Source organism: Schistocerca piceifrons, chromosome 3 (assembly GCF_021461385.2).
Source record: "Schistocerca piceifrons isolate TAMUIC-IGC-003096 chromosome 3, iqSchPice1.1, whole genome shotgun sequence".
NCBI classification, from domain to species: Eukaryota; Metazoa; Arthropoda; class Insecta; order Orthoptera; family Acrididae; genus Schistocerca; species Schistocerca piceifrons.
This window is the reverse complement of record NC_060140.1, coordinates 202474455-202534105: the sequence shown is the minus strand read 5'-3', so window position 1 is coordinate 202534105 and position 59651 is coordinate 202474455. Positions and strand designations below refer to the sequence as shown.

Sequence of the window (59651 nt, the reverse complement as noted above, 5' to 3'; positions counted from 1 at the left end):
CACCCCCCTGCGGGTTCGGGGGTAAGAATAGGCCTGCAGTATTCCTGCCTGTCGTAAGAGGTGACTAAAAGGAGTCTCAAACGTTTCGGCCTTATGTGATGGTCCCCTCTCGGGTTTGACCTCCATCTTTCTAAATTCTTCCGAAGAGCGAGCCAATTGGGGAAGGGCACCTTACTTGGTGCATTGTGTCCATTTTGCGTTGAGAACTTTCGCCAGCTTATTCGTCGTTGCATTGCAGTCATGCCCTCTCTCCATCTCTTGGGCATGGATACGTTCCTGCGTGCAGTTTCTACCTTGTGCTGTGCAGTGCCACTTTCTGCACTGACGATGACCATGGACCACATGTCACCTAACATCCAGCACGGTAGCCAGTCCGTTGTGGTGGGGCTGCCATGTACCCTGTTGGTTGTAGCCCCTTGACAACACAGGGATTGCTCTACTGATGCCTGTGCCATCAACTCCCCACGTATGCCAAGGAATAGATGCCCGTCTCCCTGGGGCATCAGGACTCCCGGCAATGGCCATACTGCCAGGTGGCTATTGCTGCGGCTGGGTGGCGCCCGTGGGGAGGGCCCTTGGTCGGAGTAGGTGGCATCAGGGCGGATGACCCACAATGAAGCGTGGTACATCATCTCTCGCTGGCGGCCAGCCGTCAGCAGTCTCTAAGCGTTCCAAAGCTCACTTTAAGGCTAATGTGTATGACCCCAAATCGTTCCCCTCTCTGGCCACACCATGGGAGGAACGAAAGGCTATGAATGACAGTGAAAGGTATTCGCCCCAGTATCTCGTCTGTACCAGACCTGACGGGGAATCGTTTGTGTCTGTGAAGCCTCAGTCCTTTGTAGAACATTTAGAGGACAAGTTCGGGAAGGTGGAGGGCTTGTCCAAAATGCGGTCAGGGTCAGTCTTAATAAAAACAGTATCCTCTGCCCAGTCACGAGCCTTGCTCGCTTGTACGAAGCTGGGGGATGTTCCTGTTACTATCACCCCGCATAAAAGCTTAAATATGGTCCAGGGCATTATTTTTCACAGAGATCTTCTTTTACAGTCCGATGACGAGCTGCGCGCCAACTTAGAGCAACGAGGTGTCCATTTCATCAGGCACGTCCACCGGGGTCCGAGGGATCATCGAGTTGCCACCGGTGCCTTCACCTTGGCCTTCGAGGGTGACACATTACCTGAGAAGGTCAAGGTAATGGTCTACCGTTGTGATGTCAAACCCTATATCCCTCCCCCGATGTGGTGCTTCAAGTGTCGGAAGTTCGACCATATGTCTTCTCGCTGTACTTCCACTCTCATGTCACGATTGTGGTCGACCATCCCATCCTGATACTCCATGTACCCTGCCTCCCATCTGTGTCAACTGTGGGGAGCACCATCCTCCTTGCTCGCCGGACTGTAAGATTCTCCAGAAGGAGCGGAAAATAATGGAATACAAGACCCTGGATAGGCTGACCTACACTGAGGCTAAGCGTAAGTTTGAACAACTGCATCCAGTACGCATGACGACCACTTAGGCCGCCACTGTCGCTCCTGTTACAGTTCCCATAACTGTGCCACACATCATTAGCTCTCAGAGCCAGAGACAAACACCTGCCCCCTCGATGGTGGGGGAGGGGGGGGTGGGCACTTTACTCCCTGTTGCTCCTGCTCCATCTACTTCAGGAACAATGCCCCCCAACCATCGGGGACATCAGTTCCCCCTTCCCAGCCGGAGAAGCGTAAGACTTCTTCGGCTTCTCTCACCAGGAAGGGGTCCCTTGGGGACCTCCCTTCGCAAGTTCCGACGGGTTTAAAAGCGGACACCCGCAAATGGCTCAAACACCTACCGGTCGCTGGTCGTAGGGCCTCACGGTTGTCGTCCGTCCCTGAGACTGAACCAGGGAAGCCCTCCCAGCCAGAACCACCAAAGGCACAGAGAGAGACACAGAAAAAGAAAAAGGTTTGTAAAAATCACGACAGTGCGGTGGCACCCGTCCCACCACTTCCTACAAGCTCTGCGTCTGAGGATGAGGTCGAGATTCTGGCGTCTGCTGAAGACCTGAAGACCTCGATCTCGCCGGTCCCTCAGACACCATTGATAGTACTAGCACAGGCACTCAATTGGAGGCAGCAGGTGACCCAGCTGTGTAATCTGCCTTCCCAGTCCCTTCACGCCTTTCTCAGCCATGGACAATATCATCCTCCAGTGGAACTGTAGCTGTTTTTTCCACCATCTAGCTGAGCTCCAACAACTTATCAGCCTTCACCCTTTCTTCTGCATTGCTCTTCAGGAAACTTGGTTTCCCGCAATGCGAACCCCCGCTCTCCGTGGCTATCGGGGTTGTTATAAGAACCGGGCAGCTTATGAAAGGGTGTCTGGTGGCGTCTGCATCTATGTCCTTAACTCTCTTCACAGCGAGTCTGTCCCTCTACAAAGAGCTTTAGAGGCTGTCGCTGTTCGGGTGTGGACGCAACAGGCTGTTACCATCTGCAGTCTTTACCTTCCACCAGATGGTAATGTCGCACAGCATGTCCTGGCTGCGCTGATAGCCCAATTGCCGCCACCTTTCTTGTTACTGGGTGACTTCAACGCCCATAACCCTCTGTGGGGTGGGTCAGTGGCAACAGGTCGAGGCGCCACCGTTGAGCACTTATTGGCGCAGCTCGATCTTTCGATTTTAAATGGTGGTGCCTTCACACACTTCAGTGTGGCGCATGGCACATACTCCGCCATGGACCTTTCGATCTGCAGCCCTAGCCTCTTACTGTCTGTCCAGTGGAGTGTGCATGACGATCTGTGCGGTAGTGACCACTTTCCGATCTTTCTGTCACTGCCACGATGTCACTCTTCTGGGCGCCCCAGCAGATGGGCTATGAATAAGGCTGACTTGGGCTTGTTCTCCTCCATTGCTGCTAATGAGCCTCTCGCTGATGACGACATTGATGCGGTGGTTCACTCAGTCACCACCAGCATCGTTACCGCCGCAGAATCTGCCATTCCCCGTTCTTCTGGGTCCCCTCGGCAGAGGACTGTGCCGTGGTGGTCGCCTGAGATCGCTGAAGCGATTAAAGATCGCCGGTGGGTGCTCCAGCGTCACAAGCAACATCCATCCATAGAAAACCTCATCGCCTTCAAACGGCTATGTGCGCGGGCCCACCGCCTTATCCGCCAACGCAAGCAGGAGTGTTGGGAGCGGTATGTTTCCACCATTGGCCTCCATGTCTCTCCATCGCAGGTCTGGGCCAAGATTCGACGCCTCTATGGCTATCGAACCCCTGTCAGTGTCTCAGCGCTCTCACTGAATGGAGCAGTTTCTACTGACTCCGACGGCATTGCAAACCGCTTGTCGGAGAATTTTGCTCTGAGTTCCACTTCTGCTAATTACTCCCTGGCCTTCTGCTCCATTAAAGAGCGGATGGAACGTCGGAGCCTTTCGTTTCACACCCACCATCCAGAATTGTACAATGTTCTATTCAGTGAGTGGGAATTTCACAGTGCCCTAGCAGCTTGCCCTGATACTGCTCCTGGGCCAGATCGCATCCACTGTCAGATGCTGAAACACCTTTCAGTGGACTGCAAGCGATGCATCCTCGACCTTTACAACCGTCTCTGGGTCGAGGGTGAGTTTCCGTCGCAATGGCGGGAAAGCATTGTCATCCTCGTTTTGAAGCCGGGCAAGAACCCTTTGGAGGTGGACAGTTACCACCTCATTAGCCTCACCGTTCTTTGCAAGGTGCTTGAGCGGATGGTGAGCCGGCGGTTGAGTTGGGTACTCGAGTCGCGGGGCCTACTGGCTCCATCTCAGGGTGGGTTCCGTAAAGGCCGCTTCGCCGCCAACAATCTGGTGAGCCTTGAGTCCGCCATCCGTACTGGTTTTGCCCGCCGTCAGCACCTGGTCGCTGTCTTTTTCGACATGCGGAAGGCGTACGACACGACATGGCGTCATCACATCCTTTCCATGCTTCATGGATGGGGTCTTCAGGGTCCACTGCCGATTTTCATCCGAAATTTTCTGTCGCATCGTACCCTCCACGTGCAAGTCGCAGCCTCACATAGTTCCTCCCGTGCACAGGAGAACGGGGTGCCACAGGGATATGTTTTAAGTGTCTGCCTGTTTTTAATAGCAATTAACGGCCTCGCTGCGGCGGTGGGAACGTCTGTCTTAGCATCCTTGTATGCTGACGACTTCTGCCTTTACTACAGCTCAAATGGCATTGCAGCTGCTGAACGTCAGCTGCAGGGCACTATTCGCAAGGCACAGTCTTGGGCTGTAGCGCATGGCTTTCAGTTTTCGGCAGCGAAGACCTGCATTATGCATTTCTGCCGGTGACACACTGTTCATCCGGAGCCGCGGCTTTACCTTGATGGCGAACTTCTTGCTGTGGTGGAGTCACATAGGTTTTTGGGGGTGGTTTTTGATGCCCGGTTGACTTGGCTGCCTCATATTCGGCAGCTTAAACAGATGTGTTGGCGGCATCTAAATGCTCTGCGATGCTTGAGCCACACCCGCTGGGGCGCCGACCAATCTACCCTGTTACGGCTCTACCAGGCGTTAATCCAGTCCCATCTGGATTATGGGAGCCTGGTTTATGGCTCAGCATCCCCATCTGCGTTGCGGGTGCTGGACCCAATCCTCCACAGCGGGATACGCCTTGCCACTGGTGCTTTCCGTACCAGCCCTGTGGACAGCATACTAGTGGAGGCAGGTGTCCCTTCACTGCGGTTACGGCGCCAATGTTTGCTGGCTGCTTATGCTGCCCATGTTTTCAGCTTGCCCGGGCGTCCTAACTACCGGCTACTATTCCCACAGTCGCACGTCAATCTTCCAGGACGTCGGCCCAGGGCTGGATGTACGATAGCGGTCCGCATCCGAGAGCTTCTCTCCGGACTTGGGGCTTTACCTCTTCCGCCTCCTTTCTGGGCACCTCTGCGTACACCCCGTGGTGTGTGCCTTACCCTCGCCTTCAGCTGGAATTGGCACAGGGCCCGAAGGACTCAGTCCCTCCGGAGGCCTTCTGCCGCCACTTTCTTTCCATCCTCGCAACGTATCAAGGCTCTGGCATTGTTTGCACTGACGGCTCGATGGTTGCTGGTCATGTCGGTTATGCGCTAACTCTAGGGGACCATTCCAAACAACGTTCCTTGCCGGCTGGCTGCAGCGTTTACACTGCTGAGCTGGTCGCCATCTTTCGAGCCCTAGAGTATATCCGCTCCTGCTCAGGTGAGTCCTTCGTTATCTGTAGCGATTTCCTGAGCGGTTTACGAGCTCTCGACCAGTGTTTCCCTCGTTCTCGTCTGGTGATGGCTATCCAGGAGTCCCTGCATACTCATGCCCGTTGCGGCCGCTCTGTGGTCTTTGTGTGGACCCCAGGCCATGTTGGGATACCCGGCAATGAAAATGTTGACGCCTGGCGAAAGAGGCCACCAGTACACCATCTCTGGACATTGGCCTCCCGGAGACTGATTTGCGATTGTTCTTACACGGCAAAATTCTGGAACTTTGGGACACTGCCTTCATGAAACAAACTTCGGGCCATCAAGGAGGCTACAGGTGTGTGGCGTTCCTCCTTGCGGGTCTCTCGCAAGGAGTCTGTTGTACTCTGCCAGCTGCGCATTGGGCACACATGGATGACGCACAGCCACCTATTGCGATGTGAGGACCCACCTTTATGTCACTGTGGCTCCGTTTTGACGGTGGTCCACATTTTATTGGACTGTCCACTTTTAGCTGTGCTCAGGCAGACGTTCGCACTGCCTGGCATGCTCCCTGCCCTTTTAACAGATGACTCTGCCTTGGTGGACTTAGTTTTGCGTTTTATTCGGGCAGGGTTTTTTATCATTTAATCATTATCATTTTTATCATTTAATCTGAGTGTTTATGTTTTATTGTGTTGATTCTGGCCTTTGGCCTCCGATTTTAAACTGTGTTTTTTAATGTGTTCTCGGTGGTTGGATTTTCCTTTTTTATCTCTATGGTCGGCCAACCACCGTCACACTCTGTGTGATTTGAATTTGTTTTGTCTGATCTCTAAGTATTTCTTGTCCTGTGTCGTCTGCCATCTTTTCTGTTGTTCATTTTTTATTCTCTGTGGGTGGTTTTAGTTTTTTGGAAAAAGGGACCGATGACCGTAGCTGTCTGGTCCCTTTAATCCCAGAAACCAACCAACCAACTCAAGCCAATCGCAGATTTTGTTTGATGCCCCACATAATCATACTTATGTTAGTATACATTGGTGTGAAATTGAGTCAAATATTTTTCAGAACTTAAAAAATAATACATCCAGCTTGATTCAAGGCTTTCAGGATATCGTGAGCAAAGCACAATTTGCATTTTCACATGCTCAATGTTTATGGAATCCAACAGATGTAAGTCAGTGAGACTGGACAGTAGTTTTTTGTATCATTTCTTCCTCTAGACCACTGCGAACTAAGTTTCTTTCCAGTCACTGGGTCCAGTTTTTTATTTAATGGATCTACAGTAATTGTGGTTAAAATGTGAGCTAACTCTGCTGCAAATTCTGTATAGAATCTGATAGGGATCCCGTCACCCAGGAACCTTGTTTCATTTTGGCTGCTTCTCAGTGTCACTGATATCTGTAGCACTCAACTTTGCAGTAGTGTGAAATGTAAACTGTGGTAGTTTTTCTGTATCTTCCTTAGTAAAGGATTGAAAATAAGAGTTTAACACTTTTTCTTTTGCTTTGCTACACTTAATTTCAATTCTTGTCTTTTTCGTGAGTATCTGGGCACTAACTTTGGTGCCACTGACAGGCTTTACTTATAACTAGAATTACTTTAGATTTCGTGAGAGGTCTTTTGATAAGATTCTTCTATGTAAGTCATTAAAGGATTTGCATATTGCCCTCATTTACTAATTATTGTTGTCACAACTACCCCATGATCCCTGATAACATTTTCGGTATGGACATTTTCAAAGAGGTCAGGTCTGCTTATTGTTATTAGGTTCAATATATTACCATCATTAGAGTCCCGGAATATCTGTTCTAGATAATTTTCAGAAAATTTTAGTAATGTTTTACAGAATGTCTTGTCATGTCCACCACTTAGGAATCTGTGAGTATACCAGTTGGTTGTTGGATTTTTAAGGTCTCATCCAATAATGTCAGTATGATTGGGGAACATGTGGAATAGTGGATTGAGATTTTCTCCAAATTTTTTGATTACAAGTAGGAGTGACCCTAGTGGACAATAGAAAGGTGCAATTACAAGTTTATGCCCACCCTTGTGGATAGTGAGTGTTGGCTAAACTCTTTCACACGCAGGTTTCCATTCTGCCCTCATGGATTTGAGTAACTTGTCTGCTGTGACAAATGCACCACTTCCCGTTAGCCTATCCCTTAAATATATGCTTATATATTGCCCAAAACTCTCACTGCTGTCAGTTTAGGTTTTAGCAATTTTTCTGTACCAAGTGTTGTATGAACTACACTACTGTTTATGACTGCTTCAAACTCTGGTTCTCTGTTGTGAATGTTTCATCAGTTGATCACTACGATTTTAACTGTTTTTCATTGAATCCTGTGTTAATACTTTGCAGTCTCTTAAAGCTATCATGATCTGTAATGCATGGAGAGTCACCTAAAATAAACGCCCTTGTATATGCTGTACACATAGTCAGCCACCTGGGTAGCAACTTCTGTTGTGTAGTGCACCCCTGATCCATTTAGGGTGACCCTACAATGCCTACAATTCTCAGCCCTATGACATCAGTCCAGGAAGTCACAACCTGCTTGTCACATAACCTTTGAAGTCTCTGATTCAAGCTTTCTGCTCAGGTCTGAAACAGGGGTACCCAGTCAGTTTTGAGAGCTATGCTACATACTGTGAGCTTTGTTGTAAATTTATGAAGAAGGCTGGTCTCATCAATCCTCCCTTCCAGTCATTGGAATGATCCTCAGATCCCAGATGTCAGGTATCTGTGGTTCCACTTATCAATCTGCAGTCAGTTGCACCCGGCTCTCTCAATGGCTGCCAGAACAATCTTCAACATGTTGAATGAGCCTCCATCCATACACAGGACACAATTGCCTAAGGGGAGCCATTACTCACCATACATTTGAAATGCCAGTAGTACGAAGGAGGCTGGTCTCCTCAACCCTCCCTTCCAGTCATTGGAATGATCCTAAGATCCCAGATGTCAGGTATCTGTGGTTCCACTTATCAATCTGCAGTCAGTTGCACCCTGCTCCCTCAGTGGCTGCCAGAACAATCTTCAACATGTTGAATGAGACCCCAGCCATACACAGGACACAATTGGCTAAGGGGAGCCATTACTCACCATAGTAAACATATCCCTATGCTTCTGCACTTGCTTCCTCATGACAGAGGTCACAACAGGCTTTCCAAGTAGTGAAGTGTGTCTGGCTCAGTTTCAGTGCAAAACAGTACCTTAGATACCATTGTTAGGAGGATAGGAGTAATGTATCATGTTCTCATTGGGTCCTGCCTTCACTGTAAAGGGTCCCTAGACCTACCACTAACACACTAGTCATGGTCAAATGGATGATCAGTTATAGACCCTGTACTTGCTACAGAGGAAATACACTGAAGAGCCAAAGAAACTGGTACACCTGCCTAATATTATGTAGGGCCTAAGAACACGCAGAAGCGCCACAACATGACGTGGCGTGGACTCGACTAATGTCTGAAGTAGTGCTGGAGAGAACTGACACCATGAATCCTTACGGGATTGTCCATAAATATGTAGAGTTTGAGGGGGTGCAGATCTATTCTGAACAGCACGGTGCAAGGCATCCCAAATATGCTCAATAATGTTCGTGTTTGGTGGACAGCAGAAGTGTTTAAACTCAAAACAGTGTTCCTGGAGACACTCTGTAGCAATTCGGGACTTGTGTGGTTCTGCTGGAAGAGCCCAAGTCCGCTGGAGTGCACAATGGACATGAATGGATGCAGATGATCAGACAGGATGCTTACGTATGTGTCGCCAGTCAGAGTATCTAGATATATCAGGGGTCCCATATCACTCCAACAGCACATGCCCACCATTACAGAGCTTCCACCAGCTTGAACAGTCCCCTGCTGATATGCGGGGTCCATGGATTCATGAGCTTGTCTCCACACTCGTACACGTCCATCTGCTCGATACAATTTGAAACGAGATTCGTCCAACCAGGCAACATATTTCTAGTCAACTGTCCAATGCCGGTGCTAATGGGTCCAGGCGAAGCATTAAGCTTTGTGTCGCGCAGTCATTGAGAGTACACAAGTGGGCCTTCAGCGCCGAAACCCCTTATTGATGATGTTTCATTGAATGGTTCACACGCTGACACTTGTTGATGGCCCAGCATTGAAATCTGCAGCAATTTGCAGAAGGGTTGCACTCCTGTCATAATGAACGATTCTATTCAGTTGTTGTTGGCCCTGTTCTTGCACAATCTTTTTCCAGCTACGGCGATGTCAGAGATTTAATGTTTTACTGGATTCCTGATCTTTTTGGTACACTCGTCAAATGGTCATATGGAGAAACCCCCACTTCATCGCTACTTCGGAGACACTGTGTCCCATCGCTCCTGCGCTGACTACACCACCACATTCAAACTCACTTAAATCTTGAAAACCTGCCATTGTAACAGCAGTAACAGACTTAACAACTGCAGGAGTAACGCTTGTTGTCTTATATAGGCATTGTCGACTGCAGTGTGGTATTCTGCCTGTTTACATATCTCTGTATATGAATATGCATGCCTATACCAGTTTCTTTGGCGCTTCAGTGTTGTATCCATGTGAGAGCATAGTACTTGAGATACTTATGGTGTCTTCTGTACATAATTCATAGTATTTTGCCCAACAGCCACATTCGAAACAGCTTCCAATCGCTTGTCAGCAGTCAGAGTGACTTCCAGCTGCATATGAACAGCAACTAACCCATCTTATGCCTGAAAACAGCATTCACAGTGGGGCTGCAATCTGACTGGGACAGTGTTTACCAGAACACTAAATGCTGTAACTTCAAAGCAGCCCCACTGTCATTGCTTTATTTTAAGGAACTGTTATACTATGCTGACTGCAAGTTCTCTTTAATACCTGGTACTACAACATTCAAGCAATTGGTTGGTGGAAATAACAAGAGAAAAAAACCTGTGATAAAGTTTACAGATTGCTTAAAGATAACTGTATTTCTTGAAACCTTTGAAGAGGTTATGCTCGCTACCAAGCTCATTTAACTGTGTTGAAAACATTGCTATTACATATTGACAGTATTAACTACTGCTGAAGTGGGAACCTAAATGGGATGCAATATGACAGATATGATATGTGCAAAACACAATATTGCAACACAGTGGTTGAATTTGTAAGAGCCAAAGTTACGGATCGTTAAATTTCAAACAATGACTTAGAAAAAACAGGTCAATGAGCAGAAAAACATGGAAACATTACACTAATGATATAAGTACCTGAGGTGGAAATGATTTTCTAAAATGACGTTGCTGCCACAGTTTACAGAATGCACAACTGTTGCACACAATTTACTGTAGAATACATTACACAAAACATTTGTAAATGTCCAAAGATTCTCAGAAATATAACTTTTTTCACATAAATATACAGTAAAATTATAAAGAGATTGTTTTTGGACAAGGATAATGTTGTGAAAACATTATAAAAAGAAATTTAGTTAACAATACACAGTATAGTTCAAATTTTGCATGGGGCTCACAAATGTTTAAAAATGCACAATAATTATGAAAGACACAAGCCTTGACATAATCAGTGAGAGATTATGAGAAATTTTAGAATTTCAAATCATACTAATCTGGCAAATATGGTCTCTGACATAGGATAATCTGGAAGTCAGCATATATTTGTAAATAAATGTGCGGAATTCACCCATTTTTTACTAGGATGAATTTGTGACACCTTGTACACTAGCATGTCAAAGATGAACAATACAGCATCAGAATAGCGCAAATTGTGGATTATAAACAATTTGTGTCTTCTGTTGAAGATGGCTAACAATGTAAAATAAGGTAATTTTTAAAACGTTCTATTAATCCATCAAAAGAGAGAGAGGGGGGGGGGGGGGGACACTTTACGACTCTGGCTTTATGTATCTTTGGAGTTAATTATAACGAAAATCTAAAGCTGTGAAGAGAGAAAAAATATGTCAAGGAGGAGGACTGGTTTAAGGACCAAGTGACACAAGCCACCTCTGGGGTTGCCAAGCTGTGAGGGTGCCACAATTATAAGATTTCTATAAAGAAAGCATTAAAATTAGTAGTGGCCATTTGTGGCACCAAGCTGAGAGGGTTGCCCCATTGCAAGATTTGTGTACAGTATGTTTTACAATCAATAGCGAAAACTAACACGGGTGAAAATGTACAAAGAAGTAGTGGGGCAAAGGGGGTGTAAAATAATAAGTTGCTTGTGTGGATATACGTTCTCAAACGGGCCCTGGCCAGGATCACCTAACTTCATTATTCAGAATACCATAGTTGACGCTATAACAGTCACTTCTGCCAGTGACATACATTTTTCTAGTTTACACGTAAATAATACTATACGTAAACTTCTGCCATCAGAATTATGCAGCAGTTCAACAAACACATACAGCGCAATAACTAATATAAATGAAAGCTCTGGTCTCCTTGTTCCTCCAGTTGTAGGACTGCTACAGTATTACTGAAAGCAAAAGGCACAGGTAGTATTGAAATTGGCCTGTGCATAGAATCAGGAGTTATTGTCCTTATATTTTGCAGAGGTGGGTAGTATGCCCTTTTATCACGGTTCTAGAAGTGTACATTTTATGCATAATGCAATATTTTGTTCCTTGATTGGGTGACCAAGGTTTCATATGCATGTGTGATGGGGACCTGACATCCCACATGCAAAAAATTACATGAATCAGACACAGTGTATCCAAATAAAAAGGAATGTAGTCTAATTCTGAATACAAAAATTCATGTTTGGATTGGCAATAATATGTAAAACTTCTTAAGAAAGGTTTCTAATTCCTCCACATACCTATGCTTCATGTCATTCTGCAGCAGAGTATCACTAATTAACAACTGGAAAAAAAAGTTGCGTGGTATTACCAGTACAGGTGTGCTTTGAATATGAATTCCACACCTGGGATCTTGTACTGTGTCTTTCAGTGTTTTCCAGTAGCGACCATCACGTCTTTTACCATGTACTTTACTTCTGCTACCATGCACTTGTCAGCCTTGGCCTGAGATAATTTAATGGACAGCTCGATTTCATCATTTGTGTTATGAGGTTCCAATATTTCACTTTCACAAACATAAGAATGCTTCAATTTGAACAATATGTTGTCATACATCTGCTGCTACAGATGTTGCAATAAAATTCATATGTTTACATTACCACTTCAGTACAAAATTGTGGGATTTATTTCAGAAATTGTGGTGTAAGAATGGTTCAAAAGAGGAAAAGTATATTACACCCCATAATATGATAGAAAGAACTACAAAGAGCCAAAGGAATATACTTACCCACTTGGCATCACAACAAATTGTTGTGAATAATTTAATCTTTCTGTTGCGATCTTTCTGTTCTGTAAATACAGAGGCATATGTGACTAAGTCATAAACAGTGTCAAACGTAACTTGATAAGACATACTATCTCAGAGCATAATTCAGGTAGTGCTTTTGCTGCAACAATTTTGAATCCGAGATGCTCTGTTGATAGCACGGACAACAGACACCACATTATTTTGTTCAAAAGACCAGCTTTGGTTTAAAATGTATAATTTATTTGTGGAAGTAGGATGATATGCATTACAGCTCACTGTGAATATATTCTGTTGTTGCTTTGATGTCTTCTTCATGAAATGTTCCACAGTTTGCAGGGTACTGAATCTGTAAGAAAAGGATTTCAGTTATTCTTCAAGAAATGAAAATACGTTAGACTCTCACTAATTGGCCTCAGTAGTATGGCCTCTCGGTATTCTGGCACACATTCAAAAACACATGCACAATTAATTATCATGCATAACAATGCTTACTTAAACAATGCTTTATATACTGTTTTTGAAATTGTAGCTTTCTTTACAGTTCGGAATCATGTCTTCTAAAAGGAAACACGTTATGCTAGACCTAAAGCAGAAATTCAGAATTTTAGATGAGTTAAATCGAGGTTCTTCACAGAAAGCCATTGCTGCTGAGTTGGACGAGCGACTATTTATGACCTCAAAAAGGAAGATGTTATTCGACAGTACTCAACACAAATGGATAGTGAGTTGGGAAAACGAAAGGTTATGCGAAAGAGTGAGAATGAAGAACTGGATGTAGCTATTTATAGTTGCTTCATACAATAACGCAGTAAAGGAATTCCGTTAGTGGCCCGATTATAAAGGATAAAGCAGCTGCATTTAACAAACAACTTGGCAGCAGTAACTTGTTTGCAGCAAGTGAAGGTCGGCTTTCAGACTGGAAAAAACGACATGGCATTCGGCAGCTGACAGTCACTGGGGAAAGTCAGTCAACTAATGATAAGGATGCTGATGAGTTTGTAAGCAAGATATGGAAGATAATAGTGGAAGAGGATTTAACTACTGATGCCTTTTATAATGCTGATGGACCAGGACTCTTTTACAAGATGAACCTTCAAAAACATTAGCTGCCAAGAACGAGAAGGAAACTCAAGGTTACAAACAACAGAAACAGCGTGTAACATTAATGGCGTGTTGTAATGCAAATGGGAGTCACAAACTACCGCTTATGATGATTGGAAAATTGCAACATCCACGTTGTTTTCAACACGCTGGCATAAATACTCTACCAGTGCAGTACAGAAGAAAGCATGGGTGGACAGACAAATATTCTCTTGGTGGTTCCAGCAGTGAGAAAAGAGCTATAGAAGAAAAAGCTTCCACTGAAAGCTATCCTTATAATTGACAATGCTCCAAGTCATCCTTCAAATATTTCTCTAAAGTCCAATGGTATACAAGCACTCTTTTTCCCACCCAGTGTGGCAGCCCTAATCCAGCCCATGGACCAGGAAATTTTGGAATAAATTAAACATCATTATTGACATTCACTTCTCGTCTTGTTGCTGAACGAAAGTGAAAACGACTCTATCGAGACTATGCTGAAGGCGTGGAAAGTAATTAACGTATGCGATGTTATTTTCCAAGCAGCTGAAGCTTGGGATAAAGTGGGGAGCACTACCATAATAATGAAGGGTTGGAGAAAATTGTGACCGTCCATTGACGCCGATTTGGATCCAGTATTGAGTGACAACAATGAGCCAGTCAATTTGGAATTATAAATTACTTTGTACATTGATATGTTCCACAACCTTCCAGAAGGAGAAAAAATTGATGAACATGTTACTAAGTGGCTGAATGAAGAAACCTGTGATACAGACCAAAACTTAAACAGATGAAGAAATAATCAAAAGTGTGCAAGAAAGTAATGATGAAAGTGATGAAGAAGAGGACACAGGAGGGGAGAGCATGAAGATTTCTCAAACTGCTGGTGATGAAGCTGCCAAGGTCTTCCTGGAGTAAATTATGCAACAAGCAGATATATGCAGTACCAATGTAATGCTTGTAAAGCGGATGCGTGATAAAGCGTGCCACCATTGAGTATCATCTTTGTGACAGTTAAAAATTAGGGACATCTTTCATAGCGAGTGATATGACCGTATAATAATGCACAGTATGCACTCAAGCACTAAGTTTTCTTTGAAAATTAATGTATTTTTGGATTTAATAAAGTATATCCTCTATGTTTTAAAATTGTATCCTTCGGTTTAATAAAGTACAGTACACTATATCCCCTATGTTTTCAAAATAAATAAAAAACAAAATAAATGAATAAAATAAATTTCAGACACTCAATAATCCGGCACTTCCGCTAATCCGACACCCATAAGTGCCAGGAATGGCCGGATTAGTGAGAGTCAGGTGTAGTATTTTATAAGAGAATCAATGTCTTTGCTTTATTGTCCAAATTCTCAGAAAAAATCTCATTCCACAAAGTGCGTAACATCCAGTGCACTTTGGTCTATTCACTGTTCATATGATCTTGAGATGCATCCCTGTTTAGTTTTGAACATTTCTGAAAACATTCTAAGTTGATTTCTGAATGCATCATAAGTAGATGTTTGAATGATCACTTTGTGTACGTGATGTCCCTGCCAGGGGAATCCCCATCACGTCTATAAATAGAAAACTTCCCCACAGACAAAAGGGCAAGGGCTATATGAGCTGAGCTGAATACACCCAAACATGTGAATGCCAATTACTGTTTGTTTATGTGGTTGTTATAATTATTAGTGAAATCCATAGATTCAGACTACCACAGTGGAAAGAAACAACTAACAGGAATAACAGGTAAGAAATATTACATATTATCTTCTCAGTGTCTCCAAGAAAATGAAATTTCGACAGAAAATTTTTGCCATAATGTTGTGCTATGAAGGGCCAGTTGTACAGTTCCCGGTTAGCAGCTGCCTAAGTTCTGTCTTCAGAATAGCGCAGAAAACACATTGTACCAACATGTAATAACAAGTAACTGGAGAATAAACATGGGATAACTGAACTGGTGATTCTGTCAGGGTTAGTGAAGGCAATTGGAAAATAAGTTTTGACAGTGGCAGGAATAGTTACAGAATTAGTGATGTCGTTGACAGGCTATTAAATCCTGATTTCCATTAATTTTTTAGTAGCCCCACTGAGCATCAATATAGAAATTCATCTATCTGTGTAGCTGCTACAACATCCAGTGAGGACACTGCAACCCAACTGGGACAAGTTCTATAACAGTTACTGCATGATCTGGCTGCCAGGACTGATAAAAGGCCAGTAGGAGCTTTCTAAAAGCTTCTTCAGTTTTTACCAGTGTCAGCATTATGCAGTGATCTCAATGGATCCTTTAAAAATAAACTGTGAACTTCTTTTGACTATGTTTGTTTCTCTGTTTGGATGTTGCTTGTATCCACTACCACTGGACTTTTTCTTGGGCTTGGATGATGAAAGGTTTTCTTCACAAGACTTTTCAGCATTATCCTCTGATCTACCTGTCAATACTTTTTGAACCATTGTGGAGTGCATGGCAGGGGCACTTTCCTTTCTAACACAAGTTAGGGTATCTTCCTGTTCCATTTGCTTATGGGGGGCAGTAAGAATGACAGTTTCAATGCATCTGTGCTTGCTCTAATTGATGTAATCCTCTCTTCAGAATCCTTATGTGAGGAATACATAGGATGGTGTGTAGTATATTCCTACATTCTTCACTTGATATTGCTTCTTGAAAGTAGATAGGTAGGTTTTTGTGAGATAGTTGGTGTCTGCCTTGAAGTGTCTGCCAGCACGTTTTTCAGTATTTTTGTGGAACTCTCCCAAGGGTCAAACAAACCTGTGGTGCTCTCTTTTTTTGGTATACATTCAGTACCCCCAGTCATTCCTGTTTGGTTTGGGTCCCCACACTCTTGAGAAATATTCTAACACAGGAAGCACCCCAAATTAAACAGATTAAATCTGAATAAAAAAATATTTTATAACACGGAAATGTGCCTGTGCCATCTCTCATCAGTGTCATTCATCAGTAAAACTGTGCATTTGAGTTCAATCAGTATTTGAAAGATAATGAATCTACAGACAACAGAAGCACAACTTGCTGAAGAAATGTGTGCAAGAGTCATCAATGAGGTTGTGTTTAGCAAAAGACAAACTTTTTCTTGAAACAATATATGTTAACACTTGCAGAACTTAGAATCATATTTCCCAAAACAGAAGTAGTTGTCTTGTCAGACTTCCTTCTCCTATTTATCATCAAAGTACATATGTGGATTTTCAATGAAGTAATTAAAATACTTATATTGTTTCGAGCAAATTTTTAGCTTTATGCCTTTTAGTGCCTCTGTTGTGACTCTTGTGAAACTTTTACTTTACTTTACTCTACATGTGGCAAGGGCCTTATTGACCATATGCCTGCTCTATGCCTCTTCCACTTCTGTCTGTGCAATGTGCTGTTTGTCCAGTTGCTGTTGCTGTTCATCCTTGTTGTGTCCTCCCGAATGTTATCCTGCCATCTGATTCTGGGTCTCCCTCTTCCTCTCGTTCCATCTACTGTTTTGCTGAATGCCATTCTAGGTAGTCTATTCTCTGTCTTTTTTGCTATATGGCCTGCCCAATTTAACCTTCTCCTCTTGAGCACTTCGATGACGTTACGGTGTTTGTACAGCCCTCTTAATTCTCCATTTCTTCTTATTCTCCGTTCCATGTTATTTTCGTTGTATACAGGTCCAAAAATTTTCCTTAGTACTTTTCTTTTGAATATTAACAGTTTTCCATCATCTTTCTTTCCAAACATTAATGTTTCACATCCATATAACATCACAGTTATAATGGCCACTTGATATAAGTGGATTTTGAAGTTACTGCTAAGCGATCTTTTTCTTAGAATTTTGATGGAACTAAAAAGTGTCTTGTTTGCTGTTGCTAAATGGGCATCTACTTCTATATCTGTTCTGTTGTTATTACTGAAACGACTTCCTAGGTAGTTGAAGTGGTCAACAGTCTTGAAATTGAATCCATCTACAGTCAAAGGTGCATCTTTTCTGGTTTTCTTATTTATAGGCAGGTATTCTGTCTTTTCTTCGTTAACATGTAATCCTGTTTTCTCAGCAAATTTGTAGTAATTTTGCATCATTCTGATTGATTCTGTTTTGGAACTACTTATTAGTGCTACATCATCTGCATAGGCAAGTCTTGCAATGTTGACATCCAGTAGCTGGATCCCTTGTGGACTGGTTTTAGAAAATTCTCTATTGATCTTCTCTAGGACAAGGTTAAATAAAATAGGTGAAATGGCATCCCCTTGTCTCAGTCCAGTGTACACCTTAAAATATTCAGTTTCTCCTACCGGTGTCTTTATGCAACATAAAGTTTCATCTGTACACATTTTAACTAATCTGATTAATTTTGATGGTATTTTAAATTCCTTCATTATATTTAGGAGTGACTGTCAGTGTATGCTATTATAGGCCTTTTTAAAATCTACGAGTAATATGTGGACATCTACACTGAATTCCAACTTCTCCTCAGTTACTTGTCTTAGGGTGAATAAGTGATCTAGTGTAGACCTGTTTCTGTGGAAACCGCGTTGGTAGTCCCCAATCAGTTCTTCTGTTATTGGTATCAGCCTGTTTAATAGGCAGCTTGATAAGATTTTGTAGGTGACACCCAGTAAGGCAATTCCTCTGTAGTTACCAAAAACAAGTGGATCATTCTTCTTAAATATGGGGAACACAACTGCAGTTTTCCAATCTGCAGGAATGGTTTCTGTCTTCCAAATTGTTTCTATTAAAGCCTGTATTTCTAATTCCAGTTGTGGGCCTTCATTCTTTAGTAACTGAGCATATATCTGGTCTTCACCACAACCCTTTTTATTCTTTAATTTCTTTATTGCTTGCTGTATTTCATTTACTGATGGGATAGTAACTGTATCAGCTGTATCAATTGTACCAGGTTCTTCCAATTTAAAGTAACAGTGTGGGTCATTGCAGTTGAGAAGTTGTGAAAAGTATGTCTTCCATCTTTTTGTATGTCACTTTTGTCGGTCAGTATTTTCCCTTACTAATCCTGTATAAACGGTTCCCTTTTATTGAATTTCCCAAAGGATTTTTTATATTTGGATACATTTGCCTTGTCCTATGATGATAGAAATCATCCTCCACTTCTCTGGTCATATTGTTGTAGTATTCCCTTTTCTCTTGTCTTAGGGTTCTTTGCATTTCTTGGCCGAGTTTATAGTATCTTTCTTTCGATGTTGTATTGTCCCTTTCTTTAATCCATACATTCCTTGTATTTCTTCTTTCCAGTACTTTTTCATTACACTTCATGTTAAACCAAATTTTATTAGGTCATTTTCTTTTACCTAAGATTTTGGAAGCTGCTTCTTGAATACAGCTCTTCAGTTGTCTCCATCTGCTTTCAACATCCTGTTGTTCTGTATTGGTCAGTCTCGGTTTTGTTAGATTGCTCTCAATTTCTTTTGTAAAATTTTCTTTTGTATTTATTTTCATAAGGTTTCCTATGTTATATCTTGTAATTTCTTCTCTATTTCTATTTACTTTCCTTTTGAGTTTCACTTCCATTTTTGATATGATTAACATGTGGTCCGTGTCACAATCTGATCCCCCTAAAGGTTCTGACATCCTTAATACTGTTTTAGAATCATTTCTGGATAGCTACATGATCTATTTGATTGACTACCTTTCCATCTGGTGATATCCATATTCCTAAATGAATGCGTTTATGTTGAAATTTTGTGCTGCTTATTGTGAGAACACATTTAAGTATTTAGGCGTGGACATCACTTTGAGAAATGAGATTGAATCCGAACTGAAGAAGAGATTATGGGCGGGAAATGCGTGCTACTTCTCACTGAATAGATTACTTTCATCACAGATATTGTCTAGGAATTTAAAGATTAGAATATACAAAACTACTATTCTACCAGTTACGCTGTATGGGTGTGAGACCTGGTCTCTCACTGTGCAAAATGAAAAGCCGTTTCGAGTATTTGAAAACAAAATTTTGAGGAAAATTTTCGGAGCAAAAAGGGATGACATTAGCAGAGAGTGGCGAAAACTGCATAACGAAGCGGTTCATGAACTCTATTCAAGCCCTGACATAATCAGTATTATTAAATCATGTAGGCTACGATGGGTGGGTCACGTAGCTCGAATGGATGAGGACAGGGCAGCGTGCAGAGTACTGGTAGGGCACCTAGAAGGAAAATGTCTTGTGGAGAGACTGAGGCATAGATGGGAGGACAATGTGAAGGCTGATTTAAGGAGCCTAGGTATTGAAGGTGAATGGAAGGAAATAGGCCCAAGACAGAGACAGATGGCGAAAATACGTTGCTGCGGTAATGGACTCTCGAGTACGGTATGAACAGTGAGTAAGTAAGTAAGTTATTGTGAGACCATTTGTCACTGCAAAGTTTATAACAGTTCATTAATTAAAACTTCCGTGCTGAATTGCCGTGGTCCAAATATAAAACTGCTTCTCCTTCCTGACGTTTCGTTGCCTATAGCCCGGAAGTTTTAATTAATGAAGACGTCAGCCGTGAAAGCTTACATGTTGTGATTTATAACTGTTGGTCATAATTGTGGGTTAGATGGTATTGTTTCTTCATTGACTTATGGCTTGGTAGTTTACATTTATTTAACTTCAAATATCGATTGTACACAAATACAGAGTTTTACAGACAAACAACATTGCTGGTTGATAGAACACACATCCCCTTGTTTTAAAATAATTTTTATTCAATTTCAGTCATTTGAGATGGAATACTTCCCTTGATGAGATGTATAAGTGTTTTGCAAGCAGCCCTACCAACAAACTGAAATCTGCCACTTGCTTTGCCTATGGCTGAGAATATCTGATGAACTTTTCTCTTTATTGGTTTATGAGGATGCAACATGTATCTCCAGTGTGTATATCAAGTTTTTTGTGCAAATAAATGTTGAATGCTTTCTCTTTTTTGGGTGACTGGTTCTGATTGTAAAGTGAGAGTACAGGTCATAAGTGATGGGCTTTGGCATCATCACTTATCCTACCAGAAACTACATCAGAATCATCTACATGTTGTAAGCAGTGTCCTAGACAAACATCCCATGAGGAGACTGCTTAGTTGGTAAGTATAGAGGTAACAATTCGAAATACGTGTAAAGGGCAGTGAAATGAAAACAACAAAGATGGAAGAAAGTAATTCAACTGTTTATTATTTCAAAAGTTATTACCACAACTGTTAATATCTTTATACCACCGTAAGACAGGGTGGTCAGTGCCTTCAAGGAAACATATTTATGGTTACCTACAGAATCATAATTATACCGTCATGCACCTCTTTGTCCAAAGCAAATTGTCAGCTACTAATGTGTTTCTCCAGGGCTCCAAAAATATGAAAATCACATGGGGAGAGATCGGGACTGCATGGAGGATGTGCAAGGGCTTTCCAGCAAAATGTTTGCAGCATACCCTATTAACCTCAGCAATATGTGAGCAGGCATTATCCTGCAACAGAATGATGTCATCTGTGAAGCCACTGCTCACTGACTTTTGGGTACATGGAGCCACAATTAATTAATGCACAGTGGTATGTGGATACTGTCCAAAGACTCAAGTGTGCTATCTCGTCCAAACACCAGGAGTGTTGACAAATGGCATCATTCTGTTGCAAGATAATGGCTGTCACCTGTCAACACTCCAGGTGTTTGGACTTGATGGTGTGCTTCAGTTTTCGGACAGTGTCCACATACCACTGTGTGTTAATTGTGGCTCTGTGTTCCTAAAAGTCAGTGTGCACTGGGTTGATGGATGGCATCATTCTGTTGCAGGCTACTGCCAACTCACATGTTGCAAAGGTTGTTTCAACTACATTGCAGATGTTTCACTGGGAATCCCTTAGACACCATCCATACAATCCCAATCTCTTCTCGTGTGACATCCACATTTTTGTAACTGTGAGATAGTCATTCATGGCTGTTGATTTGCTGTGGATGTAGAGATGCATGCCTGGGTACAATCATGCTTCTGGAGGCAACTGCAAACATTTTTCCATGAAGGCACTGCCCATCTTACCTCACAGTGCAGCAAATGTATTAACAGTTATGGCAGGCCCAGATCTGGGATGGGGGGTCAATCTGGGGTATCTGCCCCGGGTGGCAATGTCAGATGGTGTCAAATTCACATTCTTGGATAAAAAAAAACTCATTTCACAAAGTGCGTAACACCCAGCGCACTTTGATCTATTGACTGTTCATATGATTTTGAAATGCATCCCTGTTTGGTTTTGAACATTTCTGAAAACATTCTAAGTTGATTTCTGAATCGATCATAAATAGATGTTTGAATGTGCACTTAGCATATGTGATGTCTCTGCAAGTGGAATCCCCATCACATCTAGAAATAGAAAACTTTCCTGCAGACAAAATGGCAAGGGCTATACGCACTGAGCTGAATAAACCAAGACACATGAATGCCAGACATTGTTGGTTTGTGTGGTTGATTGGGTGTGCCAATGATAAGTGTTGTTATAATTATTAGTGAAATCCATAGATTCAGACTACCAGAGTGGAAAGTAACAATTAACAGGAATAACAGGTAAGAAATATTACATATTATCTTCTCAGTGTCTCCAAGAAAATGAAATTTCGACAGAAAATTTTTGCCAGAATGTTGTGCTATGAAGGGCCAGTTGTACAGTTCCCGGTTAGCAGCCGCTTAAGTTCTGTTTCCGAAATAGTGCAGAAAACTCATTGTACAAACATGTAATAAAAAGTAACTGGAGAATAAACATGGGATAACTGAACTGGCGATTCTGGCAGGGTTAGTGAAGCCAACTAGAAAGTAAGTTTTGACAATGGCAGGAATAGTTACAGAATTAGTGATGACAAGATTGTTTTTTAGAACGAGGAAGGAGAGGAAATGGGGACATCACACAAATTATATGTAAGAATATGATGAGTCCAAATTTGTATAAAAATTTCATACTATTGATACAAGTTTTTAATCCCATGCTTAAGAACTGGAGCACATGAATGAAATGTGAAACTATTTCCTAACATAAAACTTTTTGCTTGTGGTAGGCCTAATAGGCATTTGATGTTGTTATTTCGTGAATTACATTTGGTTGTGTTATGTATGTAAATGAGGCAGATAAAAATGACCGTGTGTGCCAAAACAGTCTCGCTTATTTGGCATGTGTTACTATTACTGCAATATTAGTAAGTCTTATTTTATTTTATCCAGCAGATAGTGATAACAGACGTAATAAAAATGAGAAACCGCAACATTCTTGGGTACTACTCATATTAACAACTTTTTCAGTATCAATCAAAGACATTTTGATTTTTCATGTAGCAAAACATTTGAAAAACTTTGATGAGGTAATAGATTCTTTCGTAGAAAGGAAAGCTCGCTGTATAAAGCTGTAGGAAGATTAGAGACAAAAAAATGTCGGGACTTACAGGATTGAAGAAAAGTTTACTGTCTTGCTTGTCTCTTGTCTTTACTGGTTTTATGTTTTTTAATTTTATGTCTTAGTAAAGAGTAAGTTATTATCTAATAAGCAATAAAGAGTGCAAATTTTCTTACGAGTTCTTATTCTCTTGGTCACAAATAAGCCCACCCAGTATTAATTGTGTGTGTGTTTTTTTTAGGGGAGTAGTATGTCAAACCGCCCGACTGGGAGCAGGAGAGGGACCACAGGGCATTTTAATTTTCACTGTCCTGAATATAGATCTGGAGGCTTCCATTACAAAATATACATGCTAGAATTCCACAGAGCAAAATACTGTGCCGTGTGATAGAAGAATGCTGTGTGAAGAGGTGTGGCACTGCACTTTGGCATACTTAAGACCAAATAACATGTCTTACATTTTCTCAAACATATATGTTTTAGATATCAAACTCTTCAGAAAGATGTGGGCTACAAAATTAAATATTTTTGAAAAATAGATTTTTTTTCCTATCTCTAATGCCCTATCTCAAACGCCCAAGGGAGATGGTGGCGTCACTATCAAGTTTTTCCCCTGATTTGGAAATATTTTAGATCTAGGGCTGCATTATGGTGATTACTTTTTAAATAATAAACAGTTGGCTTTCTTTTTTCCAGGTGTTTCATCATTTGTCTGCCCCTTTAATTATTCTGAAATGGCCCATTTGGTTTTTTATTTAATTTTTGTTATAAGTTTACAAAAATTACGTAAGACTGGCCAGTTAATAAAGAATTATTACTGGAGGTTGGATTTTGGAAACTTACTTTCTGATACTTTTTAAATTTTGAACCTAAGGCAACAGCAACAAATCATTCTGGCATCCTGTGATGAACAATGTTGTGACATATGTAACAAACTGCTGATTCCCTTTGTAGCATTTCACATTCTTTTATTGAGATTAAAAGTTAATGAGAATATTGGATGTAGGTCCAGCTTGAAGATTAAGAGATTGGCACAACAGTGGTTGACTGCATCAGACCAGTTAGATGACACAGAAAAATAAATGACTTACCTGAGCTTTTTTATATTGTAATGAGTACATTTGAACAAAAGGTCAAATAAAGTTTTGGCACATGTTAATGGCTGTTTTTGAATAAGTGTTTTATGCTGATACAATTTTGTTTCTGTTGTATAATGCTGGTTACTATCTGCAGTGACATGATTAGAAAAACAATTCTGGAGGTATGAAGAAACTTGGAAACACATTGGTACTTTATTTTGATTTTACTTACTGCGCAATCATGACCTTCAACAGCAGCACTGTAAAGCTTCCAGAAAGAACTCCCATTGTTGCTTGACAGGATCCATATGGCAACCATGCTAAAAGACAGTAATAAGCAAATTAAGTTGCAGTACCAGTACCTATTGAATGCAATACTTCTATGATAAGAGTATTACGTCAAGAATGACAGAAACATAAAAATTCCATTCATTACATTGACAATCTTATGAAAAGGATAGATTGCTACTCACCATATATTGGTGAGTAGCAATCTATACCTTTCATAATATTGTCATTACTCTATCCTGGATTCTCCACTGTTCCATTCATTGAATTCCTATTTAATAAAAATTCATGAGTAATGATACAGAAGTTCTAAACAGATACAGGCAGTGTTGTAGACATTTGTTCAGTATGTTAAGTGGTTCGAAAGTTTAACTTTAATTATAATCACCCTGTATTAGTTCGTAAATTTACTTCCGGGCTGAAAATAAGATATTCTTATGCTGCACCCACCTAACAACTGGTGCTAACTGTACATTTCCTCGTCAAATGTTCGCTTGTAGTCACGCTTATTTGATTTTGTTACTGTCTCAATTAAAGGAGCCGTTCTGTGAAAGCCTAGTTTCTTTGTGGCTAACTTTTCCTGGTAATTTGCTTTTCTGTTCCTAGAATGAGATATTCACTCTGCAGCAGAGTGTGCACTGATATGAAACTTAATGTTATATTAAAGCTGTGTGCCGGACCGAGACTCGAACTTGGGACCTTTGCCTTTTGCAGGTGAGTGCTCTCCCAAATGATGTACCCAAGCAAATCTCACAACCTGTCCTCACAGCTTTACTTTTCTGTTACCATTTAAAATAGAGTCAACATAGTTCATTTTTACACTGTGCACAAAAGCCAATTCTCACACAGTAAACAGCCAACTGCAAACACAAAGTCACATTTGTGGAAATGATTAAACTCAAGCAGTAGTGTCTGCCATCAAGGTCACTTGATTAGAATACAAATGAGGCACTGAAACTCATAAGGGCCTAAACCACACAGCTGTTGAGCCCCCATTTAAGTGAATACAAGTGAAACCAGTGGTATAACTTTTCATGAATTTTCATATATACACAGTCTGACCCTACAGCACAGATAAACCTGACTGACCATAAGATCAACAGATTTCAAAAGCATGAATAAATGCTACAATCTCTCAGCTGACGGTGATGTGATTTAGGCCCTTATGATTCTCAGCAGCTCAAATGGATCACTGTATTATGAAATTCAGAACTTAATATACTATAACCCATTCAGAAACCCGCAAAATAGGTTTACGGTCAGTACAAATTTAACATATACTGATGTCAGATCTAATTTTACTACAGTATGTAGTGAGTGAAGTAGCATATCTGAGGAAAATGCTATCATCTAGCAGGATTTGTGCCGAGAGAACTGGGATGAAAGTCTTCCACAGTGTGCTACCACCTGGTGGCACTGGCTTAAACTTCTAGTTGAGTGGCAAGGCCTAGCTGTGCACATCTTCAACCTTACACGTTGTTTATCAAATCCCTATGTATTGGTCCAGAAGGATATTACGTCATGCGAGTTGTGCATGTGCAAAAGCACCTTAAAATGTGCACAATTGAAGGTTTGCTTGCGACCTTGATGCTAAGTTTCATGGAATCTAGAGGAGCAGTAGCATGGTAGATTTAAGTGCCATATCTTTCAGATTGCAGCATCTATGCTACATTTAACAGCACTGAAAGAAAAATAACCAATAAATCTGCAAGGTGTCGAAAGTTAGAGTGTTCACATGCTCTCGTGCTCTTACACAGCAGCTGGCACTGACTACTTGGCCATCTAGATTTAATTTTTACACATTTTCTCTAAAAACCACTTAAAGTGGCTCCACTAAAGAGACTACAGTGCTATATGTGTCGTATCTGAACTAGTGCTCCATCTCTAGAGATCTTATCATCTACTGGATGTCAAACCCTAATCTTCCTTCCCTCCAGTTAGAATCCAATGAATTAGTCTCTCAAAATTCATTGTGGGAGAAAGACAACAGTAAACTCTATTTCTTATGGATATAATTACCTTAGAGAGTTATCATTTGTAACATTTTTCATAAACTTCACAAGGAAGCAGGATACAGAAATATGTTTGTAAGAAATATCACATAGAACTTCAATATGAAATCAGAAAGGATCTTAGAAATGCATACTATACTACATTAAAGACAGATGCACATGTGGGTTTCTGAAATGAAACAGCACTCATGCCATCACAATAGTTTTCAAAGAAGGAAATGAGCAAACACATTCACTGGATATGGGAGTTGTTGAGCAATTTGACAAACATACACATGGAAAGATAAATGTTGTAGATCAGCTTTCAAGCTTGTGTTGTTCTCCATAACATAGGAGCAGAGTGTAGTCAGTCCCCTCCCCCCCCCCCCCCCCCCCTTCCTCTCTCTCTCTCTCATAGTCTTTTGTGATTAATATTTTATTTCTTTTCTTTTTATTCCTCTTCACGACAAAAATGTCTTATGGTAATCTTCTCATATGTTATTTAAGTAGATACAATCATAGCATCTATCTGTAATGTAGTTATCATAATTTTTTAAAGTAGAGTATTGTTCAGACCTTTGAAAGACAAACTTAATCATAACTTACCTGGATAATTTAGTGACACCAGGCTTCAAACCCCCTTCTGTCGCAGTATCTCTCTGGTTGACAGTACATATTACATACTCCTCACACTGAGGGTGCCTTGTTGCGTACCAGTAAGCTCTCCAGACCCTCATTGCTGGTTCAATTATGTGACCACTTATTGTGTCTGTAAGTTTGTCTTCAATCTCCTTTGGACTAAGGTGTGATAAGCTGAGACCTTTCGCCTGTCCCAGCTTGAAGACTTCCTGTACATAATTAAGTGAGTTACAGAACATACTCTTAGTCTCATATGGCAGGTATTTACACTTAAGACACTTCATCCTCACTTCCCAAAGGCTAGCCATTTGTGTGCACAAAGAAACAAAAGCTTTTGCGTAGTCATCTAAAGCTGTTCACCATGATCTTCCAACTAACAATGCAAAATGAACTTATTTTATTAAATAAATTATAGTAAAGTGACTCCCAATAGAAGTATATTGTTAATATAAAGCATAATGGAAGCATGATTTTTGCATTGATTATTTGTTGCCACTGGCATGAGCACCTTTTCCATGTTTAACAAACATACAAAAATGAAATCGCACAAGTCTGTTATCCATCTCAAATGATGCAGCAGATGACATGCCACACCTTCCTGCCTCACCATTTTGTTGCACCAGTAAGCCTATGACAATCTCAGTGGCCTGCTCCAATCACTCACCTGGCACCATGTGGTAGTGTGTGTTCGGTTGTGGCCTACAGAAAGGGAATTGCCACAGGCTACATATGTCACTCTTGCAGCTATGATTAATCTGCTCTTGGAACACCTACCACTGTGGGCACATTGCTGGATCTTTGTTATGGACTTTGTTTTCGAACTGCATCTGGAACCCCTACTGCTACGCAAGATGACTTTGCTTGGTATCTGAACTTTTCTCTTCGAGCTTTAATGATGTGGCCTCAGTAAGACGTTATTCCGTAATAATTGGTAGACTTTATATAGCCTGAACTTAGAGTGCTCTGTCAACATTATAGCACATAACTAGCTTTACATTTTCAATTATTGGGTCATGTGGTGTGCATGTTTGTTTACAAATAAAAGATGTGGTTTGATGAGATCCTATAATAATGGTGTTGGTGATTAACAGAGCTATAAATGCGGACTAACTCCCCACACCAAGGGCTTGAATCAGCATGCAACATCAGAGTGCAAGCACAACAACCAATAAACTTGTTTACCAGTTGTTGCTACTGTCATACCAAGCATATGATCAGACAATGGAGATCAGCAAGAGTACATTCAGCTCTTCCTGCAGTTCGTTGACTTTCAAGGTACTCTATCCAGAGCTGGAACATGCCTTTTTTCTCATATGGTCAAAACATGAACTATTTTCATTGTTGTATAAGTTGTCAGTACTGGTAGATGATTAGTCACCTGTGTCACATGGTTTCAGAGAGGCTTGAAGTTCTCCAATGCGTAATGAAGCAATCTCTAACTTAAGCAGTTTGGGTAGATGACTTACATTGATTAAGTAGAAAGTGCAACTAATATTCTTAATTACCTTTATAAAATTAGAAATGTATAAAATATTACGTAACATGAAAATTAGAATTGAAAGCTCAAAACGGAAGAAGGTGCAAAATCAGTAAATAAGCGTCATGATTTGTCATTTTTGGCTTTAATTCAAAAAATGAGGCCAAATTTTCTTAAATCAACAAACTATGTGACAAATTGAATTTCAGCATCCATGAAAAATATCTACTATTTTTTATTTGAGCTCTTTTCATTCACAACCCTTAAAGCAAGATTTTTTTGAACTGTGGAAAAAAGATTTGACCACCACCACGAAACTTCAATAATGCTGTATAGTATCAGTAACAAACATATACCTGAAGATAAGCAACAGCTGGTTTTATGTAAGTTGCTGAGTCAATTTTTAAACCAAATTGTTTCTTAAAAACTGCATTTACGATGCGAGTGAGGGATTCTGATGGTCTTGCAGGATCAAACATCACAGATTTAGGATAGCCTTGCGCCTTAAGAAATCCATTTCCCATGAATTGTGCTGTTGTTAAGTACCTGAAAAACAAAATTTATATATATTTGTCATTAATCAGCAATAGATGTCTTATCTCATAATTTTGCAGATTTTGGGATATAATTGAGGTTGATTTCTCAGATCTGTATTTTCATTTTTTTCCAAGTGCAGCAGAAAATTGATTGCAGGATTCCACAGGGAGGGGTTTCCTTTCTTCATGAGGACTTGAAGACACTTGTAGAGGCAACCTTGACTGTCTCACACATCCTTAAATAGTGTTCCTTGAAAAGAACTTCACTTCCCTCCAGGGATTCCCATTTGGGTTCTGAAACATCTCCATAACAGCTTCGCGTTATTTAAACCTACCAGTAACAAATCTAGCAGCCTGCCTCTGAATTACTTCAATATCTCCTTTAATCCTGGTATGGATCCCAAACACTGAAACAGTACTCAAGAACAAGTTGCACTAGCATCCTATATGCAGTCTCTTTTGCATATGAACCATTCTTTTCCAAAAATCTCCCAATAAACTGAAGTCAATCATTCACCTTCCATACCACAGCCCTCACATCCTCTTTCCATTTCATATCATTTTGCAACATTACACCTAGATATTTAAATGATGTGACTGTGTCAAGCAGGACACCACTAATTCTGTATCTGAACATTACAGGTTTGTTTTTCCTATTCGTCTGCATTAATGTGCATTTTTCTACATTTAGACCTAGCTGTCAATTCACCACACCAACTAGAAAAGTCATCTTATATCCTCCTACAATCATTTCTCTTTGACACCTTTTCGTACATCACAGCGTCATCAACACACAAACACAGACTGCTGCCCACCCTGTACGCAGATCATTTGTGTTTACAATAAATACCAGCAGTCCTATCATAGTTCTGTGTAGCACTCCTGAGGATACCCTTGTCTCTGATAAACAGTCACCACCGAGAACAACATACTAGATTCTGTTACTTAAGTGCCTTCAAACCACCCACATATTTGGGAAACTATCCCATATGCTCATTTTCAGAAGAACTAGGATTCAAATCTCCATTCAGCCAATTTTCCTTGGTTTCCTTTAAGGCAAATACTGCAATGGTTCCATTAAAAATGATGTTGCTGATTTCTTACCTCACCCTTCTCCCATCTGAGCATTTGCTCTGTCTCTAATGACTACATTTTCAGTGGGTTGTTGAATCCTAATGTATGCACATGCCCTGCAAACCAGTGAGAAGTGCACAGTGGGGGCTACTTCACATTGAACTACATAGTAGGGATCCTTCTTGTGTCATTTGTGTGTGGATTGTGGGAAGAATGACTGCTTAGAAGCTGTAGTGGACATCATGATTAGATCAGTCTTGTCGTTGTGGTCTTCATGGGAGTGATGTATAGAGGGCTGCAGTAAATTCCTAGATTCATAACTTAATTTTTGTTTTTGAAACATGTTACAAAGACTTCTGCAGGACAGGTGGCATATACCTTGAAGTTCTTGCCAGCTTAAATTTTTCACAATTTCCGTATGCACTTCTGTGGGCAAAAAAAGAAAAACCATTGGTGACCGCTGGTGCATCTCTTCTTTGCATAGGTTCAGTATTCTCTGTTAGTCCTATTTGGTACGGTCCCATACACTTGACCAGTATTGTAGGAAGTGTTGTGTGACTGTTATATAATAAACCTCCTTTGCAGAGCAGTAGCATTTTCCCAGTATCCTAACAATGATCCACCTGATTTACCTACGAGTGAGTCTATGTGTTCATTACATTCTATATCCCTAAATATGTTACGTCCGGGTATTTGTACGAATTGTCGGTTCCAATTGTTACTCTTTGGTATTGTTGTCATATGATACTATGTTTCTGCTTATTGTGGAGTGTACAATTTTACATTTCTAAACATTTAAATCAAGTTATCAATATTTGCATCACTTTGGATGATTATCTAGATCTGAATAGAGTACTTTGTTACAGACAACTGCATCATCTGTGCAGTGCTGGTTTAAGGAACAAGCAACACATGCCCCTGATTGGGGTGCCAAGCTGAGAGAGGTACCAGATGTGCTACAATTGCAAAATTTCTATGCAGGACATATCACAGTTTGTAGTGGTCACTTGGTGTGTAAAGGTGTGAGGGGCACCAAAGTGCAAGATCTGTGTATACTGCGCACTTCACAATTAGTAGTGAAAACTGACACGGGTGAAAGTGTACAAACGTAAAGGAGGGAGTGGAAGGATGCCAAATGATAAGCCTCTATTGCGGAAAAATGTTCTTGAACTGTCCCTGCATCTGTGAGAAGTCTGACTATTAATATAGTCTGTAAGGTCATTAATATACAACATGAGCAACAAGGGCACCAAAAAACTTACCTGAGTCAGTTACTTATATATCTGTCAATGACTCTCCATCCAAGGTAACAACATGTGTTCTCGCTACCAAGGAATCCCCAGTCCACTTACAAATTTCATTTGGTATCTCATCTAGTTGCACTTTCATTAATAAATGTTGAAGTTAAGAAGTACTGTGTTTACCTGATTGCCTTGATCATATTTCTCCCTCCATTTGTTCTATTTTACAACATGTGCTGGTATTGCATACATAACACCCGTGGTCTGTATCGTATGACACAAGAAGATCTAACTACACAATGGAATTCAAACTACACAGCATGCTCAGATAATGCAGTTGTATAAAACTGAGTGAGAGACACAGGTGTAAATCTGAGCAAAGGTCTAACATCAATTGGAACAATAATGACTACAGGCTTGTCTGTCTCCCACACAGTAACATAACTTTAATGTTGCTTTTTGGGTTTATATAATTTGGATGTATTGTAGAAACATGCAGGCAACCATTAGCATTTTTATGGGATATAGTTTTGCACTGCTGGCATTTTTAGTTATTGTCAATAACCAACACAAGTCACTTAAATTATTTGCACTAATTGTATATATTTCTATAATTCATGTTGACCCACAAGATTCCTACTAATAATCAGTAGCAAACTGTACAGATATGCCCACTAGACTCATATTTTTGAGAAAATGTGTTCCAGTTCCAATGTGAAACATCCTGATTTAAGCCCTTCACTGATGAGCTTGCCATTGGCCAGCTGATGAATTAAAGTAAAATTGCAGTTTTGCCAACAGGTATTACATACCCGAGCTGTTTTAACATAGCTATGAAATGACAGGTTTCAAATCTGGTAGATTTTTGTAGACAAAGGCACACATTTCATTTTATAAAATTTATATGTTTCCTTCCCTTTTTTGTTGATCTTCAGACATTTATTCTTTCAGCAACTTATTGCCAATTTAGGTACCCAAAGTTTTTGTGAATATTGATGATAGAGAAAATTCTATGACATTGTGGAAAGACTGATGTCTGATGTCATTAAGTTAAATATTGCAGCAGATGAAAAACATGGATAAAACTGAATTTAAGCAGTTCACAGAATGCTGCACACCAACATCACTCCACAATCACAGCATCACAAAACTGCTGATATGACCCTATGTCCCAGACTCGCCAATAAAATGTTGTTCACAAAGTATAAAATGTCTCCTGCTATCTTTGGATAAACAATTCAGTTTTGCAACTGCTAATTTTAATAATTTGTGTAAATTATCAACAGTATCTCATTGCTGTCTTGATTTTAGTAACAAAGGAAGAGAAATTAGGGTTTAATACCCTGTCAAAAATGAGGACTCTAGAAATGGAACAAGAAATGCCCAGTACATCAGGCACACTAATTTCAAAGGAACTGTTCTCCCATTTGTGTTAAGTGATTTAAAATATTGTAGAAATCTGTACCTGACTATCCAGGCAGGGATTTGAGCCCCACTGCTCCCAAATGCGAGTCTGCCTTGCCATTGCCCTCAATCAACTTCAGTAGTAAAGTTGTTGTGCAGGGAGCAGTCACACAAAAACAAGACTGATGGAAAAAAGTAAGTAAACTGTTTATTATTTCAAAAGTAATCACCATAACTGTTAATAAATTTATCCCACTATGAGACAAGAAGGTCAAACCCTTCATGGAAAAATTTTTTGCTGTTGCTTGCAGAAACATTCAATTGTTGACCTCTTCATCCGAAGCAAATCGATGGCCAAGAATGTTTTTTGTCAGGGCTCTAAAAATATGCAATCACAGGGGGAGATATTGGGACTATTTGGAGGATGTATAAGGTCTTTCCAGGAAAACTTCTGCAGCATAGTCCAAATGCCCCAGCATATTGACCGATGGCATCATTCTGTTGGAGGATAATGCTCGTCCACGTGCTGCCAAGGTTGTTTTGACTGCACTGGAGAAGTTTCACTGCAAAGCCCTTAAGCATCCTCTGTACAATCCTGATCTCTCCCCATGTGATTTCCATATTTTTGGAGCCCTGAAGAAAGACTTTCATGGTCATCAATTTGCTTTGGATGAAGAGGAAGACACCCAGGCACCATCATGATTCAGTAGGCAATTAAGTGTCCTATCTGACAGTGGAATCCATGTATTAACAGTCATGGCAATTACTTTTTAAATAATAAACAGTTTACTTACTTTTTTATATCTATTCCTTACATGCTCCTTATATGAAATGAAAGTCTATACATTGTGCTGACTTTTCAATGGGATCAAATGCTTCTTGAGAAACAATAACTCATAAAACTTTTAATTGTGATGTCTAGATCGCTACAGTTTCTTTACCAAAGGTGATGTGTTTCAACAGCACTTTCCCATCATCTTCAGACCAAATGATAACAGACAAAATGAAAAATTAGGAAGGTCAGGGTGTTAAAATGTCGGTACTATATCGAATAAAATATATAGAGCATACCAATAGTCATTACTCCAGTAGCTCACTAACTGAGCAGTTGGTGTACTTAATACTGCACAGATGTCACAATTTGTGGTTTCATGGATTGTCCTAATGACTGATTGGTATGTTGTGTGTATTTTATTCTATGTAGGGTAGTTTAACACACTGACCTGTTCTCTTTGTCTCTGAAGTAGAATGTGAAGTTTGATTGGAACTGACTGCTTTATACAGGGTGCCCCAGGAGGAATGGTCAGTATTCAGGAATATAACAGGAAAGGTCATTTGAAGCAGAAAAGTCTAGTAAATACAGGCTCTAAAATGCATACCTTAAGAGGTATGGAACTTTCCATCTACAGTGCCAGTACTGCAAATCAAATCTTTTCCACTGCAAGCTCTTTGCTTTTGATACTTTGAGAGGTAGTAGTAAGGACGAAAACAAGAAAAATGTCCAGTAAATGTGAGCTTTAAAGCGTGTATCTTAAGAACCACGAGCACTTGTTAATCTTCACTACTGTGGAACACATCTCTTCTACTGAAAAAATGGTCATAGCTCTTAAAGTATGCTGGCCGGAGTGGCTGAGCGGTTCTAGGTGCTACAGTGTGCAACCGTGCGACCGCTACGGTTGCAGGTTCGAATCCTGCCTCTGGGATGGATGTGTGTGATGTCCTTAGGTTAGTTAGGTTTAAGTAGTTCTAAGTTCTAGGGGACTGATGACCTCAGATGTTAAGTCCCATAGTGCTCAGAGCCATTTGAACCATTTCTTAAAGTATTCACTTTAGAGCCCATGCTGGCTGAACTTTTGTTCTTGTTGTGGTCCATCGTACCACTTCTCAAAGTATGGATAGCAAAGAGCTTTATTTCATGGTACCAGATCTTAACTAACGTAGTTCTTAAGGTAAGTATTTTAGAAACTATGCGCCGGCCGCGGTGGTCTCGCGGTTCTAGGTGCGCAGTCCGGAACCACGCGGCTGCTACGGTCGCAGGTTCGAATCCTGCCTCGGGCATGGATGTGTGTGATGTCCTTAGGTTAGTTAGGTTTAAGTAGTTCTAAGTTCTAGGGGACTGATGACCACAGCTGTTACGTCCCATAGCGCTCAGAGCCATTTGAACCATTTTTTAGAAACTATGTTTACTAGACTGTTTTGCTTCGAATGACCATTTCTATTGTATCCCTGAATACTGACTGTTCCTCTCGGGACATGTTGTATAAATAAAGTTTAATGATCTAGACATTATAATAAAACAGTTTTGTACTTGACTGAGATTCACGATTTAGCCAAGTAAAATTTCACAAAGAAAGTAACTGACCTTTTTTGCGTAGAAGGATCTGAAACGTGAGCGATCCACTCAGAGACGTAGGTCGCCAGACTGCGCACCCACCGCTTCCGGAAGCTGGCGTTCTCCAAAGACCTGTATATGCGTTCTGTATCGAGATTTCCGTCTTTGTCGGTGAACAGCCTGTACGTGGCCTCCAGGCCACTGGTCTTCCACAGTGTCTGGCCCAGTTCGGAGCTCATGAAGTGCTCCCAGTAATCGCGGAACGCTGCCAGCACGGGGGCGAACAGAGAGGGTCTGGCCTCGCTGAGGCCGGCTCCCTCGGCCCTCGGCGCTTCGCCACTGCTGGCGGCCTGCATGAGGGCCGGCAAGAGACCGAGCAGCCCCTGCAGGGGGTTGCCTCCGCCTCGTGGCTGGTCCTGCTGAGTACCTCCGGCCAAGCTGAGGGCGAGGTCCAGCATGCTGCTCCAGTCCACTTGCCCCTGCTGCTGCGGCCTCCGTTCGTCTCGGAGGTCGCGGCCTTGCTTCACGTCATTGTTGTTCTCGTCGCTGTGGCCGGACGTGAACGCGCCGACCAGGTCGGCGATGAGCTGCGGGTCTATGACGCCCGAGTTGGTGCTGTCACCGTAGGCCTCTTTTCCCGCGGCGCCGGCCAGGGCCGAGCCCACTGTGGCCACGAAGTCCGAGTCCTTGAGCAGGTCTCCCAGCTGTCGACCGCCCCCGCCCTGCATGAAACTCTGCATCATGGCGCCGACGGCGCCCAGAGCTCCGCCGGCGCCGGAGCTGCCCCCCTGGCCTTGCATCTGCTCTTTCAAAAAAGTCTTCGCCATCTCCACGAAGGGGTTCTCCTCCTCCGATGCCGCCAGCAGCGCGGAGGACAGTAAACACAGCACGAGTCGCCACAGCCCGCCCATTTCACTCTGAAGTCTCTCTCGTTAGAAGTCACGATAGTTTTTCTCCGCCTTCAGTGCGTCGTTTGCGACATCGCTCGGAGGTGGTGCGCCAGCGTCTGCTCGTCAGCGACGACTGCCGGCGAGGGCGGGTTGGGCCGGAGCCGGCTGTAGCGGTACCTGCTTCCCTCTGGGGTGGGGGAGTGGGGGACCGCACGGATTCCTGAGCAGTGAGGCGAGTGCTGTCAATGACCTGGGCCGCCTCCTCGGGGCGCAGCGGAGCTCTGCTCCGGCCGACAGCTGAGCCGCAGGTAAAAGGACTCCCCCTCCAGCCGGCCGCCGCGGGCGCGTGTGTGCTCCTCGTATTCGCCGCCTGCAAACGGCACGTTTCCTCATTAACGGCGCGTGGCGATAACCGGCGCCCGTATACTGCCTGCTAGCGGCGATACCGCACTGCGCCTCTGTTGCAGTGTCGTGCGTCATTGTCGCACGCTGTCTAGATTATCATCAGGAGAATATAGCGTCAAGTAGGTCCACCCGCTCTTCCCAAGTTACTAACGCAACCCACCGGAATTTAAGACAGGGCTCGCGCTCTCCTCGTATTTGTCGTCGTGAAAGATAAGAGCTTTCTGAAAATATCGAAACGTGAGGGACTGACAGACTTCAAGAAGAATACACTACTGGCCACTAAAATTGCTACACCAAGAAGAAATGTAGATGATAAACGGGTATTCATTGGACAAATATATTATACTAGAACTGACATGTGATTACATTTTCACCCAATTTGGGTGCAAAGATCCTGAGAAATCGGTACCCAGAAAAACCACCTTTGGCCGTAATAACGGCCTTGATACGCCTGGGTATTGAGTCAAACAGGTACAGCGTGTACAGGTACAGTTACCCATGCAGCTTCAGCACGATACCACAGTTCATCAAGAGTAGAGACTGGCGTATTGTAACGAGCCAGTTGCTCGGCCACCTTTGACAAGACGTTTTCAATTGGTAAGAGATCTGGAGAATGTACTCGCCAGGGCAGCAGTGGAACATTTTCTGTATCCAGAAAGGGACCTGCAACATGCGGTCGTGCATTATCCTGTTGAAATTTAGGGTTTCGCATGGATCGAATGAGGGGTAGAGCCACGGGTCGCAACACATCTGAAATATAACGTTCACTATTCAAATTGTACCAATGGCACCCCATACCATCACGCCGGGTGATACGCCAGTATGGCGATGGCGAATGCTTCCAATGTCCGTTCACCGCGATGTCGCCAAACACGGATGCGACCATCATGATGCTGTAAACAGAACCTGGATTCATCCGAAAAAACGACGTTTTGCCATTCGTGCACCCACGTTCGTCATTGAGTATAACATCGCAGGCCCTCCCGTCTGTGATGCAGCGTCAAGGGTAACCGCAGCCATGCTCTCCGAGCTGATAGTCCATGCTGCTCCCAACGTCGTCGAACTGTTCGTGCAGATGGTTGTTGTCTTGCAAATGTCCCCATCTGTTGACTCAGGGATCGAGACGTGGCTGCACGATCCGTTACAGCCATGCGGATAAGAGGTCTGTCATCTCGACTGCTAGTGATACGTGGCCGTTGGGATCCAGCACGGCGTTCCGTATTACCCTCCTGAACCCACAGATTTCATATTCTGCTAACAGTCATTGGATCTCGACCAACGTGAGCAGCAATGTCGCAATACGATAAACCGCAACCGCGATAGGCTACAATCCGACCTTTATCAATGTCGGAAACGTGTTGGTACGCATTTCTCCTCCTTACACGAGGCATCACAACAACGTTTCACCACGCAACGCCGGTCAACTGCTGTTCGTGTATGAGAAATCGGTTGGAAACTTTCCTCATGTCAGCACGTTGTAGGTGTCGCCACCGGCGCCAACCTTGTGTGAATGCTCTGAAAAGCTAATCATTTGCATATCACAGCATCTTCTTCCTGTCGCTTAAATTTCGCGTCTGTAGCACGTCATCTTCGCGTTGTAGCAATTTTAATGGGCAGTAGTGTACAATAATGCCAATCCCAAAGAAAGCAGGTGTCGACAGGTGTGAAAATTACCGAACTATCAGTTTAATAAGTCAGGGCTGCAAAATGCTAACACGAAATCTTTACAGACGAATGGAAAAACTGGTAGAAGCTGACGTCGGGGAAGATCACTTTGTATTCCCTAGAAATGTTGGAACATGCGAGGCAATACTGACCCTACGACTTATCTTAGAAGATAGTTTATGGAAAGGCAAACCTACGTTTCTAGCATTTGTAGACTTAGAGAAAGCGTTTGACAATGGAATACTCGCTTTCAAATTCTGAAGGTGGCAAGGGTAAAATACAGGGCGCGAAAGGCTATTTACAGTTTGTACAGAAACCAGATGGCAGTTATAAGTTTAGAGGGGCATGAACGGGAAACAGTGGTTGAGAAGGGAGTGAGACAGATTTGTAGGCTGTCCCCAATCTTATTCAATCTGTATATTGAGCAAGCAGTAAAGGAAACAAAAGAAAAATTCGGAGTAGGTATTAAAATCCATGGAGAAGAAATAAAAACTTTGAGGTTTGCCGATGACCTTGTAATTGTCAGAGACAGCGAGGGACCTGGAAGAGCAGTTGAACGGAATGGACAGTGTCTTGAAAGGAAGGTATAAGATGGACATCAACAAAAGCAAAACGAGGATAATGGAATGTATTCGAATTAAATCGGGTGATGCTGAGGGAGTTAGATTAGGAAATGAGACACTTAAAGTAGTAAAGGAGTTTTGCTATTTGGGGAGCAAGATAACTGATGATGGTCGAAGTAGAGAGGATATAAAATGTAGACTGGCTATGGGAAGGAAAGTGTTTCTGATGAAGAGAAATTTGTTAACATCGAGTATAGATTTAAGTGTCAGGAAGTAGTTTCTGAAAGTATTTGTATGGAGTGTAGCCATGTATGGAAGTGAAACATGGACGATAAATAGTTTTAGACAAGAAGAGAATAGAAACTTTCGAAATGTGGTGCTACAGAAGAATGCTGAAGATTAGATGGGTAGATTACATAACTAATGAGAAGGTATTGAATAGAATTGGGGAGAAGGGGAGTTTGTGGCACAACTTGACTAGAAGAAGGGATCGGTTGGTAGGACATGTTCTAAGGCATCAAGATATCACCAATTTAGTACTGGAGGGCAGCGTGGACGGTAAAAATCGTAGAGGGAGACCAAGAGATGAATACACTAAGCAGATTCAGAAGGATGTGGGTTGCATTAGGTACTGGGAGATGAAGAAGCTTGCACAGGATAGAGTAGCATGGAGAGCCTCATCACCTAGACTGAAGACCACAACAACAACAGGAACTGACGCTCAGGTTCCACTGCAAAGGTTCGTTTACACAGGCCATAAAAACCGGCCGTAGTCGACAATGTAGGTTGGCAATGTAGTTCGACAATACTTCGGCCACACGAGTTTCGGACGCATGAATGGCAGCCACTGTTGCCCGGCTATGTTTGCGCTAATTCTTCCGAGTCACAAATGTTTACAGAGCCACACTGTGGCCGCGAAATGGATGAAAGTGAGCTGGTGCAAGTGAGTGCAACACTCCTACATTTGCATTCCACAAGGAAAAAAATAGCATGAAAAAGTGAAAGCGCGCTTGCCGCTCGTTTTCGTTTTATGGCTCCGAACCTCAGTCAACAAACTCTGAGCTCTTGTATGATCGCTTTGTTGTCCGTCGGCCCGTCTGTCTGTCCGTGCGACCTACCCTTTTCCTCAGGAACGTGTAGAGGTATTAAGCTATAATTTATGTCAAATACTAAGGTCTACGGTGCCTTGACGGTGTAAAAGATTAAAGCTTCTACGTTAATGCAATCAAAAGATAATGCAATTCGCGTCACATATTTTGACACTCGCAAACTCACTCATCAAAACCTATAGGATACTTCCCTTTGACCTAGAATCATAAAATTTGGCAAGAAGCAAGGTTTCAACTTGAAACTAAAGGAAAAAATCTGAAAATTGTTAATTTGTAATTGTATCACACGAGGAAATTTTTTACTCATTTTATTTATCCGTGAGTCTGCTAGTCTGTCTATATGTTAAGTGTCCTTTTTTCTCAGGAACGGACAGGCAAATAAACTTCAAATATATATCACATACTAAAGTCTGTAGCCCCTTGGTGGTGTAAAACATTTAATCCCCTAAGTCTACGCAATCAGAGGATACTGTCATTCATGTCTTATATTACGCCACCCGCAAAAACACTCATAAAAAATTCAAATGGTTCAAATGGCTCTGAGCACTATGGGACTTAACAGGGGAGGTCATCAGTCCTCTAGAACTTAGAACTACTTAAGCCTAACTAACCTAAGGACATCACACACATCCATGCCCGAGGCAGGATTCGAACCTGCGACCGTAACGGTCGCGCGGTTCCAGACTGAAGCGCGTAGAACCGCTCGGCCACTAAGGCGGGCACCCTCATTAAAATCTATACTCTACATTCCCTTCACCTAGACACGAAATTTGGCAAGTAAAGGAAAAAAAATCGAAAATTATTTATATGTAGTTATTTCACATGAAAAATATTTTCTATCGCTTGTTATCTGACTCTCTGTCTAACCGTCTGTTAAAACCCATTTTTCTCAGGAATGCGTTGATGTATCAAGTTGAAATTTATGTCACATACTAAGGTCTATAGTTTCTTGGCGGTGTCAATAATTTAAGAGTCTATGTCAATGCAATCAAAAGCTACGGCCATTCATGTCACATATTTCGATAATCGCACACTCACTCACTCAGTCTATGGTGTTACTTCCCGTTGACTTAGAATCATGAAATTTGACCAGAAGCAAGGCTTCACAGTACAAGCAAAGGAAAAGATCCGAAAATTGTTTAATTGTAATTATACTACAGGAAAAATATCTGTTTGCCATTAGAACCTATATTGCATCCATCATCCGTCAAATGCATGATGGAAAAATATTTCTGCAGGCAAATGTAAATTTTAGGACGTAAATAAAAAAAATATTTTATTAAATCTTCTTGTATGTCCGGGCTAGTATCAGGATCCACTGTAGAAATTTTGATACGGTCTTAGAATTTCCAGGACCGATATCTTGCCATATCGACATCGACAACAGCCAAAAATCATGAGATCCTCGAATTCAGGGATGAATGAACTATCCGTACTCATAATTAAGTTTGTACGGAAAACTCAGTGCGCGGGTCCACTCGCACCTGGCCGATTTGTTAGGTAAGCGAACTGCTTCCGAAACTTAACTCGGGAATTAATGCTGGATACATTTGAATATATTTAGGATATTTTGAATATATCGTTTAAAAACAATTCGTCTGAGAATTGCTAAGACCCATACGAATACGAAAAACTGTATACTTTTACATCCAGACAGGCAATCACCCTTTAGTTTTTGCCTCGTGATGATTCATAAAGAAGTTTGACGTATCTCCTTAAAGTGCAGTTCTCATCAATATCTCTCACATGACAAAGCGTTTGCGATGTTTTAGTGGAAGGATTCAAGAGATCCATTAATGTAGGTTAAAATAACACTCAGATGTCTATGCTAATACTTCGCTGAGGTTCGCCAGTACAGTGAGACAGCTATTAATTTGATAAATGCGATACTTATACAACCAGAGTTACGGAACGTGAGAAGCAATATTTATAATGACCGTAATTAGAAAACGACAGATGGCAAGTTGTTGTCCGTGATTAACACGCGATGAAGCTTCGAAAAAGGTTAGATGTCTTAACAAGTTAAGCAAAATACAAAAGGGTTACTACTGCATATCTTCAATTAAGATTATAGCAGTGAGAATGTCCTTTTCCAGATTTCGTTTTCTGTGTACGCCCTATTATTTTCTATGCACCATAGCTCTGGTCGCAGATGTACCTATCACATGAAAGTAAATCATTGTTGTCACGTTTGCTCACTTCGACACTCTTATAGACAACAAACAAATCGAGTGCTTCTATGTTCGCACGCCAACTTTCGAACTGGTGCGAAATATTGTTGCACGTTACTTTACAGATAGCCCAAGACAATTAGGATTCTGCTTTAGTTAGTGGAATTCTGGAAACTGTTTTGATCATCCAAATAAGCCTCTGATATGAATGATCTGAGTTTTCCCCGATTTCAGAATGAAGCTTAGTCGTGACGAAAAGAAATCGACCAAAATTTCTGACTTTTATTGGTTCTTTACAAATTTCTCCTGAACTAAGCGTTCAATCTAAAAAGCCAAGGTTATTAAAATTTCACAATTTACGAAAGACCTCGTTTCTCCACTATAAAACGTGCAGCATCTGAGGATTGGACAATTTGAACAAAAATTTTATTGGAGAATAGTTGTTGAGCATCAAATTAAAGGCTGAGTTCGTTGTACGTGGAGGATTTCTGTTGCGTAGAGGGGCGAAATGCGGTTGGTATCCCTGCACACATCTGCGTTTAATGTGTAACTGCCGGAAGTTTCATTGTTGTATGTCTATTAGTTACTGTTCTGTGTCTCGCAGTTTGCGAATTTCGAGATAGCCGAGTTAGAGGAGCAAGCGTTTGTATTAAATTTTGAGTGAAACTCAGGAAAACATCTACAGAGACACACCCAAGTGAGGCAGGAAGACTACGGTGATGAGTGCTTAAACCGCACTCGATGTTACGAATGGGTCATCCGGTTTAAAAATGGCCGGATGGAGGTTAAAGACGACTCTCGTTCAGGACACCCTTCGACGTCTACCGACGACGCTCATGTCAGGAACGTCAAAGAAATCGTGCGTGCCAGTCGAAGACTGTCCGAGAGGTTGCAGAAGAATGTAACATGTCATGAAATCCTGACACAGCATCTTGGAAAGCATCATGTTGCCACCAGTTTCGTCCCATGGCTCATGCGCCGAGACAAGAAAGATCTTCGCCCCGCTATCTTTGAAGAGCTTTTGTATCGTGCAAATGAGAACGAGATGTTCCCTAAGAGAAACGTAACTGGTGATGAGATGTGGATCTACGGCTATGTTGTTGAGACCAAGGTTCAGTCCTCACAACGGGGCGGGAAGCTTCGCCAAGACCCAAAAAACCCCGTCAGGTCAAATGCCATGCTGGTAGTTTTCTTTCTTTGACTTTGAAGGATTAGTTCGTCACGAATTCACGCCACAGGGACAAACTGTTAATCGATGGTACTATCGGGACGAGTTGCGACGCCTGCGAGAAATATGAGAAGGAAAATTTGGCGAGACAATTCATGGCTCTTGCATCATGACGACGCAACCACACATTCATCCCCGTTGGTGCATGACAATTGCACAAAAAACGAAATTACTGTTCTGTCTCATCTTCTGTACTCTCCAGATCTGACGCTTGCAAACTTTTTTAATTTCCAAAGTTGAAAATTCTGTGGTAAGGACGAAGATTTGCAACGATAGACGAGATAAAAGAAAATTAGCAGACGGTGCTTCACGCTATCTGGAAAGAGTCATACCAAGACTGCTTCCGGGAGTGGAAACAGCGTTGGGAGCAGTGTATCAATTGTGGAGGAGAGTATTTGGAAGAAAACCATACACAATAAGTAAAAGGTAAGGGTAGAAAAATTTTGTGGACAAAGTTCCGGAATTTTTTGAACAGACCTCATACATACATCCATTTTTATAATATGTAGGGATACTGTACAGATATTTCAGCCCACATCACTCATTATTTCCAGTCACGTCTTGTCATCAAGTAATGATCAGGTCAAATGATAAAAGTTAAAGGAAAAAGGTGAAAGTGAATATTAGGAAAGTAAACTAGAAATCAAACTAACCTCTGTGTACAACCAGCAGGACAGTTCAAAGTAAATTATAGCAATTAGAAACGGCTATAACTATTTAACACTTAGCGATACACCGATAAGAATTACAGAGAATGTAAAAGAAAATTCAATATTTCGATCGTCGTGCAAGCGCAGTAAGTCGCGAGCTGCTGCACAATTTTAAATCAACTGACTCCAAGGCACTGGTTTGGTCGTATTGGACATGACGATGCTGTTTCCGCCCTTGGCCACTCGACCTCCCGACCTGACATCCATGCATTTCTTTCTATTGCAGAAAAATGGGTATATGCTTCCTTTGACGAAAACAGTTACAGAGTTGTAAATTTGTGTTTCTGGAGCATGCTTCAGAATTCATGGCGTTAAATTAATTGTCGCTTTGACCTCGTCCGTGTGGCCAAGGGGAGTTGTCCAGAACACTTACAGCGATGAGCCAAAACATCATAACCGCCCACCGCAAGATTGAATGTCACCTAGCGGCGTTGCGGACATGTGACGCGGCAAGAAAACTATATAAACGGAGCAGAGACAAAGGGGGAAACATTCTAGCGACGATACGGGCCGCAAATGGGGAAATTCACCGACGTAAGCGACTTTGATAAAGGGCAGAGTGTTATGGCCTGGCACCTAGTAACGATTATCTCACAAACGGCGAAGCTGGTCGACTGTTCGCCCATTACTGTTTTGAGTGTTCCGGCGTAAGGTAAAGCGCCGGCACGCCAGTCGGGAATGTTAGAGCAGAGAGGGCTGTGAAAAAGACGACAGCCAATAGCACGCTGACTGACCCCTCTCTAGGACGACAACGCGAAAACAGTGGCCTCTAGGCGAAAAGAACATAAGCGTCGCTCCCGATTGTCGCGCCGAATTCGCCCAGTTCTACAGAAGCGGCAAGACCAGCGACCTGGATAGAAGCACCCACTGCATTACTTCACTTGTACTGGAATCGTCATAGTGAAGAACATTGATTATATTGTGAGTTGCCCTCTGCTTGCGACACATCTATGTATTTCTCAGAGTCTCTGGCTCATGTGCGCAAAAGTTACAATTTAGATGCCTCAGATAATTTTCTACACTGTCCACAGTTTCCATTCTGTCCATATCATCTGCGAATCTAACGAAATTGTAAATTACTGTATTTGAAAAGTTCATTTTTGCTTTTTCATCACATCATAACTGTTTTCCGCGTGTCTGTTTCACAGATGTGGTTTATATACACAATACACACTGCCACTAAAGGCATGTACACACATACTAACACCGCACAGATCCAATGCCTTTATACCGAGTTCCGCCTTCTATCACCTGAATCGATGATATTTTGTTATGTATAATACTATTGAAATCAATTGCAATACAATTTGACTGCGTTTGTCATTGTATTCCATCTCATACTATAGCACATGCACTGTGCACAACTTTCCCATCCGACAATTTTAATTTTCCTAAGATATCCATGCCTTTATACTGATGTACATTTGGCTACAATACCCAAATCTGGTTCTTGTATACTTTTCTCATATTCTGTATGGGTGGTGAACCGTGAATTTACTTACAAAACTTTTTCTTAAGGATTAACTTTATTTACTAGCGATTCATCAAGAACATCAACACTATGTGAGTGTGGACGTAGTTGCTAGTGGGTAACTGATGAAAACAAATCAAATTTATTTCAACAAATGGAAATTTTATTCCTAAAACCTTTATTTTTTTTAGAAGCAGATTTAAAATTATAATCAGATAGCACCCTCTAAATATCAAGTTACAATTTATTCAGAGACAGAAAGGACAAATTTTTGACTGTATGAGCTTTCAGGCTGAGAACCTTGCCGCTCCCTTTTGACACGGCCGTAGTCACGATCACTCACAACAACCTCTGAAAGACTACACTGGTGCAAATCTACAACACACCTGATTACTTTAAACTAAAAATTTTTAACAACACGAACAAGCACATAAACTATGCACCCCGTAGGAGGGATGGAAATGGTACAAAATACTAACATCAAAAGATTAACTTGCCACCGAAGGTGCAACTCGATTTAAAAAAAAAAACTCCTACGGTGGAAGGGTGGCAACTTTATATACTAAAATGACCCTTTAAATAAAAACCCATGAAATTCAGTCTTACATAAAATATACAAGGTTGGCCAAACATGCTCTACATTACGCATATACCGCCTCTCAAGATGATAGGCAAGATAAAAACATATTTCAGGAGTTCACTTCAAGCAATAAATTCGTTAATACACCGAATCCGACAAACGTGACAAACGCAGCTATTAACGTACGGCAGACCGACAGACAGATAGACACTAACTGCCTAACAAATGCGGACGAGAGACAGACGAGCGAGTTGGGGACGAGAGACTGACCGAGAAAACAAATAGAATTTAACAAGTAAATGAAACAACATATCACGAATTACATAACTTCTAATAAACTGCGATGTCTGGCGAAGATCTGGCGCAGCACCCCCAACGCTCTCCCGAACCGTCCGCTGCCAGCCGCTTCAACGGACGCAGGAAGGCGCGCCGACCTCCCGTCTCACGGCGTCGCAGCTCGCACCGGCCAGACCGATGTCGTGGGTTGTTGGCTCCTGTTGCTCTTGTGTTGGCCGCGAAGCCACTACCCCTCGCTGTACGGCGCGGGCCACTGGACTGACGTGGCGACCTCACATGCGCCGACGCTCAAGACGGACAAGGCATCTTGTGTCTCAGTGAGCGACCGACCAACCGATCGATCCAACCGCCAATGACCATTGCCTGAGCAAACTCGACCAGACTGACGGCCTAACACATGCTAGCACTCCGAACGACAGATTGACACTGACTGCCCCACACTGCCCCGGCTGACCAACTGACCTTCTGGTGAGCTTACAGCGCCCCTTAAATGCACGTGAACAGGCAACCTTTCCCCTTTCCCACCAGAGGGAGACACCAAAGCTGCGATTGCCACAGCGGCGCCACCGCCAGAAACGGAGGGCGACTGCTTCACACAATGCGCTGCGGCGCGCTCTTCAAAACAGCAACTTTTACCACGGCTCAGATGGTACGGCACAAATATTCAGTTCTCTATCTGGAGCTTTCAAAACCATTCTTACATGACGTACTAATGTAGATACGTAATCATTAATATGGATTGAATTGGGAAAATCCCAGATGTATACCAAAGGCGATTTGTCGTCTCGCATCGTGTTACCAGTAGGATTTTTGTACTATAATACTGTATCTTGTTATATTTTCGTCTTGTTTACTCGTTTCATTATGCTGTGGATGTAAAATTTGTTTTATGTCGGCATCTGTCTTTTGTTAAGCCTATGTTACTTTGCATTAGGTTACGACTTAAACTAATGTACACCATGAATTGTCAAAATAAACTGTGGTATAAACTTCCAGTGTTGAGATGGCTGTACGGACACGTCCGAGAAAAAAAAAAGACCAGGTTCGAGTGGGACTCGCGCATTGGGGGTTCAAAAATGGTTCAAATGGCCTTGAGCACTATGGGACTTAACATCTGAGGTCATCAGTCCCCTAGAACTTAGAACTATTTAAACCTAACTAACCTAAGGACATCACACACATCCATGCCCGAGGCAAGATTCGAACCTGCGACCGTAGCGATCGCGCGGTTCCAGACTGAAGCGCCTAGAACCGCTCGGCCACTCCGGCCGGCATTGGGGGTTCCTTAGAGAATGTTGTAATTTCAACAATATGAATGTGACATAAAGTCATGCAGGAGGCAGACGACTATTATTATAATAATAATCAGTAGCTCTCAATACAGGCTGGATGGGTAGCAATGGTAGAAGTCAAACATCAGGCAAAAAATAACTTTATTGCTCCTATGATGCGTTTCGGAATTTATCCATCATCAGATATCCAGGAGCGATTAGTGTGCGTAGATATGACGTTTTAAAATTTATGTGAAACCAGCATTTGCAGACTAGTCATAAGAGCAATAAAGTCATTCCTTGCCTAACGTTTGACGTTTACCATTGCGACCCAAGCAGCCTGAATGCAGAACTACTGACTTGTTTAATTTCAGATTTGACTTCAGATAACATCTGACAAAAGAAATATTTTTTTCGTGTGATATAATAATAAATAATCAATTTTCGGAATATTGCCAAATTTCAACATTGCAGGTCAACGGGAAGTACCCTATAGCTTTTGATCAGTGAGTTTGCAAATTTCAAAATATGTGACATAAATGGCCGTATCTTTTGACTGCATTGGCTTAGAAGTCTGAAAGTTTTACACCGTCAAGGGACCTCAGTATGTGACATTAATTCCAGCTTGATACATCTGCCTCTTCCTAATAACAAAGGGTTTTAATAGTCGGACAGACAGACAGACGGACAAAGAAGCAATGCTAAAAAGATTCCGTTTTTAACAACTGTGGCACGGAACCGTTAAAAATGATGTTAATAGACTCACTGTATTATTTTCATGCCATCTACACTCATGCTCATAAATTAAGGACAATGCCGATACATGGTGGGCGGTTTGCGGGTTTAAATCACCTTGGGGTATGACCATGCGGTGCATTTGACCTGCCGTCGTCGCACGGTGGGGCTGGCAGCAGTCCACATACGCAGAGGTGTGTTGGTGCATGTCAGAGTACGGGGCAGCGAGTAAGTGTGCAGACGTTTTCAGACGTGCTAATGGTGACTGTGTGGTGAAAATGGCTCAAAGAACACATATTGAATACGTGATGAGGGGTAGAATACCATGGCGACTGGAGGCTGGTCATACACAGCAGGTTGTAGCACGGACCCTCCGTGTGTCACAAAGTGTGATCTCAAGATTATGGCAACGATTCTAGCTGACAGGAAACGTGTGCAGGCGCACCACTACGGGACGTCCACTGTGTAAAACACAAGACCGATATCTCACCATCAGTGCACGCAGACGGCCACGGAGTACTGCAGGTAGCCTTGCTTGGAACCTTACCGAAGCCACTGGAACAGTTGTCTGCAGACACACAGTCCACAGACGACTGAACAGACATAGTTTATTCGCCCGGAGACCTTCAATGTACATTCCACTGACCGCTGGTCACAAGAGAGCCCGTAAAGCCTGGTGTCAAGAACACAGTACATGGTCTTTGGAACAGTGGTCCCAGGTTCACGGGCGAGTCCAGGTATAGTCGGAACAGTTATTCTCGGCGGGTTTACACCTGGCGTGAACCAGGTACCAACCCCTTAATGTCTCTGAAAACGACCTTTATGGAGGTCGTGGTTTGCTGGTGTGGGGTGGGATTATGATTGGTGCACGCACACCCCTGCATGTCTTTGACAGTGGAACTGTAACAGGCCAGGTGTATTTGGACGTCATCTTGCACCAATATGTCCGCCTTTTGCCGGCCGCGGTGGTCTCGCGGTTCTAGGCGCGCAGTCTGGAACCGCGCGACTGCTACGGTCGCAGGTTCGAATCCTGCCTCGGGCATGGATGTGTGTGATGTCCTTAGGTTAGTTAAGTTTAAGTAGTTCTAAGTTCTAGGGGACTGATGACCACAGCTGTTAACTCCCATAGTGCTCAGAGCCATTTGAACCATTTTGTCCGCCTTTTCAGGAGTGCAAGGAGTCCCACCTTCCTCCTGATGGATGATAACGCACGGCCTCACCGAGTTTCCATCGTGGAGGAGCACCTTGAAACAGAAGATATCAAGCGAATGGAGTGGCCTCCCTGTTTTCCAGACCTAAATCCCATCGAGCACGTCTGGGATGCACTCGGTCGACGTATCGCTGCACGTGTTCAAATCCCTAGGACACTTCAGGAGCTCCGACAGGCACTGATGCATGAATGGGAGGCTACACCCCAGCAGCTGCTCGACCACCTGATCAGAGTATGTCAGCCAGTTGTGCGGCCTGTGTACGTGCGCATGGTGATCATATCCCATAATTATGTCGCAGTACATGCGCAGGAAACTGTGGTGTCACCGCCAGACACCACACTTGCTAGGTGGTAGCCTTTAAATCGGCCGCGGTCCGCTAGTATACGTCGGACCCGCGTGTGCCACTGTCAGTGATAGCAGACCGAGCGCCACCACACGGCAGGTCTAGAGAGACGTACTAGCACTCGCCCCAGTTGTACAGCCGACTTTGCCAGAAGGGGATCACTGACAAATACGCTCTCATTTGCCGAGACGATAGTTAGCATAGCCTTCAGCTACATTTGCTACGACCTAGGAAGGCGCCGTATTCAATTGATAATTAATATTATGCAGCATGTACCGTAACGAGAGATGTTCTACAATTGTGGATTAAAGTTAAGTATTACATCATCTACGTACTTTATTTACAATTCTCAAGATATTGTCCTGTTCCAGACCTCACGCCAGTCAGCGTGTAATTAAACGCGTGCATTTCGGCCTCCTCTAGAAAAACAGTGTTGGCTCTTCTGCCAACGCTACAGAAACAGTGTAGCATTTTTGTTTCGGGACGGTTTTCTCAACTTATCACCAATACCGTGGACTTACAGATCTGTGTCGTATGTGTTCCTTATGTGTGTATGCTATTACCGCCAGTTGTGTGTAGTGTCACGCTGTGTGGCACCAAATTCTGCAATTATCCTTAATTTATGAGCATGAGTGTATTTTTATATGTTGACTGGCATAACTGAAGATGGACAAAAGCATTCTTTGAAGTGTGGCCCATGACTAGCAATATAACATTCTAAAACAATGCTCAAACTAACCAGTGGAATCGACTCTCTTAAAACCTAGGACTAAACCAAGGCGGAACTTGTCTACCCAGTTTGACGCATTATGGTACAGACCTGCCAAGGTGGACTAAGTTGTGCAGCCAAGGGAGGGGATTGTCTTTGTGGGCTTTCAGGACGAATGTTGGGCTTGTTACTGCAGCCGTGTTTATTTCTTACTGTGAACTAGCGCTGGAATCTATGCGTGAAGGTGTTGGAGGAGTACCTGTTTGCAGTTCAATAAGAGCTGTACGAGGACGCGACAAAGAAAATATTGCAGACTCTATTTCGACAATTTTCTGCGAAGATTCGTACCCACCCTGACTTCTGGGCAGAGTCAAAACCGCCTCCGCGCCAACAACACGATATAATTTACCGTGAACAGCCTGACAACCAAACAAAGCCCAGATATACAGGGGGAGTCAGCAGGAATGGTACATGCTTTGAAGGGTGATAGTATTGGTGATTCTGAACAAAAAGCTTCATATGGACGTTCGCCCTATTCGGAATTGTTTCCGAGATACAACACATTTAATGCACATTGTTATTTTTTCTGTATTGTTCAAACATTGTCATTGTTCACAACGTACCACAGTAGTGTAGAGGAATTTGTGACGAACAATTTGATACCGGACACTTGCGGTCTGTCAAGTCGGGAAACTACCTCAAATTGGCCTACAAAAACTACCTAAGCTACAGAGCATGCGCTTCGCACGAGATTTTCAATATTCTTGCGCTTCCTTCGCACAAACTATTAGTCCTAGAGACAAAATGAATAGGAAATTTAATGTAGTTTACATTTTGTACTGCGACACACTGTAGCTGGAAGGGGTTTTGAGTTATTTAAGAAAAACGTACGAAAGTGATATTAAATGTGTTCCGTCTCGGAAACCATTCGGAATAGGGCATATATCCGTGTGAACTTTTTCATCAGGATCACTGTAGTCCGATCCATAAACGACGGCGGTTCGTGCACGTCGATGAACGGATGGGGATCGCAGTGTTGACGATTCCGAGCGACAATTGCGGTACGCGTATGCGCGTGCCTTTTGCTTTAAGAAAGCGTCTATCCTGCAAATCATGTCTCTCGCTTGCTTATGCAGAATTTATTACTTACCATCACAATCAGCTATGAGAACTAGCGACAAATGGTAGCGAAACTCACTAAACAACTCGCGGCGAACACGTTTAACGCTCAGATTAGCTACGGCATTCATAGCAGGGCCGGCCGCTGTGGCCGAGCGGTTCTAGGTGCTTCAGTCTGGAACCGCGCGACCGCTACGGTCGCAGGTTCGAATCCTGCCTCGGGCATGGATGTGTGTGATGTCCTTAGGTTAGTTAGGTTTAAATAGTTCTAAGTTCTAGGGGACTGATGACCTCAGATGTTAAGTCCCATTGTACTCAGAGTCATTTGAACCATTTTGAATTCACAGCAGAGCGCTCAGAACACTACTGAATGCTCATTGGCTGTTGGCGAATACGTGACGTATGTGCGCAGAATATGGCTAAACTCGACCACCATTGTTCGTAACTGCAGCTATAATACAGGGAGGCGCACGAAGAACCGGTGTCGAGTACAGACTGCACGCCAATTATGAGCGAATTGTTGCCCCCCACGAGCAGTTACAACAAACAGATGAACATGTAATAATTAGATAATAAAGAAATAAGATATATTTACTGACCTTACCTTGTCTTTTACATTGCGTTACATAAGGTGCTGAAAGTGACCTTGTGCTCAAGACTTTTACTCGCGCCCTGACATGTCAATACATATTTTGCGCAACTTTGCCGCATCAGTTTTCAAAATTTCATCGCGAAAATTGTCCTTCAAGTCCTCTAGCGTTATTGGGCTATTTGCGTACACTTTTCCCTTCAGGCTGCCCAGCAGCTAAAAGTCCGGCAAACACAGCGGCCACAATCGTTTGCAGACAGCCTTTCCTTCCGTAAATCTTTCATGACTACTTGCGTTTGACTGATCGGTGTAAAACCCTTTGACCAGACCTATGCGAAACGTTCAGTTGATGCAACAATTTACGTGTCGACTTCTTTGGACTCCGTTCGTGTTCGAATATCTGCAGTCACAGTAGGCGTACGAATTGACAGGGTCGATTCTGTTTTGCGTTTGCAACTGCCCCTATAGTACGCTACTTTGTCACCAAATTCTATATACAGCTTTTTGCTGGTATGGAAACACAAAAATGTCTCGCGTTTCCCTAAATGAACTAGTAAACATCTACGACTCGACTATTGCGGTTCTTTCTCGAAGACGATACATCTCGCTGAGATATTTACTTCGCACGCCTTAACCAAGTCGCAACGGTTTTCGTACTGACAATACAAACGTAGTCGCAACAGCTTCGAAACAACAGATGATAACTGGTGAGCGACAATGACTACCCTAGCACTAGGGGCGGTTTTTCGTGCGCCATCCTTCATCTCAAAGTGGCCTACAAAAACTACTTAAGTTCCAGAGAAAAGATGAATAGAACCTCTTCTGCAGGAAATTCAATTTGGTTTCGTTTTGTGCTGCGACACATTTTCACTTCCATAAATGCGCGAAATTCTGTACTCTAATGAATACAAAGTCTGTGCTCCAGATTACAGGAGGGGACAAATGCTCACCTTGCCCCCCCCCCCCCCCCTTCACCATCCCCACCTCGCCACCACCATCACCATCACGGCCATCTTCTTGGCTTCAGTTCCGATGAGGGCTGGCGTTTCGGGAAACCACCCAGCGAAGTCGAGTTTGTGTGAGGCAAAAAGACGATTTCGTCGTGGAAGATAACAGTGGCTATAAGTCGCCTGCACAACTCCCTGTGTCACTTTCGTGGCCCGTAATATTTCGGTTGCAACATAGAGTGTTTCGGACAGGTCCTTGAGCTGTCATACTGTCATCCGAGGGAACTGACAGTGAGGAAAATGTTATATGCACCCTAGAACTCACTTAAAAGCTGCCAGTTTTTAACTACGAAAGAAAGTGAAGAGTTCCACACACGTCTTCCTGGAGTTCGTAGTTTGACATTCTCCTAGTACGTGAAGGTTGACAGGAGAGTGAAAATACTGAGATAATTACTGCCTGCATCATAACTGAAAATACGGTGTTACAATGCATACAATGTAATGAAACCCTGCCTTAATCATGACCTTCAACCGCAACTGTGATTTTTAGACTTATTTTAGTTTGTTTTAAGGGGGAACAGTCCCGAACAGGCTTAAGAAAATACAGCTTTTTTTAGTCATGTTCAGTGCCCCAATTATTTGGCAACATAAAGTTTCATTCAAAATTAATGATAATGTCCGATGTTACTAATTTTTTCATGGTGCATGATAACTAGGTGCCACACCCGCATTTGCTCTGTCTTGCTGAGCAAATATTTGTGTTCCGCAGCAGCACATCTACGTATACATCTACGTGATTACTCTGCTATTGACAATAAAGTGCCTGGAAGAGGGTTCAATGAACCACCTTCAAGCTATCTCTCTACTGTTCCACTCTCGAAAGGCGCGCGGGCAAAACGAGCACTTTAATTTTTCTGTGCGAGCCCTGATTTCTCTATCGTCATGATCATTTCTCCCTATGTAGGTGGGTGCCAACAGAATGTTTCGCAATCGGAGGAGAAAACTGGTGATTGAAATTTCATGAGAAGATCCCGTCGCAACGAAAAACGCCTTTGTTTTAATGATTGCTACTCCAATTCACGTATTATGTCTGTGGCAATATCTCCCCTATTTCAGGGTAATACAAAACAAGCTCCCCTTCTTTGAAATTTTTCGATGTTATCCGTCAGTCCCACCTGATGCGGATCCCACACCGCACAGCAGTTCTCCAGAATAGGGCGGACAAGCGTAGTGTAAGCAGTCTCTCTGGTAGACCTGTTGCACCTTCTAAGTGTTCTGTCAATGAATCGCAGTCTTTGGTTTGCTCTACCGACAATATTATCTATGTGATCGTTCCAATTTAGGTTATTTGTAACTGTAATCCCTAAGTATTTAGTTGAATTTACAGCCTTCAGATTTGTGTGACTTATCGCGTAATCGATATTAAGCGTATTTTTTTTTAGTACTCATGTGAATAGCTTCACACTTTTCTTTATTCAGGGTTAGTTGTCACTTTTCGCACCATACAGATATCGTATCTAAATCACTTTGCAATTCCTTTTGGTCCTCTGATGACTTTACAAGACGATAAATGACAGCATCATCTGCAAACAGTCTAAGAGGACTACACAGATGGTCTTCTATGTCGTTAATATAGGTCAGGAACAACAGAGGGCCTATAACACTTTCTTGGGGAACGCCGAATCTGTTTTTCTTGATGACTTTCCGTCTATTACTACGAACTGTGACATTTCTGACAGGAAATCACCAATCCAGTCGCACAACTGAGGCGATATTCCATAGGCACGCAGTTTGGTTAGAAAAGGCTTGTGAGGAACGGTGTCGAAAGCCTTCTGGAAAGTTAAAAATGTGGAATGAATTTGACATCCCCTGTCGATAGCACTCATTACTTCATGAGTATAAAGAGCTATTTGTGTTGCACAAGAACGATATTTTTTGAATCCGTGCTGACTATGTGTCCATAAATCGTTCTCACTGAGGTAATTCATAATGTTCAAATACAGTACATGTTCCAAAACCCTACTGCAAATCGACGTTAGTGATATGGGCCTGTAATTCAGCGGATTACTCCTATTTTTTGGGTATTTGTGTGACTTGAGCAAATTTCCAGTCTTTAGGTACGGATCTTCCTGTGAGCGAATATGGAGCTATTGTATCAGCAAACTCTGAAAGGAACCTGACTGGTATGCAATCTGGACCGGAGGCCTTGCCTTTATTAAGTGATTTAAGCTGTTTTGCTACACCGAGGATATCTACCTCTATGTTTCTCATCTTGGCAGTTGTTCTTGATTGGAGTTCAGGAATACTTACTTCGTCTTCTTTGGTGAAGGAGTTTCGGCAAACCGTGTTTAATAACTCTGCTTTTGTGGCACTGTCATCAGTGACTTCACCGTTGCTGTCGCGCAGCGAAGGTATTGATTGCGTCTTGCCACTGGTGTGCTTTATGTATGACCAGAATATCTTTGGATTTTCTGCCACATTTCGAGACAGTTACGTTGTGGAAATTATTATAACCATCTCGCACTGAAGTACGCGCCATATTTCGAACTTCTGCAAAACTTTGCGAATCTTGGGGATTCAGCGTTCTTTTAAATTTGGCATGCTTTTTTCGTTGCTTCTGCAACAGCGAATTGACACTTCTTGTGAATCATGGGGGATCAGTACCATCACTTATTAATTTGTGTGGTATATATACTATGTGATCAAAAGTATCCGGACACCTGGCTGAAAAAGACTTAAAAGTTCGTGGCGCCCTCCATCGGTAACGCTGGAATTCAATATGGTGTTGGGTCACCTTTAGCCTTGATGACAGCTTCCACTCTCGCAGGCATACGTTTAATCAGATGCTGGAAGGTTTCTTGGGAAATGGCAGCCCATTCTTCACGGAGTACTGCACTGAGGAGAGGTATTAATGTCGTTTGGTGAGGCCTGGCACGGAATCGGCGTTCCAAAATATCGCAAAGCTATAGGATTCAGGTCAGGACACTGTGCAGACCAGTCCATTACAGGGATGTTATTGTTGTGTAACCACTCCGCCACATGCCGTGCATTATGAACAGGTGCTCGACCGTGTTGAAAGATGCAGTCGCCATCCCCGAATTGCTCTTCAACAGTGGGAAGCAAGAAGGTGCTTAAAACATCAATGTAGGCCTGTGCTGTGATAGTGTCACGCGAAACAACAAGGGGTGCAAGTCCACTCCATGAAAAACACGACCACACCATAACACCACCGCCTCCGAATTTTACTGTTGGCACTACACACACTGGCAGATGACGTTCACCGGACACTCGCCATACCCACTCCCTGCCATCGGTTCGCCACATTGTGTACCGTGATTCGTCACTTCATACAACGTTTTTCCACTTTTCAATCGTCCAATCTTTACGCTCCTTAGACCAAGCGAGGCGTCGTTTGGCATTTACCGGCGTGATGTGTGGCTTATGAGCAGCCGCTCGACCATGAAATCCAAGTTTTCTCACCTCCCGCCTAACTGTCATAGTACTTGCAGTGGGTCCTGAGGCAGTTTGGAATTCCTGTGTGATGGTCTGGATATAAGTCTGCCAATTGCACATTACGACCGTCTTCAACTGTCGGCGGTCTGTGTCAGTCAACAGACGAGGTCGGCCTGTACGCTTTTGTGCTCTACGTGTGCCTTCACGTTTCCATTTCACTGTCACATCGGAAACAGTAGATCTAGGGATGTTTAAGAGTGTGGAAATCTCGTGTACAGACGTGTGACACAAGTGACACCCAATCACCTGATCACGTTCGAATTCCGTGAGTTCCGCGGAGCGCACCATTCTGCTCTCACACGATGTCTAATGACTACTGAGGTCGCTGATATGGCATACCTGGCAGCAGATGGCAGCACAATGCACCTAATATGAAAAAGTATGTTTTTGGGGGTGTCCGGATACTTTTGATCACATAGTGGATTATCTCTCAACTGCCGTCGATACTATCTCTCTGAAATGATTGCACATCTTTTCTACGCTTACATGATGAGAAAGGAAGGAGTGGAGACTGTCTCTTAAAAAGGTGTTAAGAGCATTTTTATCAGATTTTTTAAGTAGATGTACTTTGCGTTTCTTTTTGGTGCTTGTGGGTGTTACGGTATTCAATCTATCAGTGACTGCCTTGTGGTCGCTAATCCTTGTAACCGTCATGATACTCCCTATTTGTTCAGGATTATTTGTTGCTAAGAGGTCAAGTATGCTTTCGCAACCATTTACGCTTCGAGTGGGCTCATGAAATAATTGTTAAAAATAATTTTCTGAGAAAGCATTCAATACAATTTCGGATGACGTTTTATGCTTGTCTCAGGCTTTAAACGTATAAATTTTCCAGCATATCGAGGATAGATTGAAGTCACCACCGACTATAATTGAATGATTGGGGTACCTATTTGAAATGAGACTCAAATTTTCTTTGAACTGTTCAGCAACTGTATCTGCTGAGTCGTGGGGGGGGGGGGGGGGGGGCGTCGGTAAAACGATCCCATTAATAATTTAGTCCGATTGTCAAGTATAGCCTCTACCCATACTATAATAAATACTCCTCCACCAACTGTATTGAATCTATCCTTTCTGAACACTTTTAGGTCGTTTGAAAACATTTCGGTGAACTTTTTTCCAGCTTCAAAATGGTTCAAATGGCTCTGAGCACTATGGGACTTAACTACTGTGGTCATCAGTCCACTAGAACTTAGAACTACTTAAACCTAACTAAAATAAGGACATCACACACATCCATGCCCGAGGCAGGATTCGAACCTGCGACCGTAGCAGTCGCGCGGTTCCGGACTGCGCGCCTAGAACCGCTAGACCACCGCGGCCGGCTTTCCAGCTTCAGTCAGATTTTACGTACGTATAAGTATTTGAGGTTGAGTGCATACTGTTAGCGCTTGGAGCTCTGGTTCTTTCCCAACACAGCTACGACAATTTATAACTACAATACCGATCGTTTCTACAACTACCTTACTGTGTTTTTCCTGCTCCTTTTTAGATGGATGCCCTTTCTGTGGTTTCCTGAGACCCTCTAACCTAAAAAACCGCCCAGTTCCTTCCACACAGCTCCCGTTACCCGTGTAGCTGTTTCCTGTGTGTAATGGACTTCTGAGGTATAAAATGGAATCCGGAAACTCATCACCTGATGGCACAAGTCAAGGAATCTACAGCCTACACGGTCACAGAACCGCCTGAGCCTCTGATTCAAACCCTCCTCTGGTCTCTGCACCAAAGGACCACAGTCGGTTCTATCGACGATGCTGCAGATGGTGAGATCCGCCTTAATCCCGCAAGCAAGACTGGCAGTCTTTACCATTTCCGCTAACTGCCCGAAACCAGAGAGAATCTTCTCCGATCAAAGTGACACATGTCATTAGTACTGACATGAGCCGCTACCTGCAGTTGGCTGCACCCTGTACTCTTCATGGCAACCAGAAGCACCCTTTCCACATCCGGAATTATTCTGCCCAGTATGCACACGGAGTGTACACTGGCTTCCTTCCCCTCCTTGACAGCCATGTTCCTAAGGGGCCCCACTATGCACATAACTTTGGAGCTCCCAACTACCAGCAAATCCACCCTCTGTGAATGCCCACACCTTGCGGGCTGAGAAGCTTCCTGTGGAACAGAGTGGACGACTGCATCCGGCTCAGAGACATCGTCAGCCACAGATAACGCCAGAAACCTGCTTGTCAAACGAACCAGGGAGGCCCTACGATCTGCCCCTCGGAAAGTCTTTCGCTGCCTGCCAGACTTTGGAGTGGAGTGATCTCCCACTCGACCACGGATGTGGCGTCAACGTCAGTGCAGGCAGTACCCGGGTCAGCCACAGCAGTGGACCGATCGGGGGACGCGTGGGACGTGCTCGACGTCCCTCGCATCTCCGCGTCCTACCCCCTCACAGTGATGCCCCTTAGCAACAACCTCAAGCTGTGTGACGGAAGCCAACAACGCCTGGAGCTGTGAGCGAAGGGTCACCAACTCAGCTCGCATCTGTACACAGCAATCACAGATCCTATCCATTACTGAAGTCGCTCCTGTCTGAAGCTCGTAAAAATACACTTCTGGAAATTGAAATAAGAACACCGTGAATTCATTGTCCCAGGAAGGGGAAACTTTATTGACACATTCCTGGGGTCAGATACATCACATGATCACACTGACAGAACCACAGACACATAGACACAGGCAACAGAGCATGCACAATGTCGGCACTAGTACAGTGTATATCCACCTTTCGCAGCAATGCAGGCTGCTATTCTCCCATGGAGACGATCGTAGAGATGCTGGATGTAGTCCTGTGGAACGGCTTGCCATGCCATTTCCACCTGGCGCCTCAGTTGGACCAGCGTTCGTGCTGGACGTGCAGACCGCGTGAGACGACGCTTCATCCAGTCCCAAACATGCTCAATGGGGGACAGATCCGGAGATCTTGCTGGCCAGGGTAGTTGACTTACACCTTCTAGAGCACGTTGGGTGGCACGGGATACATGCGGACGTGCATTGTCCTGTTGGAACAGCAAGTTCCCTTGCCGGTCTAGGAATGGTAGAACGATGGGTTCGATGACGGTTTGGATGTACCGTGCGCTATTCAGTGTCCCCTCGACTATCACCAGTGGTGTACGGCCAGTGTAGGAGATCGCTCCCCA

At 42.8% G+C, this 59651-nt stretch overlaps 1 protein-coding gene across 1 annotated transcript; it reads right to left on the bottom strand.

The window, feature by feature from the left end:
- Nucleotides 1-12713: 12713 nt before the first annotated feature.
- Nucleotides 12714-36132, bottom strand: LOC124789391. Its single transcript, XM_047256723.1, has 5 exons — nucleotides 35013-36132; nucleotides 28752-28941; nucleotides 26886-27127; nucleotides 24233-24320; nucleotides 12714-12841 (listed from the first exon to the last, which is right to left on the bottom strand). Exons 1-5 carry the CDS (start codon nucleotides 35891-35893, stop codon nucleotides 12761-12763), a joined length of 1482 nt encoding a protein of 493 aa, XP_047112679.1. The 5' UTR covers nucleotides 35894-36132; the 3' UTR covers nucleotides 12714-12760.
- Between the last annotated feature and the right edge of the window lie 23519 nt (nucleotides 36133-59651).

Bases quoted from the DNA above. Each gene is read 5' to 3' on its own strand.
- LOC124789391 (XM_047256723.1), bottom strand. From the start codon at position 35,893: ATGGGCGGGCTGTGGCGACTCGTGCTGTGTTTACTGTCCTCCGCGCTG. The intron at 28,942-35,012 runs GTCAGTTACTTT...TTTGTTTTTCAG, and splicing joins GATCCTTCTACGCAAAAAAG to GTACTTAACAACAGCACAAT. The intron at 24,321-26,885 runs GTAAGTTATGAT...ACTGTCTTTTAG, and splicing joins GGTGTCACTAAATTATCCAG to CATGGTTGCCATATGGATCC.